Genomic DNA, 72089 nt, shown 5'->3' on the forward strand with positions numbered 1-72089 from the left:
CATTGTGTGTCCTACATGCGCGAAGTTCGCAGTCAAGGGTTGTACTCTCAATTTAAAGAGTGCATGAGTTCGAAGTGTATGAGTAGATGGTGCGAACATGAAACATGGGAACACGAACATGAGGACTATGAAAGCGTTGAAAGTTAGCAACATAGACACGCCGAAAACCTTGTACGTTATTGGGTACATGGAAGGATATAGCATGGAGATACCAGTTAGTCTAAAATATCTTTATTGTGACATTGTGGCCTTAAAACGCCACATTTTTGCATCGCCAAACCGGATGCGGTGGAAGAATTTCTAACGCGGCCATTAATATTTCATATGAAAACTCACTCTGTTCATAATCAGAACGTTACCGCATATTATGCCCACTTTAAACCGGCATTTTGGTTAACATTTTTCACACTTTCATGTCATCAGAGAGCCACAAAATGGCGGTAATATTTTTCCCCTTCTTTGCTTGCATGAAAGCCTTGAGAAAATTAGGGGGCCGGAAAACCCGCCATTTTCTGCGCTTGGAAGCGTCAATTATGAACACTTGACAGCTTTTCTTCCGGCTGTTGCCACCCGAACTGAAAAAGAAATTAAAAGCAAATTAGGGTTACAAATATGCTCTATTTTACGAGCTATTTGAAGGGAAAAGCCTACGCTAGCGGCGCGTGCCAAGTGCCAGAACGATGTGCACCATTCACTGTCCTAGGCTCGGGCAAAATCTACTGCCCAGGAAAAGGTGGGGGCGGTAGGCCCTGATTCCAAAACCAATGCTGTATATGCAGGTAACCTAAAGGAGACACATTTACAGTTTTCAGAAGCAACGCTCGCGTTAGGATGTCGGGCTGATAAAAAACGATTTTATGGTGTGTTTCGAAAGTTCTCTTATGAGGCAGTCACTCTTTGTAGAACGGAAATGACAGTGCGAAAAAGTATAACAATCCAGTTAGCTAAACATCACATCCAAAATCAGCACCCTCCGTTTTAAAGAAATTCTGTTACTTTACACATTTCGGTAAAAAAAAAAAAAATTACCGCACAGCGGTTATCAACGTGTGACGAAATATTCGGCGACCACTGTTCATGGTGGTGAACAAAATATTTTTGCTAATTATTGTTTGTCTTCTCTGGTAGAGTGCGCATGACGTCGCGATAATGTCTTTCGCGGCGTCATCATCTTCCTGACTACGTCTACTGGAGGACAAATGCCTCTTCCGCATATCTCCAATTAACCCTTTCCTGTGCAAGCTGCGGACACCCACCCTCCTGAAAAAAAAATCGTAATCCCGTTCGGCCACGTCAGTGCGCTCGAAACACTGTGTTGCGTGTTGCCACGGCGCGTTGAAGCCACGTTATGCGTGATGCCACTGCTTGCTGACCAATCAGCGTGAACCCGCTGTGGTGGCTCAGTGGCTCTGACGTTCGGCTGCCGATCTAAAGGTTGCGGGATCGAATCCTGGCCGCGGTGGCCTCATTACGGTAGAGGTGAAATGCAAAAACGCCTGTGTGCTGTGCGACGTCAGCGCACGATGACCAATATATCCCTCAAGTCCCTCATGCAAGACACCACTTTGTTGCGCAATGCGCAATAACTTTATTGTATGAAAGCATGCGCCCGCTAGCGTGCGTATAAAAGTCTAAACAATTCTCGTGAAAGCGTCCGTAGTGTGCGTTCAGTTTTGTGTCTCCTTAGCGTTCAAAAAGAGCCTCCAATCTTCAGTTGGAGCAGTGAGCCGATTCAACCGCATCGACTACGCTGTGATTGCGCAAGCAAAGCAAACAAGGTATGCGCATTGTTGTGGGGAAATTGGCACGCGTGATGAAAAATGGGCATTGGAATTGATGTCAAATGTCTCCAGCTTTACCACACGCAATATGTAGTGCATGTCTCTAATATTCTACACAGCAGGACGGCTCAGAATTCGGGGTTCAGAAAATGTTTCCGTCAAGCAACAGGTGGTTTCAAATTTTGATGTGAAATAAACACTTCATATCTAAAATGTTTACATTTTGTTTTCATTTGCTGGTCTTCAGGAATATATGCGTTAAGGAAAACTAGGTAGCCTGGAAATTATTCTGGATCCCTTTATTCCGCTACCCCCATATCCCAGGCGCGGCTTCGGGACGTTATTGCCCCCATACCATATGGCAATCATCGCGACGTGTTTTTTCACCAACGCCGTATAGCCACTGAAAGTGCCTATTAACAGCTGCTGCTGTAAAAAAATAATAAGTGGTTACTGCCGATCATGCGCTTATTGCTAAAAACGTGGAATGCTGCGTGTCGCAAGTTAAAGTGGCCCTGGAGTGCAGAATGTGAATCTACGATATGTAAAGTTCTGAACAAAACTGGCAGACTTCTGTGTCTCCCAATACCGTTTTTGAAACTGAGAATTATAAACCCTCCGGTAGTTGCACTCAGAGGTAACCTGCAGTTAAGTTCTACCAGCATCAGCATCATAGCCAAACAAGGCATTTTTAAATTGAACGCGCAGCGGTTTTCGAACGTCACATGCCATTGCACTCCACATGTGCGCGCTTCTATTCCAGTGGGCCTTGCCGGGCTGAGCTAAAAGTTAATCAAACGCGCCCTTCTCATCGTGTGGAATGTTGTTTGACTTTCGCCTCGGTCGTACAGAATAAAACGAGAAAATTTCAGCAGAGCAGTCGTACACCAGAAGTGTTCTTGCAAAAACGAACCGAAAAGTTCTTTTTGACGACATTTTTGCACTTGAACGCGAGTATCAAGCAAAAAAAGGCCTAAACTATACCTGCTTTAGTTATCCAAATATATATATTGTAACGAGGGCTTAGGTCCGCGCTCAGGCGGCGACCAAACCATGGCGGCAGAGTCTCTGGTCTGTCCAGGTCACCAGGCTCTCGCTCTGAACGATGGCAGTGCGGCTAGGCTAATGCCCCTCTTCTTCTTCACAATGGCCCTGGGGAGAAAAGGAGCCATCCTGGCGACTCATGGTGTGGGCAACAAAACCTGGTCATAGTACGTCTTGAGTCATTGGACATGCACAGTCTCGCGACCACGTCGGCGGAGATCGAAAGACGGTGTGAGTGGCTCAGTAATGTAGTTGACTGAGAATGTGAGCTCCAGGACGCGGTAGGGGATATGGTATTTTGAAAGTAGTTCCTTTGTGAGGCCGGGAGCAGTGGAAGCAATCCACAGCCAGACGAGTGAAACGGGCGGGAAATACGAATCAAGCTGACCTTCGTCATGGCGGTGTTTTTGGCGCCCCTGAGTGTCTGCCGTGAGCGACCATGCAATCTGGCGGCAGTCTTCTGCGTTTTGGGCAGCTTCAGAAACAGTTGTTCATACAGATGAGGCTAGGGGGTATGGGAGAACTCTGTCGATGGGAGCGGATGGATGCCGGCTGTAGAGCAGAAAAAATGGGGAGAAACTGGTTGTGGACTGGGTAGCGATGTTGTAGGCATAGGTAATATAGAGTAGAACGAGGTCCCTGTTCGTGTGTTTGGAACCAACGTGCATAGCCAGCATATCGCCCAGGGTGCGATTAAATCATTCAGTTAGGCCATTTGTTTGCGGATGGTAGGCTGTACAAGTCCGATGAATTATATCGCACTCAGCGAGTAGAGCTTTAACGACGACATACAAGAAGACGCGTCCTCTGTCATTGAAGAGTTCACGAGGAGCTCCGTGGCGAAGTACAAAGCGCTGCAAAATGAAGGACTTCACGAGCTGTAGCAGCCGGGAGCGCGGCGGTTTCTGCATACCGGGTCACGTGATCAATGGCAACAATGACCCAGCGGTTGCCAGCAGCGGTGTACGACAGAGGGCCGTATAAATCTATGCCAACATAGTCGAAGGGGTGAGGCGGACAATGTAGTGGCTGCAACTCTTCAGCGGAGTGATCAGACAGTTGCTTACGGCGTTGGCAGGACGGGCAGGAGCGGACGTACTTCAAGATAAAGTTATACGTGCCGCGCCAGTAGTACCGGAGACGGATGCGAATGTACGTCTTGAAGACTACCTCGTGGTCGCATTGCGGGTCAGCGTGAGAACAGGTGCAGATTTGGGACTGGAGATGTCGGGGGAGGACAAGAAGCCATTTCCGTTCATCAGAGCCATAGTTTCGCCGATAAAGCAGACCATCACGAAATGCAAAATGTGAAGCTTGGCGACGAAGGGCGCGGGACGCAGGAGCCGTAGATGGGTCGGAGAGAACGTCAAGACGAGAGGGAATCCATTGATCTTCACGCTGCTCAGAAGCCATTTCGCAGGTGGTGAGCGAAGGCGCAGCGGATTCGATGGCGGAGAGGCTCGCAAATTCGGCCGGTAGCGGGGAGCGGGACAGGGCATCAGCGTCCTTATCCTTGCGGCCCGAACGATATACGACACGTATGTTATACTCTTGGAGACTGAGAGCCCATCGAGCCAGGCGACCGGGGGGATCTTTTAGCGAAGAAAGCCAACATAGGGCATGGTGGACGGTGACCACGTTAAAAAGGACGGCCATAGAGCTAAGGCCGAAATTTGCCAAGGGCCCAGACAATGGCCAAGCACTTTTTTCCGTCACGGAGTATTTGGAATCGGCTTTCGTGAGGGTGAGGCTGGCGTAAGCAACCACATATTCCTCGAATCCAGACTTGCGTTGGGGGAGCACAGCCCCGAGGCCAATGCCACTGGCGTCCGTGTGCACTTAGGTTGGGTCTTGCGGTTCGAAGTGACGCATGCAAGGTTCTGTGAGGAGACTGCGCAAGGTGTTGTAGGCGTCGTCGCAGGCAGGCGACCAACTCGAAAAATCCACTTTGCTCCCGAGAAGCTGAGTTAAAGGGGCAGCAGTAACCGCAAAGTTGCAAATGAAACGTCGAAAATAGGAACAGAGGCCTAGGAAGCTGCGCAGTTCCTCAATGCAAGTAGGTTTTGGAAACGCAGTCACAGCACGAAGTTGGGCAGTGTCGGGGCGGACGCCCTGTTTTGACACAACATGGCCTAAAATTGTCAGCTTACGAGCAGCAAATCGACACTTTTTTTTAAGTTCATTTGAAGGCTGGCGTCCGTAAGGTAGGATAAGACGTGCTTGAGCCGGGACAGAAGAGTCGCAAAGTCGGGCGAAAAGATCACGACGTCCTCGAGATAACAGAGGCACGACTTCCATTTGAGACCATGCAGAATGCTGTCCAACATGCACTCGAAAGTAGCCGGCGCATTACAGAGGCCAAAAGGCGTGATGCTAAATTCGTACAGGCCGTCAGAGGTCACAAATACGGTTTTAGGGCGATCGTCGGCCGTCAGGGGGACCTGTCAGTACTCAGAGCGTAAATCGAGAGAAGAGAATTCCGCTCCTTGAAGGCAGTTCAGAGCATCATCAATGCGGGGAAGAGGGTAAACATCCTTTAGCGCGATCTTATTCAGGCGGCGGTAACCAACGCAGAAACGAATAGAGCCATCTTTCTTCTTCACGAGTACTACGGCAGAGGCCCAATGACTATGTGAGGCCTGAATCACGCCGCTCTGAAGCATGGTGTCATCTCGTTCTTGTATAACTTGGCGCTCACCGGCGGATACACGATATTGGCGCTGATGCAGTGGTCACCGGTGTCGGTGTGGTGGGTGACAGTCGACGTGCGGGTCAAAGCGGGCTGGTGTGAATCGAAGGAGGAACGAAACTGACGAAACAGCGCGAGAAGTTGGTAGCGTTGAGGTGCAGGGAGAGAGGCGTCGGTGGAGGGTAGGAAAACGTTTGGAGGCGAAGTGTCGAGTGCAGGAAACGGCGGGCTGAGGGCATCTACGTCAAGGGATGGCGAATCGCCAGTTTCATCGCGACAGAGAATGAAATCAATGATCTAGATGGTTGGATGGATGAATGGATGGATGGATACGGCTGAACCCTTTAAATCGGGCGGTGGCTCAAGCCACATAGCCATGACTTATGAAATTTTACTCTTCTCTTGTTTTTAGCCACCAATCAGATAACCTTCGCTCTGGTACCGAGGCACTCACCGCGACGCACAGTGGAAGCATATGTAAACGAATTGGTCACGAACAACGCGCTAAGGCCAGCTGACAGGGTGAGGACGGCGTAAGGTATCGGCAGGTACTAGCGGCACAGAAAGATGGCGTTGTTCAACTTGGTAGTATCGTCCCACTTGTTATAAGTGCTCACCCGCTTGCATGATGTGAGCCAGTCTTCAGCGTCATGATCGTCAGTACCGCTCAAGAGGGCGACCCCGCTGCCGGAGGGAGCCGGAACAGACGACTGGAGAGCACACCTGCACGGCTCGGTGGTTGGCGTTTTCGGGCATAACACACACACACACACACACACACACACACACACACACACACACACACACACACACACACACACACACACACACACACACACACACACACACACACACACACACACACACACACACACACACACACACACACACACACACACACACACACACACACACACACACACACACACACACACACACACACACACACACACACACACACACACACACACACACACACACACACACACACACACACACGCACACGCACACACGCACGCACACACACACACACACGCACACGCACACGCACACACACACGCACACACACACGCACACGCACACGCACACGCACACACACGCACGCGCACACACACACACACACCCACACACGCGCGCGCGCGCGCACGCACGCACGCACACACACACACACACGTGTTTGAAACAATGTAATTTGACGTTTCGGCCATGGAACGGCCTTCATCAGAATAACAGAATAGAAACGGAGGACACAGAATATGACGGAGGGTGGACAAAAAACGTACAAACATATAATGCACAGAAGATTAGAAACCTATCACACACGTGACTAGAACGCGAATGTGGGTCACAATGGCTGAACAGGAGGGGTACGTTGCGAAATTCAGTGCGTTAACAATCTTAGCTATAGAATGCGATGACAGATGATTAAACGTGTCATGCTTACAGTGCAAAGATGAAAAACCAGAATTACTGGACAGCAAAACTTATGAAGCAAGAAGTTGTACACTCTAAAAACACAAAAGAACACAGGTCACGATAAAACAGCATAAATGGTAACAGTACTAGCTTTTATTACATCGTGACAAAATAACTCATGACGCTATCTGCCTGTTCTGTCCGAGCACAAGAAAAGAATAAATAAGAAAAGAAGCATACCCGTGCGGTGATGCAAAAAGATGAACGTAGCGAAATTTTATCTATATGATGCAGCGGCAAGTTAAACATATAGGTGCGATTAAAAGCAAACGCGGGGTGCGATATACATGAAGAAAAAGCCCGAATAGGATAGCACATTACATCGGTGGATATCAGGGTGTTTGAACTGATAGGGTGCTCAATTTCCCCGTGCTTTCGTTCAAACCAGAAGATACTGTATTAAACTTACAGATCAGGAAAGACTAATTTCTCGGTCGTAATTAGATTTAAATGAAGATTCCAGAATAGTAGCTGTAATGTGATCAAATGAATGACCTGGGAGCTGAACATGTCTTGATAGGGGCAGGTTTGGGAGGGATTTAACATGGTTTCTGTGGTTATGGAAGCGTGAGCTAAAGGGGGTTTCTGTCTGGCCTACATACTGAAGGTTACATATGGTACACTGGAGTAGGTAAATGACGTTTCGAACTCTCGCAGGTGAGGTCACCCTGAATTTTTAAATGAACCCGTATTGCTAACACTCTGAGACGTAGTCATATTCTGACAATCTTTACAGCGGCTCTTGTTGCAACGGTGGCAGCCTGTTGGTTGCGGAGCAATAGTTTTTGAAGAAGTTAGTATGTCCCGTAGATTTCTTGATCTTCTATAAACAGTCCTTGGTAGGTCTATGAACATTTCCTTCAGGCGAAAACTTTGCATGAGAATATTATAGTGTTTTTTTTACGATTGCCGAAACTATTGGTGCTGATACAGAATGAGTGTGGAAAAGGTTGGTATTCGATTAGGAAGTATCTGGTTTTTCTTTAGCGAGTAGAATCCTTCGGGATTTTGTATCTGCGCGCTCTATGGCTTTCATCGATCAGCTGAGTGGGGTAAATTTGTTTAATGAGTGCGCTACAAAGCGTGGCGCAATTGCTTTTAAAGTCAGATTGTTTCGAACAGATACGTTTGAACCGAAGTGTTTGACTGTAGGGGTTGCACGTTTTAACATGTTTGACATGGCTACCATCAAAGAGCAAATATTGCTGGCGGTCAGTAGGATTTCGGTACACCGTTGTAGTCAATCTGACTTCGTGAAGCGAAACAGTGACGTCAAGAAAATTCACTTTACATCTAGAGTACGTATGGGAAAATGATATATAATGATGCAGGTTGTTGAAATCGGCTCTAAATGAAAGCAGCTCGGCTTCGCCAAGGGGCCAAATAAGAAATATGTAATCAATGTAACGCCTATAGTAAAATTTTACTATTGACCGGCTTTTCAAAAATTCGGTTTCCAACAAACCCATAAATATGTTTGCATAATTAGGGCCAATGCGCTTGCCCTTAGAAGTGCCACTGATTTGAACATAATGCTTTCCCTCAAACTCAAAGTTGTTAAGTTCTAATATCAGTTTAAGTAAGGTGGCCAGTGTAACACCGTCCACTATCTTTTCAATGCGAGCTTCATTGTATACGGCCACGACAGGTGCGTTTAATCGCACCTGTATGTTCAACTTGCCGCTGCATCATATAGATAAAATTTCGCTACGTTCATTTTTTTTACATCACCGCACGGGTATGCTTCTTATTTATTCTTTTCTTGTGCTCGGACAGAACAGGCAGACAGCGTCGAGTTATTTTGTCATGATGTAATAAAAGCTAATAATGTTACTGTTTATGCTGCTTTATCGTGACCTGTGTTTTTTAATGACCGTATGTTTTTTTTGGTTTTTTTAGAATGTGCAACTTCTGGCTTCTAAAGTTTTGCTGTCCAGCAATTCTGGTTTCTGATCTTTGCACTGTAAGCATGACACGTTTAATCATCGGTCATCGCATTCTGTAGCTAAGATTGTTAACGCACTAAATTTCTCAACGTAGCCCTCCTGTTCAGTCATTGTGACCCACATTCGCGTTATAGTCACATGTGTGATACGTTTTTCATCTTCTGTGCATTATATGTTTGTACGTTTTTTGTGCACCCTCCGTCATATTCTGTGTCCTCCGTTGCTATTCAGTTATTCCGTTCCACGGCCGAAACGTCAACTTACATTGTTTGAAACGTTGGTCTCTGTTTAGTCACTATATATATATATATATATATATATATATATATATATATATATATATATATATATATATATATATATATATATATATATATATATATATATATATATATAAACATATTAGGGAAACCAACAGTCACCGAAAACCCAGGTGCATAGGGGAATTTTTTCTATTTTTTTTTAAATCTCTAGTGCCAATCAATTGCCTTTAAAGAAAATTATTTATAAAGCAGCAGAAAAAACAACCATGCCACCGGCGGCATGGTTGTTTTTTCTGCTGCTTTTTAAATAATTTTCTTTAAAGGCAATTGATTGGCACTAGAGATTTAAAAAAAATAGAAAAATTCCCCTATGCACCTGGGTTTTCGGTGACTGTTGGTTTCCTTAATATGTTTGTCAAAATGAGCCCCTCATTTCATTTGTTTGTCTGCATATATATATATATATATATATATATATATATATATATATATATATATATATATATATATATATATATATATATATATATATATATATATATATGCGACGGTGAAAAACTTCCTACACTGCTGATATCATAAACAAGTTGAAGTACACTTGAAGAAACTTTTATTTACCAACGGTTTCGAACGCTGGACCGTTCTTCATCAAGGTAAGATAATTGTGAACACAAAGGTCCGCGTTTTCGGAGCACCGAATGCACATGGAGATGAGAAAAACGCTCCCCTTTGAGCAAACAGCTCACACAAGAGACAAACAGCGAGCGACCAGACTAGGAACCAGACCAGACCAGGCAAGAAGAAAACGCTCTCAGAGCGTTTTTCTCCTTTCCACGTGTATTCGGTGCTCCGAAAAGCCTCGCATTCGGGAAGTGCTGCGTTCGATTCCCAGCCGTGTACCCACCGGTTTTCTAATGGGTACAAGATTTCCCCCGGCCAGGCACTCGGCTTTTCTGGGGTGAGATGCCTGAAGAAAGGGTCTTGCACCAAACCGTTGCCTTGACGGATCAGCTTTGCTTACACCACTCGTACTATTTATGCACAGCAGCTTATACTCTGCGCATGTAGGTTTCAAATTTGTGTCGTGCTGTTGTTCAGCAAGCTCTTGTTGCGTCACTTTCTGAGCCATAGTTGGGAGCAGTGGTTCTGAAATAATAAACTATGTAGTTGAATAAAATTTTCCCTTGCTACTTTTTACGTGAGGAAATCTCGATCAACGCCATTTCGACGCAGCCTATTAATGGCTCGGAAACTCGGGTGTTTGAAGACAGCTCCCAAAGAGACCGTAAATCTCCTATAAAAGTACCAATCGAGCATTAAGACAAATAGCTGGGCTTGTTGGTACGTTAACGCCTTGAAACTCAGCGCGACACATGTACGAGGCGATGTTAGGAAGACGCAGCGAACGCTGACTATTAGCAAATCGTGATTTATGCAATCGTATACGCTTTCGTAAAGTCTATAAAAAGGCTCATGACCAGTCTGCATTCTTCAGGTGATATAATATAAATTCCATTTGGGCAAACAGCCGCATTTTGTGCTGAGATCTTTCTGAAATTAATTTGATTGTCGACTAATAAATGCTGTTTCTGTTCAAATGGAGGCAACAGTTCTAAAATAACATTTTTAAAGATATTCGACGGCAATTACCCATAGCACTTTCATCGCCTTCCCCATAAAAAGCAGACATTCGTGCAACTTGGGTCTTGACGGAAAGACAACTTCGCATTGGCGTAGCTTGGCTTGGGAATGTGACATAGGTTAAAATATGCGTAAGGCAAGGTGTAAGCACGTCTTTAACATCTTCGATTGGTGCAAGTTGGATATCATCAGCATCCTTCCTAGTGCTGCTGTTTAAACTTTTAATCACTGTGCTTTTAACTAATGTTATCACTTTCTCATCAATGATAGGACAAGGTGGAGGTGACATTGTAATAGAAGTTTTTAGGATCATTAAATATTGCGTGTTTCTCATCAACATTAACCAGATATTCGCTAAATGCATCAGCAAGGGCTTTTCCAATAACTCTGAGTCATTAATCATCTCTTCTGTTTTAACAGTGCCGGCATTTTTATTCAAAGGAACATATACACAAAGCTCGTGTTTGTGTTTTCTTTCAAATAATTACTTAGACATTAGCATACATCGATTCACCTAGAACCGCAATATAGTGGATAAATGAATCTCCCCTGGTATTGTTTCGGTTTTCGTTTCAGCAACCACACGGTGGCTGTGACGTATAAGGAGAGTGTCAGTCACGTGAGGAATGAAAGAAAAAGCTGCAGTATAATCACTAATAGGTCCTCTTAATTCAGTGCAGCCTGCTTCAAGAAGTGGAATGAGAACATAAGACATATCAACGCTTATATTGCAGTTTTTCATGCCACACGTGACCAAAACACAGGCCAGAGCCATCATTCGATTCATGAAACCGGAACATCATGACACAAGGAATTAAATTACAATCGTTTAGCGGTCGTAGGCAAACATCACGTGCTGACGCATGCATTCTAACTTCCTATGGATTATTTCAGAGAAGAAAACAAGCGACTAAAATGAGACGTCTGTTGTCTTTTGCAGGGCAACTCCGGGGTTCTTTTGAACGTTTTGAGTTGACAATCACATCACATTTCTTGGAGTCAGATTTCTCTGCCAAAACAACTATATTACAATGAGGGTTCCTGTTGTAGGAATATCCTTGATTGAGGCCACGAAATGGGAACATTTAAAATTCATTTTCGCTTCAACACAACACCGCCCGGCTGCGAAATTTGGCACAAAATATCAGAAGGGTGCAGATAATGTGCCGTAAAAGTAAAATCCGTGGGGGAAGAAAAACGTCCGGCGTTGCTTTTCAGCTGGGTTAAGCCTTTCCCATAATACTTTCAGCAGTAGAGCTGAATAAGTTATTCACGTAGGCACGCCTTGTTTTCTTTAGGTCGTTCCTAATTTGTTACGGTGTGTTTTAAATTCTTTCTGCATATTAATATCCTTACTTCTTATGAACTTGCCGTATACATCGTTTTTCTTTTTATTCTCTGAATAGGCTCAGCGCTTATTTAGCGTTTACGAACCTTTCGGCTGGGCTTGGTATGCACAAAACGAAAGCGAGCTTCGTAAATTGACTTCATTTTGCAAAGTAATTGATTATAAGCCTAGACTGCATCTGCTGCAATGTATATGTGGCATCCGAACATGTAGAATTTATGTCTTTACGAAAAACTCCGTGGACATGGCATGTTATAGGTTGAGTTAGACGTATCTCTGAGTTGTATTTTCGACAAACATATCCTACTGAGCACATAAATATCGGTGGGTGATCAGAGATAAAATGCAAATGCTACAGTTAGCGTCATCACAGCCTATTTATGTAATAAACACATCAAACAGATTAGATGTAGTCTTAGTAATTATGGTAGGAAGGATAACAAGATCATGGCTACAGTGGGCCTTAAATACAGCTTCCAATTAATCCCAATGCTGTTTTAGAGCGATAGCCCTAATAGCTGCAAAAGTCGATTCCCGTGTGGGTGCGATTTTTGACCTTGACTCACCTTGATGAGCTATTTAGCAACAACCTTAAGTAAAACGTCAGACATCTAACCATAATTTACCATGCCCGACACGATGGCACGTCCGAATTTGGCCTGGTCAACCGAAAATTTGACCTTGGGTGATTTGAACGAAATAAATGTGCAGCCATAATTGAGCGTGCCCGACACGATGGCGACCTCCAAATTTGGCCCACGCCATTGCCAAAATTTGATCTTGGCGACATGGGAAGGTTTTGACACTATAGTAGGTTTAATGAAGTTCAAACTATATGGTGTACAATGTGTACCAAAAGTTCACTATGGTGCCACATGTCCACCATGGTGGCTTGCCCTTTGACCCTTGACGTTTCACCTTAAATGAGTTTCATCGAGATGGCGCTACTGTGAGTTCACGTGACGTCACGTCAACGGATGGCGCGTATATAAACGCCGCGTGGCCACGCTTGCCTCGTTAGCCATGGAAGAAGAGGAGTCGCGACAGCCTGTCCATCCATGCCAGAGCTATCGCTCGACCTTTCGGTACAACCGTGGTTAAACCCTGCCTAACTTTTTTACTGGGATGAGCGGTGTGTTAGCAACATTGCATGGAGATAGTCATTAAAAGTGTCCAGCGCTGTGCATCAAATCCCAATTCGCGATTATCGAACAAACCTATGTTTGTCTCGTAATGTACGCAGGCCATAACCTCTGCGCCACAGCGCGAAATATGCCTGTGTTTATTGGAATTACCAGAAGCTTCTCTGTGCCAATGGAAGTCTCAAGCGCATTCTTCTGGCGTCCTTACTAGTACACGCGATGTGAACAAACTGCTACGTGGGACGGCCGAGAGTGTTTCACACGTACAATGCCTATGTGATTGAGTCCCGTTGCGCGCTGAATAGCTTGAAAGGTAAAGTTACGCTGGAGCCACAAGCTGTGCTCATTAATCACTGCCTGTCAAACAGCCCAGTGGCCCGAGCATGAAGTTGGACTAGTTGGGTTTGAAGACTGACTTTTATAGTCAGTCTTGTGGTTTGGCTCACACATGAAGAGTTCAGCGAAGGCAAGAAACCTGCGGTTTTCGTTCCTTCGACTGAGTCGGTCCTTAGCAATATTGTATGGTGGATAGTGCCAAGCACCTGAGGAAATAACCTTACTATTTGTAGCGGGCACACTTGGTGGGATAGCCGTATTCAAAGCATCTTGTCTTCAGGATGTCAAAAAATGTGACACCCAGGGATACTGATGTGAAGCTGCCGACGTTCAGAAAACAGTTGAAGAGCTTCCTGTCTTCAGCACAGTTAGTCCTGAAAAGTCATAGTAAAAAAGATCTGTTTCCTTGTTTGGAGAAGGCAAAGTTTCTCTCGCGTCTTCGGGGCACTGCAGCTATGGACGCCGCAAGAATCTTCACAGCATAATGCAAAGCAAAGCGTTAAACATTTTCCACTGGCGCTATTGAAAGCTTTCTCGGGGATCCATCTACTTGTCCCCACACCATGTTGACCACGCAGTTACACGCACTTATAATCACTCACCTGTGTAATATTGCAGAAGTATTTCTTTGTGCTCTATCAATAACACGAACCCAGAGCCATACGGCCGTAGTGAAGGGCCCAAAGTCAATTAGCCTAGGTATCAAATCGTACCGATCCACCCAAACCCGAACGAGAGAAACGCAAAATTATTTCTCCTCACAAACCATAGCGCGATGCAAGCTGTTATATGCTTAACATGGTGGAGAAAATCTACACCATGATGTAACTAAAATATATGCAAATAATTTAGTCGATGTAAGCATGTAGAATTTTATGATTATTTTCGATGTGAAACTCCAGATTTCATCCAGTTTTATTAAGAAAATATTTTTGTTCAGTTATCTTCAACTTCTGTTTATATTATAATGATGCTGTGAATACAGCAGGAAAACAATTGGAAGATTCATTGTATGCAATCAGGGGCGTTGCTAACCTTCAACACAAGCAAGTAAATGCGAATAGCAGACTTCTGTCCAAGCACTGACGTGACAGCCTTCTTTTGTGGTGTTCACACTTCGGCAGTTCAAAAATAAACTACATATAATGCATAGATGTTAGCATGATCTTTGCAGTGCTACAGGACGACAGAGAGAGAGAGGATGCACTGGATGCACATGGCCTGGAAAATATTTTGCTTCACATCAGCATTCTACATTCATGAGTAGTAGCGAAATGGTAGATACGTACAGGGCGCAAAACGACAAGAAAACTGCCATCATTATGCGTTTTCTGCCTTCCTCTGCTATTTTCTTTGCAATAATGAAATGAGAAAGCCAACTAGCTAAACTAACCACTCCAACGCACACTGTAGCAAAGGCGCAGCCTTCCTTCATCAACGACGGGACTAATGATCCCGTCGTTATCGTCTTCTGGGTTCAGATATTCCACATATCTCCTCATATCCTTCGCCGTCCACTGGGGACAGAATAATGAGACCATGCTCGAAGCAATCCGACCTATGAGGCTGAAACTGACAAATGAGGCTCTCACGAGTCGATCAAGTTGGTTCATTTTGATATGTTCATCAGCAGAATTTGGCTACTTTTTATTTCAAATATCACCTCGTGCAGGGTTTCCAGGCGTTACTGTCCATCTTTAGTTGTCGCTGCTTTCGTACCTTTCGTTGTCGCAGTGAAAGAAGAGAGAAAGATACACCATAGTGGAGGGATCCTCATTAATTTCGGTTAGTTTGGTTTAACGTGCGCTGACATCACCCAGCATGGGGTGACACACCTTAGACGCCATACTAATGTCCTGTAAGCCTGTGCGAGGCACCGAAACGCTGATAGGCTGTTTAGGCCTCATCTCTGTTGCTTTAAGTGATTCTTTAAAGTTTGTTTTTTTTATCCGCGCAGTGCCGCAGACACTACCTGTACAGCTGGCACTGCGTCACTCAAAGAGTGAACGTTGCTGTGGAACGTTCCTTGAGGGAATTAAAGCATAACGGATGTATTGTTCGCATCCTCTGCTAGAAAATGAAAAAAAAAAGGTTTGCTCCGTATTGTTCATGAACTCACATTGTGTAGAACCGGTGGTTCTTTATTCCGTATTTTTGTCTGAAGGCTGGTATGACGTCCTTAGAATGATCGTGGTCCCGGCAGCACATGTCGCTATCTCGAGCTTTTCCCAAGTCATAGACGTTCGTCGCAACGTTCCCGGCTCCACACCATTTAGTTCCTGCAAAAGGGCATCGCTCAATTTGCCTTCTTTTCCGCTCTACAGCACGGCAAATATTTGTGCACTGGGGCAGAGGAGACGTGCAGCCTCCTCGACACCAAGTCCTCCGCTCGTGCAAATCCATGCGAAGGTATACGCATACGCTTTTACTGGCGGCAGTCGTGAAACGACGGCGACACAAGACGAAGCAAATTGGCGGGAATATTTTCCTTCGAAAAGAGCGCGATTCCGGCTTGGCGAAGCTCACAATTCTTGTCGGTGATTTTTGTCTCAGTCTGTTGCGTTTGCGAATATCGCCGAACGAATTCAAGGGGCAAGGCTTACCACTTTTGGTAACTCTATAGCACATGTTCCGATATTCACTTCGATGAACATATTACCCTTACACTATCTCTTCCAACAAAATATAAATTACATTATATGCCAAGCTGTTAAGGCAGATATCTTTATTTGTAGTTTTATATCGTCTCTAGTTTACAAGAAGACCAGGATTGAAAATGGCATTTCACTTCCGAAAGTCAACACTCATTACGGAAGATTACAGTCTATGTTATGACTGTGTTTGTAATCTATGACATGATTCAATAAAAACATGCGCCTCAGCAATAATGTTCAGTGCAAACACCTGATTAATTGGACCAACATGCTGTCATCGACTGGAATACTACTTTAATGAAGCTGCCGCGGTGGCGCAGTGGTTATGACGCTCCTCTGCTGACCCGAAAGACGCGGGTTCGATCTTCGCCGGTGTGGTCGCATTTCGATGGAGGCGAAATGCTAGACAGCCGTGTACTGTGCGATGTCAGTGCACGTTAAAGAACCCCACGTGGTCGAAATTTTCTGGAGCCCTTCACTACGGCGTCTCTCATAGCCTGAGCCGCTTTCGGACGTTCAGCCCCATAAACCAACCACAACTTTAATGAAACTGCACTGTTTGGCTATTTTTAACGTGACCAATATATTATATTGTGATTTACGTATCCATAACATTCCTGCACCCGGTTCTGCATCTGGTTTACATAGCCTTTCCAGTCCAAAACCGGATGCAGAAGCTACTTGAACATGACATCACCTACTGCCGACTGGACAGGGGCCCAACCGCTAATGTGCAGCGCGATTTACAGAAAATTCTCACCAACGTCATCGGTTTCGTCCCTCCGACCTACAAATCACTTTACCTTACACTCCTGTGCACCAACGATTCGGCCCCCGCCCTCTACGGCCTTCCCAAAGTGCACAAGTCTGGTATGCCGATGCGTCCCATCGTGGACTACAGTCGTTCCCCCCTCCACAGCTTATCTGGTTACCTTCATCGCACCATCTCGCCTCTTGTGGGTTGTGGCTCGACACACGTACGAAATTCGACTCACTTCTTCGAGAAGGTAAGCAACATGTAACTGGACGACAACGAGCTGCTAGTCTCGTTCTACGTCAAGTCGCTTTTCACATGCGTCCCTGTTGACCTTGCCGTACAAGCCTGCTCTTCTGCCCTAGAGTCTGACAGATCCTTACCTGAAAGGACCCCTATTAACGTTCCTGACCTTTGCAGACTCCTACAGTTCTGCCTCAGCAACACGTATTTTGTATTCCAAGGACTTTTTTACCGTCAACTTCAAAGTACTCCTTTGGGTGCCTCTATCTCTGTTACCGTCGCGAACCTCACCATGGAGTCTGTAGAACGCTGGGCCATTGCAACATTTGCTCACCCGCCAAACGTTTTCCTCAGATATGTTGACGACTGTTTCTGCATGATTCAAAAAACACGCTTTCCCTGCCTTTTCGTCTCACTTGAACTCCATAGAGGACGCCTTTGATTTCACCACCGAGGTCGAGGCGAACGGTGCGTTGCCCTCTCTTGACGTCTTGGTAAAACGCGATAGTGACAAACTATCATTCAGCTTGTAAAGGAAGCCCACACACATGGGGCGTTATCTCAGGTTTAGATCCGTCCAACTAGCCTCGCATAAGAGATCGATTGCTGCCACGTTATTAAAAAGGAGCCAACACATTTGCAGTTCTCCCGAAGACAGGGCTAATTAATTTTACAAGTTGCGGCGAGAACTTTCGCGCAATGACTACCCGACATATTTCGTGGCATCGGTCGAATAACAGCTGTGCCGACGAGAACGTGAAACTGCTGTGTCTTCCCCCTTGAAACTTGCCGCTGTCCCCTGCATCCCCAGAATCAGCGAGGCGTTGGCACGCATTCTGCGTACCTTCAATGTTGACATTGCCCACGTTCCGACCAGAAAACTGCAACATGTTTTGGTCAACGTAAAGGACGTTCTTCTAAAAGAAAAATATCCCGGCGTGGTATACAGCATTCCCTGCTCCGACTACGACTGCGTCTACATTGGCGAAACTGGCAACTTCGAAAGGCGAGGTATGAGCTGCAACCGGAGTGTGGCTGACACTGCAACCGTCCGAAGAGTGGCAGGAGGAGGTAGAGCATGGCGAGAGCGTAATAATGTAGCACGGTCTATCTATCTCTTTCCGACTGCGCCATTCAGCGACAGCTACAATAGCATCGCAGCAGCTGGCAGTGTTCTAAGGTTCATGATGATTGTGATCTCCCCGATCGCCACCTGGCTTACGTAGGAATACGCGCCTACATACTCCATTGTCTGTCCGATCCGAGCCGCGGTGGTAGAATTTTGATGGAGGCGACATTTTAGAGGCCCGTGTACTGTGCTATGTCAGTGCACATTAAAGAACCCCAGGTGGTCGAATTTTCCGGAGCCCTTCACTACGGCGTCCCTCATAGCCTGAGTCGCTTTGGGACGTTAAACCCCCATAAGCCATAAGCTTCATTGTCTCAATTGTGTGGGTATTCAGACGCTCTGCACCTCATACAGGGTAAGGAAAAATAGGAACGGCTCTGTGCCATGGGCTAGTACCGCTGGTACACTGCGCGTGTTATTTTTATTTAAGAGGACTATACAACCTTGGTGCGGGCAGTACAAGGTTCGTATTCATGGGCACCAGTTACGGAACTCAATGGACATCACTGTGACCAGTGCTCGGCCTTGGTAAAACAGTATACAAGTTCAGGATCCTTGGACATAAATTTTAATTCTAGGAATATTGTAAGGCGTTATGGATATATCAAAGGTAATGGTCCTTTCTTACGATCATGTCTAACAATTTCAAACAAAAATTTGAAAAGTAGAAAATTGTAAGATAATATTACGGAAATATTGAAGATAATGGTTCATTCTTATGATGTGGAGCAAAATTCTTATTTTCAGGTAATCCATCGATCGCATCTAACAGTTAATACTCCCATAGAAAACCAATGAGGAACGCTCTTGACGTTACCAGGAACTTTAATAAAAAAAATACAATACTGCCGTCGGGTGACCTGCGGCTGTATTGATTGTTATAGTGAAATCTCAAATTATGTGAAAAAATTGCGTTCATAAAAAAGTTTACCGCTCAAAAATGCTTTTGTCCAGAATTTCTGGGTACGGTGTAGCAAAACCTTTCTTTTAAACTTTGTCTATCCCTCGCACCGAGCAGTTAAGACTGCCACAGAAAACCAAATGGGACCGTTCTTGACGATAGCAGAAATGTTAATAGCAAAAAAATTCAAGCCTGCCGAGGGGAGACCTGCGGATATATACTGTTATTGTGAAAGCTTATGATGCATGAAAAATTGCGTTCATCAAATGTTCGCGTTCATAAAATGCGCTTGTCCAAAATGTATGCGTACGACCACCAAAAAAACGTTTTGCAAGTGTTTTTGATACAACAGCAGCAGTAGTGTGCCCAAACACGAAAGAGGATCAAAGGCCCTGTTTTGTACCGATTCATTTCCCAATGGTTAAATTCAGTCACAAAAGTTAAAGAAATGAAATAGCAAATCAGTCACTACAGTATACGGTCCTGGGTCCATACCTCAAGATTGCACCTTGCCGTAAGCGAAACACAAAAATTCCAGAATATATCGCTGTTAAAATGCGTATTTCCTTTTTATCCCCTCCGTGAGTTACATCAGCGTTTTCTAGCGGCGATATTTTACCTGGGAATATCGATAGGCTGTGAAGAGAATGATTCGTCGGCCGCGGATTTTCGGGTATCTTCCTGTTCGGTGGAAGGTTCAGACAGAGGTGTAGCAGGTGGTTCATTTTATGCGGGGTCGCATGAATCACAGCGAGCGTATGAGCAGACTTCAAGATATGGCTGATGAGAAACCTGTTGGGAGAAATCAGGTAGCTTTTCAGAAAATGCTGGAAAAGAAAAGCGTTTTCCTGGTTTTAACTTTACCCCGACTCTAAAACTTCAATTCAGTTAGCATTATACTCCTGGTGCCTTAAAAATTCACTGAAATTTTGCCGTGTGCAAAAAGTTTCGTGAAGCGCATACAGATGCTTTCCGTCGAAGCGAGCAGCAGTCGAGCATTTCAGTATGATGCTTCATTGGAAATTGCAGCACGCAGTACATTATTCATGTAATAGTGATTCGTGGAGCTCTTAATGTTTCTCCTCGATTATGCATAAGCACGTGCAGATCACGATTAGATCTATCTGCAGTACAACGTCACGCTATTTTTCGTCCATAAATTAGCCCGTAATCAAATCACGTTATTTGCATTGATGCGATGAAATCTTTTACTTTCAGAGGTCTTTCTTATAACGATCATCTTTTCTTTTTTTCCCATTTGCAATGGGCAATTACGCACGCGGCAGACGCGTTTATGTTGTGGGCACGTGGTTTGAGCACGCAGTGTTACCTATTTATTTTTTTTCTGTGCCATGGCTGATATTCGTTCAATTCAATTGTGTATACGGCTCATACTATTGCTATTTTTCCACCCAAAATGAACGCATACCAACTCGCCCAACTTTCCATTCTCATACTATTGCGCTCATCAGACGCGTTGTTCATCATTGTGTTCTGATTTTCTGTGGTATTTTTTCCTCCATCATTTGAGTATCTTTTTGGCCCCAACTAAGACTGCTTACCTCCTTTATTTAGTATAAGGCAATTTCAATCTTGTGTATATGTTTTCGTTTATTTCATTCACACGTACGTTCACGCATCGCGTATAATTTGTTTCCCATATAAATGTGGAGGCTCTGGACGAGTAGTGAGAGTCGCGTACCGTCACGTACTATCATCAACTAATGAAACGCGAACAAGAGAACTGAGATTCCAGCGTCAAAACAAATCATAAAAGCTTCTGTGGAGGAAATGTAAGCGAGGTTGATTAACACTTCAGAAGCGCCGTCTTTGCACCTTTGAAGCAATGTTAAGCTCCTCTGGTATCAGCCCCCCCCCCCCCCCCCCCTAAGGTTTTCTCATTTTGTTGTTCGTGTTCCAGAGTATTGTCTGCGTTTCATTTGTTGCTGATAGTGTGTACTGTTGTACTATTGGCTGGAAAAGTTCACGTGATGTTGGCTGCGGAAAAAAAAAAACATTTTTGTGCATGAAGTAAGCCAATCGCTGCCTGTATGAGGGGAGTTACATGTTCCATGCATTGGCGACAATACCACATAAATGAGTCGCGAGGCACCTACATTAAATTATTCTCTGCAAACATGTTTCCTACAGTACTTGAGAAAGTAACGTACGCGCTTGTTCAGGTATGGGCTCTGGGAAGTTCGCACTGTTTTCAAATCCGGCACACAAGGACCCGCCGCGGCGGCTTAGTGGTTAGGGCGCTCGGCTACTGATCCGGAGTTCCCGGGCTCGAACCCGACCGTGGCGGATGCGTTTTTCTGGAGGCAAAACGCTAAGGTTCCCGTGTGCTGTGCGATGTCAGTGCATGTTAAAGATCCCCAGGTGGTCGAAATTATTCCGGAGCCCTCAACTACGGCACCTCTTTCTTCCTTTCTTCTTTCACTCCCTCCTTTATCCCTTCCTTCATGGCGCGGATCAGGTGTCCGCCGATATATGAGACAGGTCCTGCGCCATTTCATTTCCCCTAAAACCATTTACTATTATTATTACATAAGGACATGGAAATGCATTGCATACAATGGACACTGTAACAAATTGTCACTTGAACGACGTGACTAAGCCACCAATGACGACGCCGAAGATTGCAAGAAATAACGCATCAATAACGTACTACGCAGTAAGTGAAACAGAAAAAATATTGCAGCCTGCACTAGTCGTGATGACAGATGAGAGCCCGTTTTCTGGAATCATTATAGCTCTCTATAAAAGGGAAAGCACGATAACTACCAAGATGGACAAAAGACGAAGGCAGTTAGGTACAGCGGGCAAACTTCAAGCTACCATTCAGAGAAGAATGAAGGTAATGTACGCAATTCCGAGACTAAGAGCAGTAAGGAGAGGTTGCTTCTCTCCATTTTACGAAGTTTCATTTTCTGCCTTTTGCTTTTTGCGAGTTGTGGGGCCACAGTTCTTTCCTTGCGAATACTGCCGAATAAATGCTAACACTGCAGTTTGCATTCTTCTTGTATTTGCGCTTTTCTATTTTTGCATTTCGCCTAAGGCGTAACACAATGCCAACTGCGATTGTGGTATGCAGCTAAGTTGTGACTTACCTGTCGCCGAGCACGTTGCAGTGCAGCAACCTACCGGTCTTTCTGTCCAGGAATACCTCTGCCATGCGGTGGCCTCCATTGTAGACGTCCGTAAATATGCGACTGTGGAGGACAGATTTATTTACTTTAGTATTTAATTAAACGTACTAACTGACCTCATACTTGAAGTCGAAATAAAATATGGGGCAAAGTGTGGTGCACAATTGGAGTTTGTTCCGCGCAAGATAAGAATAAAAAAATTAGACATCATAAATGCAAGAGAAATAGTCAAGAAATCCAACAATTAAGGCAAAGGCTAAGTTTTTCCTAAATTTCTAAAGGGCGCAGCGCTTTATTACTAGTGACTCCGCATGATAATGCGATTATGCTATCTGGAAATTGTGCATATCTTAACGTACGACATCTTTCACATACAAATGGCGTCATGTCACTTCAACAAAATTGCTGATTGCTCTGCCAGCTCGTCGAATCTTAACGCTATACTAAATGCCAGTGCATGAAAATTTCCCCTGCCCTTTATTATCAGACATTTTGCTTAAGTTATTAGTGACAAGTCAAATGCAACCGGAGGTTATTACTACCTATAAGCATCTCAGTGTTTACATAACTACTGAATTACTGTGGCATTTGCTGGTAACCTGCTCCCTTAACAAATGCTATCAAAATGTCATTTGCCTGTTTTGATACTTCAGTATACTTTAGTAGACATCATAATTATCTACTGCACGATACAGTCATCCGTAGAAAACTTTAGTATCCGTCAGCGGTGTGTTTTCGCCTTAACATCGCGTAATGAACTCAAATTCGATCACAATGCTTTTCTCGCTGACTTTTTGTTCCGCTAGTGCATCTTCAGGAAATCGTCTTTTGACCTCCATGGCTAAGATGTTTTTCTATCCAATTTTTCCTTGATGCTAAGCTCTGTTTCATGAACAATTCCTTCGAAGTGAATTAGTGCTACCAACCATCCTCATCGTTTTCAGATTATTTTTTTTTCGCAAACAAGCGCAGACCGCAACCGCCCTCCTGCGTACGTTACTGATATTAACGGCAAAAATTACATATAGCCTGCAGCCACCAACCCTTTTCTAAAATATTGTCACCGGCGAAAATACAGAGAACAAAGCTGTTCACTCGGGCGAGGTTTGCCAACACCGCCGCGCTCGTTCTGGACAAAGAAGACGTTCGGCCACGCGCTCGGGAACACAGTTCGACCTCCAGGTGGCGCCGGCAGAAAGTCAGCAGCGTGGCATTGCCCCTCCCATCTAAGAGGCATCGACTCGATGCCGCACGCGAGGGGAAGAAAAAAAAATAAGGCGAAAGGTAATGGCGGGGTTGGGTCCGGGGCTAACGGGAATAAAACGGCTTCATTCGCGCCACGTGGACGACCTCGGACGTCGGGTGTCGAGAGGACCGGACAGTTCCTTGAGGAAGCACCTCGTAGGTCACCGCGCTGAGGCGGCGTAACACCTGGTACGAACCAAAGTAACGGCGAAGAAGCTTCTCGGAGCGCCCTCGCAAACGGATTGGGCTCCACACCAGAACTTGGTCACCGGGTGTGTAAATCACCTCCCTGCGGCGGAGGTTGTAACGCTCGGCGTCGCGTTGTTGTTGGCACCGGATTCGCTGTCGAGCAACTTGGCGAGCAACTTCGGCGTCACGGACAAATTGGTCGGCATCCACGAAAAAGAGGGAGTAGGATCCGGAAGAAGCATGGCGTCCAGCATGGTCAAGGCTTCGCGACCGTGCACCAAATGGAAAGGAGTGAAGCGCGTCGTTTCGTGAAGCGCAGTGTTGTACGCGAACGTTATGTAAGGAAGTATCCGGTCCCAGTTCGCGTGGTCATCGTCGACATACATAGAAAGCATATCGGCAATTGTCTTGTTAAGCCGCTCAGTCAGTCCGTTGGTTTGCGTATGGTAAGCTGTTGTCTTTCGATGACTGGTGCCACTGAGTCGAAGTACCTCGTTCGTAAGTGCCGACGTAAACGGGGTTCCCCTGTCAGTTAATACGACCGTTGGAGCTCCGTGACGAAGCACAATGTGATGAATGAAAAAACTTGCGACTTCGGCGGCGGTACCACGGGGAAGAGCCTTGGTCTCACAGTAGCGGCTGAGATAGTCAGTGGCAACAGCAATGTACCGGTTACCCATGGAAGACGCCGGAAACGGACCGAGTAAGTCCATGCCGACCTGTTGAAATGGGAGGCGCGGGGGATCGATAGGCTGCAGGAGCCCGGCTGGTTTAGTCGGTGGCGTCTTCCGGCGCTGACATTCTCGGCAGGTTCGGACGTAACGGCGGACAACCGCAGCAAGCTTGGGCCAGTAGTACTTGGTGCGTATGCGCGCCAACGTGCGGGAAAACCCGAGATGGCCCGAAGAAAGGTCGTCGTGGCACGCGCGCAGAACTTCGTCACGAAGCGCAGCTGGCACTGCAAGCAGATAGACAGTGTCCGTTGGGCCGTAGTTTTTTGTAGAGTACCCCATCGCGCAAGCAAAACGATGACAGTCCGCGCTTGAAGAGCCGAGGTGGAGATGGGGCGATTCCTTCAAGGTATTCTATGAGGGGCAGCAGGTCGGAATCGGCCCTTTGTTGTTGGGCAAGGGTGGACGTGGTGAGAGCACCAAGAAAAGCGGAATCGTCGTCGGACTCGTCAGTGGGGCACAGGATTGGGGCGCGGGATAGACAGTCAGCATCGCTGTGTTTCTGGCAAGACTTGTGCACGATGGTGACATCAAATTCTTGTAACCGAAGACTCCATCGAGCAAGCCGCCCCGAGGGATCCTTCAGGTTCGCCAACCAACAGAGTGAATGGTGGTCGCTCACGACCCGAAACGGGCGGCCATACAAGTACGGACGAAATTTCGTAACGGCCCACAGCACAGCTAGACATTCCTTTTCCGTTGTGGAATAATTGACTTCTGAACGGGACAAAGTGCGACTGGCGTAAGCAATCACGCGTTCTAGACCATCCTGCCGCTGAACAAGGACCGCGCCGAGGCCAACGTTACTAGAATCAGTGTGCAGTTCAGTGTCGGCCTCTTCGTCGAAGTGGCCAAGCACAGGCGTACACTGCAGACAGGACTTGAGTTCTGTGAAGGCGCTGTCCTGGTCTTGGCCCCAGATGAAGGGTTCAGAATCCTTCGTCAGGCGGGTCAAAGGCTCTGCTAGCCGGGAGAAATTGGGAACAAACCGGCGATAGTACGCGCAGAGGCCCAAGAAACGACGCAGGCTCCGTTTGTCTGTTGGCTTAGGGAAGGCAGCTACGGCGGCCGTGTTTTCGGGATCTGGACTAACACCTCGTGCGCTGACAATGTGACCAAGAAACTTCAGCTCTTGAAATGCAAAGTGACATTTCTCTGGCTTGAGAGAGAGACCAGCGGAACGTATGGCCTCGAAAACAGCACGCAAGCGTTTTAGGTGCTCATCAAACGTGTCAGAGAAGATCACGACATCGTCAAGATATACGAGGCATGTCTGCCACTTCAGACCGGACAGCACGGTGTCCATAATTCGTTGGAACGTGGCAGGGGCCGAGCACAAGCCAAAAGGGAGTACCTTAAACTCGTATAAACCGTCAGGCGTAATAAAGGCGGTCGTCTCTCGGTCGCGTTCGTCGACATCTATTTGCCAATACCCACTGCGGAGGTCAAGGGATGAAAAGAAGGTGGCATGGCGCAGGCGGTCTAGGGAATCATCAATGCGGGGCAGAGGGTACACATCTTTTTTCGTGACGGTATTCAGGCGCCTGTAATCGACGCAGAACCTGAGGGTGCCATCTTTCTTCGTGACGAGAACAACAGGCGATGCCCAGGGGCTAGTGGAAGGTTGGATGACGTCGTCCTGGAGCATCTGTGTAACTTGGCGGCGGATGGCATCGCGTTCTTTGGAAGACACGCGATAAGGGCGCTGGCAAATTGGTCTTTGGTCGTCAGCAACGACAATTCGATGCTTGGTAAGCGGCGTCTGTCGGACCTTGGAAGTTTCCGCAAAACAGTCGCGGAAGGAATAGATTAGGCTTTGCACGCAGTTTTTCTGACTGGCCGAGAGGTGCGGGTTCACGTCAGTCGGAATGGCTGTAGCCGTCGCGTCGGCGAGGTCTGACGTGGTGGATAAAGAGCACTGCCTCGTACACTCTCCAAGCTCGTCAAAATAAGCGACGACTTCTGACTTCGTCAAATGTTGCGGTTCACGAGTAAAGTTCGTGACTAAGATTTCGGTACGACCATTGGCAAGGTCTACTAGGCCTCGGGCGACACAAACTTGCCGAGCGAGTAGCAGGGACATGTTCGCTTTAGCAATGCCAAGAGCGCCGGTGCTGTCAGTACACTCGACTGTGACGAACTTGCTGGCTCGCGGAGGGATTGTTATGTGGTCGTCACATATGCGCAACATTACTTTACAGGGCTCGGTGGTTGTGTTAACGGCTCGCTGGGCGGAAAAAGATACCATGAGTTCCTGAAGGTTTATGATCGCACCATACTCGTGAAGGAAATCCATGCCCAGTATGAGGTCCTTTGAACAGTCAGCTAACACGGCAAAGGAGCCGGTGAAAGTAAGACTACGGATTTGGATGCGGCAAGTGCAGACGCCGATTGGTGTCACGACATGGCCACCGGCAGTGCGGATCACGGGTCCACACCAAGGCGTCAGAACCTTACGGAGTGTCATGGCTAGCTCCCTGCTCATCACAGAAAAATCAGCGCCGGTATCGACGAGTGCGGTCAGTTCATAACTGTCGACGGTTACTAAAATTTCAGCGGAAACTAATCGTTCGCAGCACGTCGGTGAGGTCGTCGGATCGGGTCGTTGACGCTCGGGCCGTCGCGTCCAATCGTCGGGTGGAGGCTGTTTACTTCGTGCAGCGGCGGCGGCCCTACCCCCGGAGGACGCCGTCTTCAGTTTTCCCGCCGAGGGGACGTGCCTCCGAACTGACCGGAGGTTGAGGGCCGACTGGGCGTAGCAAAGCGCCTCGGGGATGGCGATCGCGACTGTCGCCGCTGTGAGGTCGGGGACGGCACTTGAGAGTTCAGGTACTCCTCTATGTCCCGCGGTCTTTCACCATAGCGCGGTCAAGGCGCGTCCGGTGGGAATCCTCTCAGACCCATCCGCCGGTACGGGCAATTCCGCAGAACATGGCCGGGCTCCCCGCAGTGGTAGCAGAGCGGACGATCGTTGGACGTTCGCCACACGTACGCTTTGCGGAATGGAGGGCACGGGTCCTGCTGCTGCTCGATGGGACGCACGTAACGATGGGGTGGTGGCTGTTCGGCAACGGGGCGAAACGCTTGCGGCGCCGAGGCAGGTCGGCGCAGGGCATCGCTGTAGGACATTAGGTGCGGCTCCGAAAGGGGTGCTGGGGGTGGCTGCACCGCTCGCCGGATTTCGTCACGGAGAACATCGCCTGTCGAAGGTACGCTTTCTGACGGAGCACTCAAGTGGAGGTGTCGCAGTTCTTCGCGGACAATGCTCCGCACAAGCGCTCGCAGCGCCTCATCCCCGGGGCCTGGCAAGGACGTGCAGTACTGAGCGGCCGCTACATTTGCCTGACGGCCGTACTGGGCATTCCGTTCCTGCAAGGAACGTTCTATGGTCGTCGCTTCCTTGGCAAAGGCGGCGACAGTTCTCGGAGGGTCGCGCATGAGGCCAGCGAACAGCTGCTCCTTTACCCCACGCATAAGGTGCCTCACCTTTGTAGCTTCGGGCATGGCTGGGTCGGCCCGATTGAAGAGGCGGGTCATGTCCTCAATAAACATGGCCACGCTCTCGTTGGACTGCTGTGACCTGGAGCGAAGGGCAAGTTCGGCATTCTCCTTTCGCTCGCTCGAACTGAACGTGGAGAGCACCTCGCGGCGAAAAGCTGCCCAGTTAGAGAAGGACGCCTCGTGGTTCTCGAACCACGTTTTCGCCGAGTCTTGCAGTGCGAAGTACACGTTCAGCAGCTTTCGCTCGTCGTCCCATTGGTTGAACGCGGCCACACGGTCAAAACCGGCCAACCAATCTTCTACATCCTCGAACCGGTCGCCGTGGAAGGATGGTGGCGACCGAGGTGCAAGAAAGACGAACGGCGGGGCACTGCCGAAGGACTGACCTGTCTGGCTGCCAGTGGCGGAAGTCATGGCCCGAGCAGGAATCGTGAGTGGCTCAAATTCGGGTTGCAGGCCTCGCAGGCGACGGCTCGCTTTGTGGACAGGTGAGGCGTCTGCTCGTCGGGGAGAAGCGTCAGGGCTATCGTCCCGGTCAGCGTACATGGGATGATACCCAGCACGGCTCCACCAAAAATGTCACCGGCGAAAATACAGAGAACAAAGCTGTTCACTCGGGCGAGGTTTGCCAACACCGCCGCGCTCGTTCTGGACAAAGAAGACGTTCGGCCACGCGCTCGGGAACACAGTTCAACCTCCAGGTGGCGCCGGCAGAAAGTCAGCAGCGTGGCAATATCTTCATTTCGCACCTGATAAGAACAGGGAGATGTGGCATTCATCATTAGCTTAATTACGCCCACTGAAGGGCAAATGCCTCTCTTGAATCCCCGCGATTTACCCTGTCCTGGGCCAGCTGTGTCCACCTTATTCCTGGGAACTTCCTGATGTCATCATCTCACATGAGTGTCTGTAACTACCCTCCCCCCTCCCTCGCTGCTATTGCGTTCTCTTTTATCGATATCATTAACTCTTGTTTGTTCATTAATAGACTCTGCTCTTTTCCTGTCTCTTAACGTCACACCTGTCATATTACTTTCCATAGCTCGTTGCGCTGTCCCTGACGTTACTTCAAGCCTTTTCAATAGCCTCCAGGCTCCAGCCCCATAGGTGTCCACTGGCAAAATACAACTGCTCCATACCTTCTTCTTCAGGGGTACTGATAAGCTGCTATTCGTGACATGAGAGTGCCTGCCAAATAAACTCCGCTCCATACTAACCTCCCAACTATTTCATTCTCGTGCTACGATCAGCGGTTACATCCTCCAGGGCACCGCTGCCTATCGTAAACTGCGGTGCCCTATCCAAGACTATTGGCCATTAGCTTAGATTTATTCATGTTAATTTTTAGACTTACCATTTTGCTTTTCATGTTTAGGTACTCAATTGTACTCTGCAATTTGCCACCTGATTTACTAAGAAAGGCAACGTCATCAGTCAATTGCAGACAACTAATGTATTCCTTATTAGCTTTTATCCCCGACTCTTGCCAATGCAGTTCTCTATATACTTCTTATATATATGCGATTAGTGGTGGTGGAGTAGAGTAGGAACATATTTTGGTAATTCAAAATAAGGACGAAGTCTTTTGCTGCGGGTGGTGTCCTTATTTCAGGACTCCAATGGACATGTCTGTTTATCTTGCCTGGGACATCAGGTTACGCTGGATCACTTGATAGTGCTGGAGATAGTGTCTCCTTCTCAACCACCCTTACTGATTCTGATTTGGTAACTTTTTCTTGTGCAGGACTATAGTGTCCGTGCAGGCGCTATGGATATTCTCCAGTACCTTTCTGTAATCATCTTCCAAGCACTGGTGCGAAATGATTGCATCACTGCTGAGGTAGTTCCGACTGGTCAAATGCTTTCTCGTAACCTTTGAACCCTATATATGGGTTGGTTATATTCTGCGCATTTCTCTATCCCCTGACTGATAGTGTGAATGTAGCTTGTTATCGGGTAGCCTTTAGGAAAGCCAACCTGATCATTAGGTTGACTAAGGTATAAGGTTGCTCGAATTCTATTTCCAATTACCTCAGTAAATACCCTGCGAGCAACGGGCAGTGCGCGATCGGCCTGCAGGTATTCAAGGCCTTGGCGTTCACCTTACTTAAGGATTAATATAAAGATAGCGTTCTTCCAAGATTCCGGTACACTCAAGGTCAAAGGCATTGCGCATACAAGGTAGCTAGTTTTTCTAGCACAATCTCTTCACTATCGTTCAACAAATCGGCTCTTACCTGATCATCATCAGCTGCTCTTAAAACTCTCATTATTTCCTCTCTCGTTACTGGGGCGGTGTCCAACTGCTGTGCAAAGCTGCCTCTCTCATTAACCTCCTGATTACAATGGCTACTGGATAGGTTTGTGTAGAACTGCGCGCTTACATGGCACCGCTGTCACCCGCTGACGAAGATTTTTGATGAGTGACTGGACAGCAGTTTTGCACGTGCACTGCGCTGCCATAAATCCGAATTGCCATCAGACTATGCCTTGCCGCATCATCCCTTGCAGCCACCATGGGTGATGGCTCAGCCTTCAGTATGCCTGCATGTCCCTGGCATACTAAAGAAATCGCTAATGCCGGTAAGCGGACTGAAGCAACTTGCTCTTGCCTACATCTGGTCAGGATACCACAACTGTGTGCACGTATACACTGATGGATCTGTGTCACCAAAGGCATCAACAGCAGCTTTGGTAATCCTCGCTCAGCTCAATTCTTCTTCAACCGCTGCAGAGCTTGTGGGCCTTCGGGAAGCGATTCGCCACATTTGCGAAGAACCGCTCAGGAGTGGTGCATTTTCACTGACTCTAAACCTGCGCTACAAATTTTGGGATGCTTCCTACGCAACACCGCCTACCAAGCTCTGGCTCTTTATATCATTAGACTCCTGCCATCTGATCAGGAAAAAGGGCACCGTGTAGTGTTCCAGTGGATCCCTGGACACTGCGGACTCGATGGAAATGAGACCGCCGACGCTGAAGCAAGAAGCGCTTTCAGTAGTGGCCTGCGCACAGCTGTGCGATTCTCTAGACCGGACACCACTTGTCTCCTTTCGGCATCTATGAGGAGTGCGACGGCTAGATACTAGGCCCTGCCAGACACTAGACACATCCGCCTTAAACGGCTATATCCGGCGATGACCTCTTCTGTTCCTCGCGGAATACCACGCCCTATTTCATGCATAACACATAGGCTAAGTTTAAATGTCGCCTTCAAGTGCAAGTACTTCCACTTAATTGTACAAGCGGTCTCCCCGGACTGTACCACATGTAGAGACTGTAGAACGTCTTTTAGTGGCATGCCCAGCGTATGCACGTGAAATACTCAGGCTGGCATCTGCTTTGAAGTCTATGGACACAAGGCCCCTCCCGGAGGATTTTATCCACGGCGCTTGGCCAGATAGTTCTGAAACTGTACAGGCAACGCGAGCGCTCTCACGCTTTTTAAGCGACACGGGCCTTCCCTCGCGTTTGTGATGTTAAAAAGCGTGCCTTGTTTTTTTTGTCTTTTTTTTATCTGCCTACTCCCATCATCATCATCCCCCATCGTGACCTTCTTTTTTCTCCTCTTCCCGTTCCCCAGTGCAGAGTAGCAGGCCAGATATTTATTTATCCAGCCAACCTCTCTGTATTTCCCGCCAATAAACCCTCTCTCTAATGTAGAACTCTTCGACCACTTTAACTATCTTGTCTATACTGCTCACTACATTGCCCTCCTCGTCTCTTAGCGCATACATCTGATTTAAGGATGCCTATAGTTTCCTCGACCGATTTTAGGTTACCTCCGTTCCTAACAGCTTCCTCGGTTCCTCTTTCTTCGCCGGCGGGATGTGCAGTTCCTCCACACTACAGCCTCCGTCATTAGCGTCCTGATTACCTCTGCTACTGCAGAAATGTGGGTAGCGGCTAAATTATCCAAAATGATAATGACACATAATACTCCTTGGCTCGTGCGGCGTACATCAGATTTCTGCCTATGCCTAGTTTCCTATTCATTGCTGTTAGGCTACCTCCTTTCTTATGAGCCTGCTCGATGCTCTGCATATTATATTTCCTTTTGTCGGATACCATACGCTTACTGATTAGCTCTGACATCTGCCAGTGTAATGCTACCTATGTAATTAAAGGGTTTCATCTTTTGATTTATTAATCAGGTCTTGCGTCTCCTGAGAGAGCTCGCCAGTATCCTGTCTGGCTGCCGTAGCCGCTACTCCTATGACCCACTCCGTAATATTATTTGCAAGATCACCATTCGTCCCTTCAACTCGAAAGTCGTCGTCCTCAGCTGTCCAAATTCAAAGAGGAATACCTGTTCTGCAACGAGATCCTGAATTCCTCTACGTGCCCGCCTTTTAACATTGTATATGATTTGCCTATCCTCCTAACCTCACTAAGTTCACTGGCATCCCATTTAATAACAGACAGTTCCCCGAACAGTACTTCTAGGCTGGCCTCACTAGATAAGGTTGTGGTGTTAGACGTTGCCAGGTTAAATTTCCTGTGGTTGTTCCTCCGCGGGACGAGAGATTCGTAGCGCGTTCGGCTGCGTCACAAATCTGACCGCATTTGTCAGCTGCTTCGCAGCCGCTGGGAACTAAGGGCCGAGGGTTAATTCATGTAATCATATAGAATGTGGTGGCCAAGCACTACATCAAGGTGGCCATATCCTGTTCTGGCGATAGGATGCGTTGTCGGCCTTGGTCGCCGTGATCAGGCCTCACCTTACTCCTAGCTCCATCGACGGTCGGATTTTTCTCGTCCAACGGAAAATTGTTCAGCACCGGTATTGAAACCGCGGTCCTCTGGCACGCGAGGCGAATGCTCTATCTCTATGCCATCGCTCATCCCAATGTGGCGTTTGTTGGGCCGCAAATAAGAAATAAATGCAAGAGTTACTGAAACATTGGAAAGCATAAAGAAACGTTCTTTTTTATGGTGTTGATGCAGTTTACTAGAAGGGAAAATAATTGTGCAACCATTTTAAATAGGAGAATATTTGCAGAAGGTAGAAGAAACAAACCAGCCACATGCAGCCGATGGGATTCGAACTCATCACTAACGCATGTCACACGCAGTGCTCCACCAGCTGAGATACGGCGGAGCCGGTCTTTCCTTCTATTTTCGAATCTATTTAGATCGCATGCATCGTAACTTTGAGAGTGCTTACCAGCTCCGCACCCATCTATAAGGACCGACGTTTTGCTTTCGATCCTATATGGTGTTTCAGCCAACTTGTGCCAAGCTTTAAAAAATAATGTCACGTTCTACGAATATTCGAGTAGACTAGGGTTGTAGGTGGTCATCTTTGCCAGCCTGCGTGTTTTCTAAGTAAGTCTAATTTGCTAACTCAGGCGAAAAATGTATTGGATCAAATTAGAGCTCCCAGTTGGATCCAATTAGAATGTCCAATTGTGTATTTTGAACCAATTGAAAGCTCCAGTTGAGCAGAACTAGTTGCTTTCAATTGAAAATTACAAGAATATTTTGTGCCTGGGAATCAATACAGATATATTCGCCAACTTTTGTCGTAAACAATAGCGCAAAATTCCCATTGTAAATGTTGTAAAGCACGTTGACAAAACTGATCGTAGTTGTTTTCTTTTGATGTAACTTTCACGTGGCCCCTAAAAATTTCCCTGCATTTAAAAACTGTTACATGACTGTGTGCTTCTGCATCGCGATGTTAGCAACCTAAAACGCACCCCGACTGATGGATCTCAGTTACACAAAGCGAAGTAATCAAAACGCCACCGGCCACAGCAAAGGTTCTCAGAAATGTGCGGGCAATTTGTTTTCCTAGAATCGTGATGCAGCAGGAGGAGTCAGACCACGCCGTCGCTGTTTCACGGCATAGCACAGATACGTTTTTGCTGTCCAGCGTGTTCGAGCCCATGATACAGCCTAATTATTCCAGCAAAATGAAGCACTCGCGCTTAGTGAAGAACCGGCTCCCCCGTGACGATGGCCTATTTATTCTCTCTCTTTTCTTGCTACTGAGGAAACTGCGCTAAGTGGTGCACAAACATGCGAGCACATAGCGACGAAGCGCTTCGTCCGTCAGCGTTCACGACTTTCTGTACCACTTAGCGCGATTTCCTCAGTATGAAACGTCAACTATAGCCCCGCTCTTGCCTTTCCGCATTCCCCTATGGCTTCTCTGGTTTCAGCCCCTGTTGGATTCTCTGTGAAATCATTTCAGACCGCTCATGTATTGCAGCCAGGTCATTTAAAGTGTCATCCGTGCAGTTTAGAGCCGCCCTAATGCGCAAATAAATGTCCCCTTTTATGCCAAAATCTAACAAGTTCCAGTGAGGGGAGACGCTTTCTAAATTTGTTGTCAAACTACTGCAGCACTCTTTCTCTGCATACTAAATTGAGAGGCAGTGTTTCTGATGACAAAACTATCGCGTTGGTAAGAGAGAACAAATCAGTTTGAGCGCCCAGCTTCTGAATAGACCTACTCGCGAAAGAGGACTAAATCGACGATTCACGAAACTCTCTGAGAAAAGAAAATGTTTTTATATTTTGTGACAACGCTGTCTACGGAACAAACTCATTCTCTCGGCGTCGATAACGCACATTGGAAGCGCCAAACACGCAAGAATTCTGTCGAGTTTAAGGACCTTATTAGTAACTTACGGGTTTCGCGTGAGGGGTCCATTATTGTACAGCGTGGTCCGTGTTCTTCCCGTATCCTCCGGAATGTGACAAACACCACTGGTGACGAAGAAGAGCCAAGAGGCGACGCAAATGGGGATCGACACTGCCACACTAGGCGTCATTGCTGAAAAAGCAGGGACGGTGAAATTCCAAGAATTTTGTGACTCTTACGCCGGCAAGAAGTCCCTTTGGAAACACTGCTGGATTGAGCGATTATTCGTAACGGCCTCTATAGCAGAAGTACTGGTCGTCGCTTGTGAGCTGCTTCAGTGAAGAAAACTCATCGCTAATGTACTTACTTGGTTCAAATGCGGGCTATCGCGAACCTTTTGCAAAGGGATACGTCATCAGCGTTCTCTTATTTAGCCAACAATGTGGGGGTGAATCCGCTTGCTTTCGAATGCAAGGTATACCTACCGGTGGGCACATGCGCGATTGGTGTCTCGATGCTGTCGCCATTAGTCTGCTGCTCACAATGAACAATGAGGTTCACACACCGTTCCAAGCCCAGCTTTCGCGTCTCGTCGTGGGCCGACAACAGGACCTTTGGTGCTTAACATTGTGTTTGTAGGTTAAAATGAGAAAGGGAGAAGGGGTACTGCAAAGTCATCGCTAACGCTTCTTTTTGCTGGCGCTGCTAAAGGCAGTGGTCTTTTGCGACAATGGACAATTGCGTTGCTTTTAAAAGCGCGGCGTCTTTTGGGACAATGGACAATTGTGTCGCTTTTAAAAGCGCGGCCCCTGTAGAGAAAGGAGGTATGTACAGAGGTTTAAGGGCCTGAAAAAAAAATAAAACCTGGTGAACAAGGCGGAAAAATAACTGTGGAATTTCCGAATAAGATTTTGTTCCCAGTGTTAGACTTCAAGTTGCTTACCCAGTGGAGCGAAATAACAGGCAATAAAGGGAGGCACCCAAATAGGCTTCAACGCAAAAGACCAGCGTGCAAAAACACACACACGAGGAAAGGCACAGGCAGCGAACCGATTTGTTGTGTGTGCATTTCCTTGTTTCTCACCGTTTCGCACTGGTCATTTGCAATGAAGCCTTACTAAGTTGCCCAGATAACAGTTCTTGCACCCAAGTTAGCTGTGCCACGTAGCTGTTGTCACTCACACAGAAAGAGGTAATCAATAGTATACTGCCTCCTCAAGAAAAATTTTCTCACAGGACAACAAAAAGAATAAAACCTTGGTAGTATCATAGCGAGATGTCAAGTCAATCAACCCAGGAACACCAAATTTATGAAAGCTAGCGTGCGCGCGTCACTTGGCTTTCTTTATCGGTTTTTCGCGTATACTTTAGGTTTAGGATAAACTGGTGCCCCGAGACCATTGGAGCCGGCACTACGGAAACGAAGCCATTCAAGCTTTTATTGCTGTTTTTGCAGGCTGCTAGTTTTAATCATTGCTCTCGCACCTTCCTCTTACTCTTGCCAGTTCCACGCCTAACATTATTTGCATGTGTGTTGTCGAATTCTGGTGCTGAACGAGCGTCACATCGACCCTCGAGTTTTCGTTTGTTGCGCCGTTATCCATATTATTGTCTGTTGCTCTTCTTGTGGGGCGACCTTGAACTCAACCCAGGACCCTCATTTGAGGAGACACTTGCTCTGTTTCTGGAAGGTGAAAATGTAATTACGGCGAAGCTTGCAGTTATCGTGGAAGCACAGACTAAGCAGACGCTCTCCATAAGCGACCTTGGCTCCAGAATTCAGTCTTTAGAGTCCAAATTTCGTAGTTTTGAGGATTTACAGGCTACAATTTCTGAATGCAAAGAGGAAACCGAACGACAGAAACAGGTACTTCTGTCATTACTGTCCAAAATTCACGACCTCGAGAACTGCCGTCGGCGCTGCAATCTGCTCTTTTACGGAGTGAAATAAGTCCATGCTAACTGGTCTAGCGAAGAATCTGAACGTCACATCCGAGATATTTGTCAGGAAAACTTGGGAATCCGTTCTGGTTCTGTAGAGCGGGCGCACGGAATTGGCAAGCTTCAGTCTGGAAAAACGCGGCCTTTGATTGCTAACTTTACTGCGTTTAAAGAGAGGTAACAGGTTCTAAGTGACACAAAGAAGTTAAAAGGAACCGTCATAAGCGCTTCGAAGGATTTTTCCAAAACCGTGAGGATGAAACGGAAGTTCTTATGGGAATATGCTAAGTCACAGAAAAGCGAAAGCGATAAAGTGAGCCTCCGGTATGACACCCTGATCATGAACGGGCAAAAGTACGTGGGTGATGGCGGTGTGAACCAAGTTGTGCCGCTGACTTGACCATCTCGGACAAGCGATGTGCGTCTTTGCTTTCTTCTCGTCAACTGCCCAGGTGTTAAGAACAAGGAGGATGGCTTCCCTGCTTTGATTGAAACAGCCAACTGTTATCATGGGGACAGAATCATGGTTAGATGAAGACATTGCTGATAACTAAGTATTTGCGGCTGGCTTTACCGCTTATAAGAAGGACAGCAGTTCTCACGGTGCAGGTGTGTTTAATAGATAACAATGTTTTTCACGCTCAGCTAATAGTGATTCAGTCACTTGTGAGGCAGTGATCTGCCACTTTATGCTGGCTAATGTCAAAGTGTTGACTGTATGCAGCTTTTACCGAGCTCCGGGTTCTTTCGTCGACTCATAGTTGGAGCTTACAGAGGCACTCGAAACACAAGTAGATGCGTTTAGTAAACGGCGGGGACTTTGTGGGGAATCAGCCTCGCTGTTTCCCCTTATGGTTTGCTTTCCCGCGATGCACCGTCTGCAGCAGCCTCACCTCGAGGAGGGGCACATTCCCTGGTTAGTTACCTTATCTAATAGTAGAGGGCGCCAACGTCGGAGCGCGAGAGACGGCTTTCAGCTCGCGCGCGGGAGAGCATGATCCTTTTCGGCAGGGATCGTCGGCGCCACTGGACGTTTCGCACGCGACTCCGCTCTTCGCCAGCGGGGCGAGGAAGTGGCGGGGAGACTCGCTCCCGTATCTCGTTCCGTCCGGCCTCCGAGTATCCCTTGCCCTAGCGCGGGCGAACATTCCCTCCTAACCTTGTTGGTGAGTCGGACGACCTCGATTCCTTAGCGTACCTTGTTGCTAGCTGGCGTTATTGTTGCTGTAGCAATTAATGCCTGTTTGTGTCAGCCAATGGGTCGTTCTTTTGTTCCCTCATAGGAAGGCCCGCCGTGGCCGACGTGCGCTAGGTAGCTTACGCGATCACGGGGTGGGTCTGGTGGTTTTGAACTGTGTCAGCCGCGATTAGATGGATAGAAAGTATTTATTTCCCCGATTAAAACCCCACAACTTAAACTTGTCTTCTCTCGACTGGCACTAACAGCCCAATGTCATCACTACAGGAGACAGCTGCAGTCAAGAAATAAACAACTTAAGTTTTTCGCGCATTACCAATAAGCGAAAGAACCAACACGCGGAGAAAATATTTTAGATATAATACTGACAAATCAACCTGACCTTGTTGTCTCTGCATTTGTTGTGCCTGACCTAAGTGACTGTCACTGATCTCCCCGGAGAACACTCGGACCGAAAGAATGGACTAGGCGACAGGTGTACCCAAACAGACGCACATTTAATACACGCTACGTGACACACACACTAGCACACAAAACTAACACAACACACAGACTATAAATACACACGACCCATGAACACAGCTACCAGCCTCGACTACTAGCGTTCTACTGCTAGTGGTCGGCGTTCGTGCTCACGGTTGCTTCGGTGCGACGTTGTATGGATCCAATCGCCGGCGTCCAGGCAGCGTTCGACGTGCTTGGGCTGGCGTCGCTGGCTGCGTAGTACAAGCTCCCCGTCTAAGCGCCCGTGTAGATGATGCCGGATGTTGTTGGCGTTGGGGGCACAACCCGTATGGGTGGCAACAGCGCTGGAGACACCCCTGGCCGTAGCAGGTGGTAGCGTCCTCAGTTGACTCCCCGGAACGGGCTCAGGAACGGCAGGAAGTCCACGATGCGAAGCCGTAGAACGCGAGCTCACCGGAGCAGTAGCCGGCGTAGCTCTCTTCCAGCCGATGTGTCCCTGACCCGCCGGAGCCTCTGCTTCTCTGTTCTTCTCCCCCGTGCCTCGCTCTCCCTGGCCCTTTTATAACCTTAGCGTTAGTCCACGTAAGCCTTGTTGTCGTCTTCTCCTTCTTCTCTTCTCCACTAATCATATCTCTCCACCTCACCGAATGCTTCTCCACCAATCATCTCTCTCCACCTAACCGAATGCTTCTCCATCTTGTTTATTTTTCTGTTAATCCACGTCGTCTTCTTAACACCTCTTTCCTTCGTAATTTTATTTTAGACTCTTTATTATATGTGACAAGGGCGCTCTCTCTCAAGAGTTTTTCCATGAAAAACCTGCTCACGTCATCCTCATCTTCAAGCCATCCACCGACTATCTCTGTGGTGGCACTGGATCTAGCATACAGCACTCTGCAGATGTCCAGCACACGCCAAAAGCACACCACTAACACAGCACACCAAATTGCACTTACGGAACATCAGCACACCACTGCCGTTGTCCGTGCGGTGTCCTTCATAAACATGTTAATATCCACAACACACTCCCTTGTATAATCACATAAGAATAGCAACAACAAATCAACAACAGCAAAAAGATACATTTCAGAGATGGCTAGAGCCGTTTTGTTGGCTCTATCTCTAGAGAGGTCAAATTTGCAACATATGACCTCCGTTTTGCCCGCACATCTGAAAACACCTCCCCCTTTATTTGGAGTAGAGCTGTGATCGTTTGTCTTCATTCAAATTGGGGTTGATTAGTGCCTTACCCCATCCTACCCTTTTCTTTCCACTGCACGTGGGCACCTCGGCAACATCATCTGTCTCCTCGGCCACTATCTAGCATGCTACCTTGGGGGCGTACCGCACGGCACCCCTTTCTTCTTACTTCAACATATTTACATGGAAAACCTTCTTACTGTCATCTATCAATAATTCTTAATCCCTGTCCTTTTTCTTCCACGCCACAAGTTGCAGGCCCTTCCATTGCATCAGTAACTTATTATGATCCGTGGGTAGCAGGAAAAGAACTCTGTTGCCCGGATTCAGATTCCTGTGAATGGCTTTATTCTCATAATATCTCTTATGACGTTCACGCGCCTTTTCCAGGAATTGATCTGCAAGCCTGCGTGCTTCCTTCAACCTGTCCCACAACTCAAGAACATACGTGTATGTTGTCTTGAGATCTGATGCAATCTCTTTATTAGCCCACAGCTCCTTGAGTATTGTACGTGGACCTCTAACGGTCCTTCCATACGACATCTTGAAGGGCGAGAAACCAAGACTCGTTTGCGGTACTTCGCGGTAAGCGAACAAAAGAACTGGGAGATAACTATCCCAATCAGTAGGTCTCCCCTGGCACATTTTCTTGATCATATTTTTGAGGGTGCCGTTGAATCGCTCTAATTGCCCGTTATACATGGGATGGTAAGGCGTTGTCAGTAATTGTCTTACTGACAAAAGACGGTTAACCTCCTTTATTAGTTCCGATGTGAAGTTCGAGAACCGGCCACTCAAAACTTCCCTCGGGAATCCATAACGCGAAAACATTTCCACAAGACGCTCTGCCACTTGGATACTGTCAATAGCTCTCAGTGGAATGGCGTCAGGATAACGAGTGGCCACGTCAACCCGAGTAAGCACATATCTATTGCCTTTGGCGGATACTGGAGAGATTGGTCCCACAATGTCTATCGCCACTCGCTGAAACGGTAAGTCGATGGCTGGCATCTTGCCCAGAGGTTCGGGACCAACTCTTCTCTTCGGAACTTTGCGCTGGCACACGTCACATGAGCGAACAAAGCGCTTAACGTCACTCTGAACACCCGGCCAAAAGAACTCCTCGGTGATCCTAGACACCGTTTTTTGAACCCCCTGGTGTCCGGCCATAATGACGTCATGTCCTAAGCGTAGCACGGTCTCTCGTATATGTCTCGGAAATACCAGCTGTTGGACCCGCCTTCCTCAACTAAATATGCATTCCCTGTGCAGAAGACCATTTACCAAATGATATTCGAATGACGTACGACTCTCCTTTCTTTTCACTTTTCCCCGGCTTTTTCGAAGCAGGCCTTCAAGCTCGGGTCTTCTTTTTGCCTAATTGCAATTTCGCCCGGTGGTACGCTCAGGCACATCGTAACAGGAGTAGAGAGCGGACGCTGCGTTGCTCGGGCTGTCGCTTGAGCTCTTGTCTCCACTGCCGAGGAGAAACTGATTGCACCCGTCTGAGCTTTCGCGGGCCTCTCCTCTTTTGGATTTTCTTGAACGTCGGGCATCCTCCACTCGGGATCGGGGTCTCTGACACTTCTTGCACCCGTCATGTTTCCCAAGATGAGATCGTAGATGGGTTGGTCTACGCATTTTGCCACTACCTGCCGAATATAATATGGCGTGGACACTAGAATCCTGGCTTCAGGAAGGTACCTTACTGTGCTATCTACAAGAGTGACGACCGACGCTTCCCCTGTAAGATCCTCGTCCTTCACCAGGCTCCTCCGAACCAAAACTGTGTCGGCTCCACTGTCTTTAAGCACCAATATAGGACGTTCCCCTATTTGCCCAACCACCACCGGCATTGCTGGTTTCGACTTGGGTGTTCCACTCACCGCCTCATTTTCCAGCGGCGTTTGCTCGCCTTTCAGCTGTGGAACATCGGGTGGCGTGACAAGTTGTACCTTAGAGTCGACAACGCATGCAGCTCGGTCCTGCGTTCTGTGTCGGCACTCATCCAGAGTATGACCCCTCCTCTTACAACCTTGACACACAACCTGTGTTTTTTGGGCAGCGCTACTAGTCCGACAGTCAACTGCATGGTGTCCCACCTTGCCGCAGAGAAAACACCTTCCTGGCGCCTTAGATGCACCGCCATAAGCTCTTGGTTTTGCCGCATTTGTCTCTAGGACCTTTTGGGCTTCCTCATTTGCCTTACTCAAATTTCTTAGCCCTAGAGCCCCGAGGAATTCGTCTGCAGTGTAGGCGAACTCTTCGAATTGGACACAACTTTCTCTCTTTAAGGAATAGCGCTAGCTTTGAGGTGGAACATCCTAACAATTGCTCTGTGACCAGCTTGTCACGCACCCCTTCAAAACTCTTTTCTGTGTTTGACATATCAAGCCACCTATCAAAATCGTTGGTGAGCCTGCAGGAAAACTGCTTAGCGGTTTCCGAATCCTAAGGTTTCGTAGTGCGAAATCTCTCGCGAAAACCCACTGCCGTAAGCCTGACTCTTTGGAGGAGCGCATTTTTTACTTTCTCGTAGTCCATGGAATCATCAGCAGGCATCCTTCTAAACACATTCAGTGCCTCCCCGACTAAACATATGCTCAATGTCGTGGCCTATTCACTGCCCTCCGAGCTTTGCCCCAAAACTATCCGCTCGAATCGTTGCAGATATGCGTCCAGATCATCTCTTTTGTCATCGAAAGGAGCCATCAGCTTTCTTGGGCAAACTCTGGCCGGTCTAGAAGATTCTGTACTCGCTAAGGAACGCTGATCATTGTCCGTGATCTCATATCTCCCGCGACATGCGCTTGTTTCCACAAAACAAACTCCTTCTCCCGTTCTATCCTTCTTTTCTCCTGTTCTTCTGCCTTGCGAGCTCTACTCTCCGCCTCGCGAGCTCTTTTCTCTTCTCGCTCTTCTGCCTCGCGAGCTCGTTTTGCCTCGCGCTCTTCTGCTTCATGAGCGTCTGCGCGTGCTTGCGCCCTTTCCTCTCTCTGCCTCTTTGCCTCCTCCTCATAGAGACGTATCGCCTCTTCCTTGCCTAACCCTAACTTGAGCGCCAGTTCTAACGTTTTTGCCAAATCCATACTTTCTGCCGTCGAGAGATGGGAAATATCCGAGACAAACCAAAAAGAAAAACGAAATGAATCCTGGCAGGCTCGCCACTTATCTTTGTCACGGATCTCCTCGGAGAACACTCGGACCGAAAGATTGGGCTAGGCGACAGGTGTACCCACACGGACGCACATTTAATACACCCTACGTGACACACACACTAGCATACAAAACTAAAACTAACACAAAACACAAACACTATAAATGCGCACGACCCAGGAACACTGCTACCAGCGTCTACTACTAGCGTTCTACTGTTTGCGTTTGGCGTTCGTACTCACTGTTGGTGCGGTGCGGCTGCGGCGTTGTATGGGTCCAGCAGCCGGAGTCGAGACGGCGTTCGACGTGCTGCGGCTGGCGTCGCTGGCTGCGTCGTACAAGCTCCCTGTCCAAGCTCCCGTGGAGGTGATTCCGGTGTTGTTGGCGTTCGGGGCACCACCCGGATGGGTGGCAACAGCGCTGGAGACACCCCTGGCCGTATCAGGTGATAGCGTCATCAGTTGACTCCCCGGAACGGACTCAGGAACGGCAAGAAGTCCACGATGCGAAGCCGTAGAACGCGAGCTCACCGGAGCAGTAGCCGACGTCGCTCTCTTCCAGCCGAAGTGTCCCTGACCCACCGGAGCCTCCGCTTCTCTGTTCTCGCCCCCCATGCCTCACTCTCCCCCGTCCTTTTATAGCCTTGGAGTTAGTCCACATAAGCCTTGTCGTTGTCTTCTCCTTCTTCTCTTCTGCACCAATCATCTCTCTCCACCTCACCGAATGCTTCTTCTTCGTCTTCTTTATTCTTCTGTTTATCCACGTCGTCTTCTTCACACCTCTTTCCTTCATAGACTCTTTATTATATGTGACAGTGACCATAGTGCTGGGGGGTGCGAGATGCATATATATACTACATAAGAACGGCAATGGTGTAAATAGGCGGATTTATAACTTCGGCGAAGGCAAGATAACCGCTGGTCCTTAAGGGTAACGGAGTGGATTTCAAGAGAAGGCAAGCGTAGCAGGGGCAGCAGAAGGTAAATTGGACGGATGAGATTAAGAAACTTGCAGGAATAGGGTGGGCGCAGCTGGTAAATTACACGGGTAATTGGGGCGACATGGGAGAGACCTTTGCCCTGCATTGAGTGTAGTCAGGTTGATGATGATGATGATAACTTCGAGAAGGCTAATATAGCTGAAATTAACGCGGCGTTGAATGCATACTGTATTGTTTATGATACACAAACCGAGGGCGTATTCGAGTTGTGGACGTTATTCAAACAGAAAATGATGAAACTAAACCATCGATTCGTTCCTTCTTGGATATTAACTCCAAGACGAGCCATAAGTAAACCTTGGTTTACAAAGACGTTGCACAGACTAAGGCAGAAAAGGCAGAGATGCTACCGTGCTTTTCTAGAAGTGTACCCACAGGGGAAAACAAAGCGAAATTACAGGACATAGCATGTAAAGTAAAAGTTGTGTTCGTCATCAGAAGGAAAGCTACTCTGGTTCCATGCATTCGAGATCAAAACAAAATCCCAAAGAATTTTGGAAGAACGGTAAACGTTATGGTAAAGCTACGGCAGCTATTCCGTCTTTGGTGTTTGGCAGTGACGTTGTACGGGACGACAGCGCCAAGGCCGAATGTTTTAATCAATACTTCTGCTCTGCTTTTTTTCCCAGGGATAAGAAATGATGAGAACAGACCGGTTCCTCGAGGTGCGATTGGCAAGATGGAAAATGGCACCATTTCCACGAGTGGAATTGAAGCGTTGTTGCGGGGACTGAATTTTTAAAAAGCTTGTGATCCTGATGACCTGCCAAGTAGCCTCTTTAACCGCTATGCACCGTCAGTCACGCCGTATCTAAAGATAATTTCTGATAAATCTCTTGAACAGTCTTGCCTTCCAGATGAGTCGAAAGTTGGGAACGTTGTGCCAATTTGCAAGTCGTGCCCCCGCAGTGATGTTCGAATTATCGAGCAGTGTCTTTGACTTCTGTTGCCTGTAAAATTCTGGAGCATATTCTGTACACTACTGTAGTAGCACATATAAATGAACATTGTTTGTTTAATCGAGCGCAACATGGTTTTCGTAAAGGTCTTTCATGTATTGCACAATTAACAAAATTTGCGCACGACATAGATAAAGCCTTCGATCATCGTCTCTCTGTAGACTGTACTTTTTTTATTAACAGAAAGCATTTGATACTGTGCCACATGTTTTACTAATTGAAAAACTAGCAGGCAGGTTATAACATTAATCCACAGGTTATTCCTTGGATATGCTCGTGCCTTGCGTTTTGGAAACAATTTGTCGTTATCAATGGGGCTCAATCTCGAGTAGCGAATGTCACGTGTGGGGTATCTCAGGGATTGGCCTTAGGCCCGCTATTATTCTTACTGTACATCAATGACATAAGTGATAGCATTCAATCTCAAATGCGATTATTCGCCGATGAGAGCGTACTGTACAAAGTACAAAGAGATAAAAGGTGCGAGTGGTGCCCATGTTCTCCAACAAGACCTAGACAAAATCAGCGATTGATTAGCAAAATGGCATATGAGACTTGTTTTAAATTTTCATAAAAGGAAGCTGAGGCACTTTTCGAAAAAAAAAATGAGTTCCCTGCGGTATTTTATAGATTTTAGTCCGCTGAAAAAGAATATCTGATTCAAAAAGGGCGGAAAGAAACGCGAGAAGCTGTTTTTTCTTGGGGGGGGGGGGGGGGGGAAGAAAACGCGCCCCATCGCCTAGTAGCGCCAAGCGAACGCCGCTGTTGCCCACGACAGCCAGGGTCCGTTGTGACGTCATCCACAGGGATCTCCAGCCAGCACCGACGGCGTTGCTGCGTAGCGCGTTGCTTCGGCTGGCTTAACAACTAGATTTAGAAAATTGTGGATGATTCAAGCAGTCTTGAACCGTTTGGACTCTCGCCATACATGTTCGAGCCATCGATCAGCAGCTTCAGAAAACGACCGAGCCGACGGCGCCGCGCAGTGCGCCGGCAGCGAATGTCAAGTCGCGATATGTTCACGTGCTGGAAATCTCGACTGATATGTATGTTGGGCGTAGGTGCATGCACGTGCATATCTTTTTGCGTAGGTGCATGTACAAGTGTCAATAATAAATAAAGAAAATCGCGTCGAAACGTTGTTGTGTACTCGCTGCTGCATAAAAGCAGGGCGACCAACTTTTTCTAACGCCTGTAAACATGATCGAATTCCAATCGCCAGCATGCTTACACAAGTCCCGCGAGGTAAAGCATATGTTTGTTCATTTATTTATAGTGACGTGCCTAATTGCACCTGAAGGCCTTTTAGAACTACAAAAGAAGGCAAAACTGGCTTAGTTGGAGTGGGTTCACTGCTGTACTAAAGCGCGAAGAGACGAGACGACGGATGACGCTCTCGTATGCGCTATTCCTTCTGTCACATGTTCGGGCAATGATTCAACCACGAAACTTCTGCACTTACCCCCGTACGTTTCTTTGTTTTTTACGTGCTGAACAAGCTTTCGAACACTAATTATGGCTGCGTTTCCGAGCTCGCAGTGCCGCATGTTCATCAAGACTAGTATGCTTCGAGATACATAGTTGCTTCTGTTGCGAATCAAGATAACCAGCAAAATTACTTGTGGTAGATATATGCGCACTGCGGCTCGACGACTTTGCCAATCTGACTCAAGGACCAATTCGCATGAATTCTGAAGTCATTGTCCATCGTCACCCATTGCCAGGCGTTCGTGAATGCAAATGTTTGCATTGCTCAAGTATACTAGGTTGATATAATCAGTTTTTGATCAATTAGGTGCAGGTGCATGTGCTGCGCGCTGATGAAAGATTAAGAGGACTGCTTGCGCTGCCAGGAGGCGCAAGAAATCAGGAAAAAGCAAAAGGGCACACAGTGCGTACCGAGCTCAAAAGAGTTGAAGACTGTGTGCCTCAGTAAGGCAGTGCTGGAAGTTGATTTAGCCCAGCATGGATGCGAACCAGCTGGAAAAGGCAAAAAGTTCACGAACAGGTAAGAAAGTAATAAAACGAAAAGAGAAATATTGATCCAATAAACATATTTTGCGCATGTAGTTTCGGTATGTTGTGTGCTGCCAGTCTTCTTGGTTAAAGTGGAAGAGGCTGGAAGAGAACAACCGGTGGATTCTACCAAGCTGTGTGCTGAGCTGTGTTCGAAAGCATTACCATGCCAAAACTGATTTAGATACAGGCTTCAAACCACACTGGGAGTAAATAGCTTTGTTCCCCAAAGCGGGGGCCGCAGCGGAGCAAGCAAAACAGGACGGCCCACTGGTCTCCACTAGGTGGCTGGATGCCGCATTCCCGCTTTCCGAAGTGGGCGCAAATGAAGCCACCAGAAGTTGGGTAGCATGCCCCGGAAGTCGGTGTCTGCTGTGCATTGAAATGACAAACAGCAGAAGTTTTTCGCGTTGTTTTTCTGCAACGTGTACTGTAATATCAAAGGAATAAGCAAGCTCACCGCGATAAATGTGAGCATTGTTCGGGCAAACCTGTAATTTCAGAGGAACCGAAGTGAACAGGCATGCCGGTCTCACCATGCCGCGGCGAAGGGGTACGTGCATTGAACACTCTGTCCTTACCTGGTTCTTGTCTTCCGAGCGTAATTAGGAGAAGTAGTAGAATGACAATGAGTCTAGGTCATCTTAAAAACAAATTTTCGTGTTGCAAAGAAAAGGCGAATCCGGACACTCGAAGAGCCACTCGTCATACAGCTGCCGCAGTTTTAGTTTAGAACAGGGTGCCGAACGATGTCTCTTCTCATCGATGGCAGCTGTTATGTTTGTTGCGTTAGGTTGTCATTTGCCTTCCAGACGTGTTTTTAACCAAGTTCCATAGCATAGCCATGTTTCAGTTGCACAGCGCCAGAGAAACGACTAACGAGAAGGGCGAATGCTGCAGCGCGCGTGACAAGCGCTGTTGGAAAACAACTGCACTAAGACACAGAAATTAACCGCCTGTGTCTTGACCACTCCCCCGCAGTGGGTATGTGCCAGCATTGTTTGAGGCCAGCAACAACAACTGCGCCAAGCATCACGAATAAAGTCCGTTCAGGCATAATTTGATACAGTACGAAACAGTACATGATACACTCCGTCGAAAAAGCAGTGCCATATATTTTTTGGACGCGCTAGTGTGCAGAACACCGTCGCCGCCTCACCAGATAGTGGTCTCGCCCTCGCTCCGGTCTAAACATCATTCGGTCAGAATGGTCACTGCAAAGTCGGCTGCCTGGTGAAGTTTTCCACCTATTCTATCTTAAATTTATCCCCCATTGATGGCATAACTTGGTCTTAGAGCGTGACAACGTGCATCAAAACAAAGAGCAGAGATCGCGGCGCTAACGCAACGGGACGGCGCAGAGCTGAGCAGACGAGGCTCCTTACGTGCTGTGTGTAGCGACGTCCTGTCTTCTGCTAGTATCGTCCCATTGCGATGCAATTCACCCTTATTTTTGAAACGCCTTTCCCGAAGACTTTGCTGCTCTCCTCATTCAGCTGACGGCTCAACAGGTAGGCGTTGTCATGAAAAAAGACGAGAACGTCGAAAAGACCAAATGCTAAGTGTAAAACGAACACTAAAGCTGAAAAACCATGCTGGGGTGCAATTTTATGCACTGCCAAATGCTGACTTCCGGGCCATGCTGCCCAACTTCCGGTAGCTTCACTTTCGGGCGCCCGATGCGGCATCTAGCCCCATAGTAGAGATTAGTGGGGCGGCCAGCCAACTCTCTGTGATTAGTGTGACTTCCGCCAGTTCTCCCTTTTTGCCCTACTCCCACTTGGCGCTTCCGGAAGCTGCGAGGGCGTATCGGCGGCGGGTTTTTGAGAAACGGTTGCAGCTCTTTTTGCGGACAGATTAGAGAAAAAATTTGCAAACATGATTTCTAGGGACCCTTCCTCCCAACCACAGCGTTTCATGCAATTTGGAAACAGTTTCAGCTTCCCTTTAATATAAATACTTAGGTGTTTACATCTCAACTAAGGTGGCAGAGACAGGTTGGTTATGTTTCATCCAGAGCAGATCGGTTTGTGTCATGGATTTAAAGAAAAGATACCTCTGCAGAGACTTTGAAAGAATGACTGCAATGGAAGCGCTTGGAAATTCGTCAACGTAAGTTGCGATTCAAGCTTTTTCTACGCGATTTGTCAGTTCTGTTGGTATTGAAAGTGAGATATATATACTGGTACCTCATATTTCTGACCGCGTAGACCACAGTTTCAAAGTACGGGAGATTGCCTCAACAACTGACGTATTTCGATTGTCTTTTTTTCAAAAAAAAAATACGCGATTGGAACAAATTGCCTTCAGACACTGTTCGTATTATGTCCGATTATGTTTTCTTTTCTGTTATATAATGAACATTTAAGGTTTTGTGTGCTGTGAGATTTGGACTTGTTTTTGTGGCTGACACAGCTTATGTCATGTTTTCTTTTATGTATACCCTCCACCACTGAAATGCCGCTTGGCGCTGAGGGCAAATAAATAAATATATAAAATCAAACATAAGCAGACGCTCAATCATTATGCTGAGCCAGTCTACCGAGAACACAAAAGTGACCGTGACAGTTTCCAAATAAAAATGAAAACAAGGTGCGCAAAATAGCCCGTCGCCAGACTCAACGATCGATCAGAACATTATAATATTGTCACGAAGTGGTAACAGCAGTCCGGAGGGCAGAAAGGCTGCAAAAATGGTGTCTAAACAAATCTCTTTATTTGGGCTGACTTGCGCGCAAAATGGACTGAATCACTCGGCGGCGTCGTAGCAACAAACGTGCTCGGCGGTCGTCGAACAGAATGACCGCCGCTGTCGGCCGTGCTCAATTTAAAGCTGATAGCGAACATTCCAGATAAAGCGTGCAAAGTTACTAGAACATTCTGGAACAACATAGAATCCGCTCTGCCTGGATGCGATCAATCGAGATAAATCTGGTCGCGTCTTGCATCGCAAACAAAGCGATAAAGCGGCGTGGCAGTAGATTTGAAGAATGAACACTGCAAAGATTCGCGGCATTACTCCCCTCTCAAGGAAGCATCGACCCGGCATAGAGACAAATAAGGCGACTAGCAACAAATAAAACGCATCGTGGAAAAATAAACGCATAGTGTTGAAACACAGCGTCCTTTAGAGCGCATATTAGGGTTTTAGACGGACGACATGGACAACTTCTGGTCGTACGCGGCGTCGCTGGGATGCCGTCATTGCGTCAGGGATGACTTCAGAACCCAGTTCACCAAGCCGACGAAGAACCTTGCACGGGCCGAAATAGCGGCGCAAAAGGTTTTCACTCAATCCACAGCGGAGAATGGGCGTCCAAACCCAGACTTGGTCTCGTGGCTTGTATTCCGCGTTGCGTCCTCGTAGGTTGTAGCGTCTGGCGTCGGACCGCTGCTGACCTTTGATCCGTAATCGGGCAAGTCTTCGAGTTGCTTCTGCACGCTGAAAACAGGCGGCGACATTGACGTCCTCTTCTTCGTTAACGTTAGGCAGCATGGCGTCTAGCGTGGTCGTGGCCTCCCTGCCATGGACGAGCCTAAAAGGCGTCATCTGGGTTGTCTCCTGCACTGCGGTGTTGTAGGCGAAGACGACGCAAGGCAGGATGGCGTTCCAGGTCCTGTGTTCGGCATCTACATGCATGGCGAGCATATCGGCGATAGTTTTGTTCAGGCGCTCGGTCCGTCCGTTGGTCTGCCGGTGGTATGCAGCTGTCCTCCGGTGACTGGTTTGGCTGTAACGCAGGATGGCTTGCGTTAGTTCCGCCGTGAATGCTGTTCCTCTGTCCGTAATGAGTACATCGGGGGCTCCATGTCGCAGAAGAATGCACTCCACGAAAAATTTGGTGACTTCTGCTGCTGTTCCGTTCGGTAGGGCTTTTGCCTCGGCGTAGCGGGTCAGGCAGTAGGTCGCTATGATGATCCACTTATTTCCAGACGTCGACTTTGGGACAGGGCCAAGCAAGTCCATGCCGATCTGCTGAAACGGCTTTGAGGGGGGTTAAAAGGGGTTCAGAAATCCTGCTGATTGCGCGGGAGGGGTCTTTCATTGCTGACAATCTCGGCAGGTTTTCACACAATGTGCGACACCGGCAGACAGTCGGAGCCAGTAATACCTGTCTTGAAAGCGGCGGAGAGTGCGAGCAAATACGAGATGTCCAGCTGTCGGCTTGTCGTGTGAAGCCTGCAGAACTTCTTCGCGGATACAAGCAGGTAGAGCAAGGATGTAGGCTATTTTGTTCGCTGCGAAGTTCTTCTCTAGGACAACATTCTGTGCACAGAAGGAAGACAGTCCTCGCTTGAATGAGGCGGGGGATGAAGAAACTTTGCCTTCCAAGTACTCTAGGAGGCGTTTTAGGTCGGGGTCCGAGCGTTGTTGCTGTGCAAAAGAGCTGGGGCTGATGGGTCCCAGGAGGGCATCCTCATCGTCGTCCGGCGGCGGCGCATCTACAGGGGTTCGTGAGAGGCCATCGGCCTCAGAGTGCTTGTGTCCGGACTTGTAAACGACGGTGACGTCAAACTCCTGGAGGTGCAGACTGCATCGAGCGAGGCGGCCCGAGGGGTCCTTCAAATTGGCAAGCCAGCACAGCGCGTGGTGATCGCTGACCACCTTGAACGGTCGTCCGTACAGGTAGGGGCGGAATTTCGACGTAGCCCAGGTGATGGCAATGCACTCCTCCTGAGTTGTCGAATAGTTAGTCTCCATTTTGGAAAGGGAACGTCTAGCGTATGCGATGACTTTCTCCAGCCCATCGCTTTTTTTGAACAAGGACAGCGCCTAGGCCGACGCTGCTTGCGTCAGTATGAACTTCAGTATCGGCGGTTTCATCAAAATGCTCGAGGATCGGTGGAAACTGTAAATGGCACTGAAGTTCTTTGAAGGCTCCTGCTTGCGGCACTTCCCATTTAAATGTCACGTCTGCCTTCGTCAGTTGGGTTAGGGGCTCGGCGATGCGCGAAAAGTTTTTCACAAATCGTCGGTAATATGCGCACAATCCGAGGAATTTGCGCACTGCTTTCTTATCGGCTGGCGGTAGAAAATGCTCTATAGCAGCTGTTTTCTGCGGGTATTGCCATACTCCCTTCATGCTAACGATGTGGCCTAGAAAAACCAGCTCTTAATAGGCAAAGTGGCACTTCCCTGCTTTCAAGGTTAGGCCAGACGACTTGATGGCGTCTATAGTACTCTCCGATGTCTTTTGAGGTGCTCTTCAAAGTTCGAGACGAATACGACGACGTCATCTAAATATACCACACAAATTTGTCATTTTAGGCCAGCCAGAACTGCATCCATTATTCGCTGAAACATTTCTGGTGCGGAACAGAGACCAAATGGCATCACCTTGAACTCAAAGAGCCCATCCGGAGTGACGAATGCGGTCTTCTTGCGATCTCTTTCTTTGACCTCAATTTGCCAGTGACCGCTCTTCAGGTCCATCGATGTTAAATAATTGACGTTGCAGAGCCGGCCCAGTGTGTCGGCGATGCGGGGGGTAGACGTCCTTTTTGTTATGTTGTTCAAGCGGCGGTAATCAACACAGAATCGAAGTGCACCCTCTTTCTTTTTCACTAGAACAGCCGGTGCCACCCATGGGCTGTTTGATGGCTGGATGACATCGTCGCGAAGCATTTCTTCAACTTGGCCCCGGATGGCTTGTCGTTCTCGCGGAGACACACGGTACGGGCTTTGACGGAGAGGTCGGACGTGTTGATCCGTTATAATGCGATGCTTGGGAATTGGCGTCTGTCGCACCTTCGGCGATGTCGAAAAACACTCACTGTAGCTTTGAAGCAGATTGAGGATCTGGTCTTGTTTTTTCCGGTCCAGGGCTGGATTGATGTCGAAAGTGGGCGAGTTATCTAGGTCAGTCGAATATTCTGCGGATGGGCCGGAGAGGGCGAAGGAGTCTCGTACGTCGGATATTTCGTCGAAGAAAGCAATCGTCGTTCCTCTGTTAATGTGCCAGTATTCTTCGCTGAGGTTAGTCAGCGGTACTAATAGGGCACTGTGGAATTACAGTAGGTATGAAGTGGTAAGAAGGATTTGGAAAGGGGTGATGGTTCCTAGCCTGACTTTCGTTAATGCGGTCCTGTGCATGAAACCAGATGTTCAAGCAAGGTTAGAAATCAAACAACGCGGCGTAGGGGGTCTAGCTTTGGGAGCACGTGACAATACACCAAATCAGGATGTAGAGGGTGCTATGGGATGGGCGTCGTTCGAGAGCAGAGAAGACAGCAGTAAGATAGCATCTGAGGAGCGATTGAGAAAAATGAGGAAAAAGCAGTGGGCTAGGAAAGATTGCAGATACATGTACATAAGGAATGTTGACACGAAGGGAGAAAGCGAACTAGAAAATTGATAAGCAAATATCTGGACAGTAGTAGGGGGGCTAATCAGCAATTATCGGTTGAGAAAAAGGTTAAAGAAACAGAGAGAGCTCTGTGGAAAACAGAAATGCTGACGAAATCGGCACTGGGAACATACAGGATTCTTGAGCCGAAAATTGCCAAAGAAAATATCTATAACTGTAGGGGAAGTTCTTTGTTGTTCGAGGCTAGGACGGGGGTTTTTCGGACTAATACCCCTGTCACACGGGACTTCTTCTCGGCCTTTGCCGTAAAGTTGTCTTATTGCACTAAAGGAGGAAAACCGAAAAGGAGCAGCGACGCTGCTACACGGCAAATCCAAAGGAGCTAGAACGCGGCCTCCGTGAATGCCAAAAGTCACCGCTGTGTGTGAAGCGGCGCTAGTAACATTATGAAATTAAAGCAGACGGTAGCAGTTCAGCTAAGAGTGCTTTCGTTTATGTTGGAAAAAGTAGCTATCACGATAATAAACGAGCGTTCTGACGGTGAGAAACGAATATTTTGAAACAAAGTTTCTTTTTTTTTTTTCATCGTTCTCAGTCCGACCACGGTAGGCGCACTTTTCCGTTCGGCTCCTCGTCGTGTTCGAGAAGCGTGCTTTGTTGCTTGTGTCTTTGTGCGCACAAGCAAACTCAAAACACGCACACAACAAAGAGCAAACGAAGAAAAAACAGCAAAGCAAGATGCGCAAGCACGTGTGTGTCGATGCGGCTGCTGAAAAGCGTTCAAGTCCTTTCTTAGCAGTGTGGATGTCTTTAGTCATAGCCTCCTCTACGGTTAACTGCACTGTAACGCAAAATTAACCATTGAATAAGATAAATGAGATATTTTTTTGCGGTTTAAAAAGTAAAAATTGCGTCAATTTTTTATTCTTTGAGCTCGCTAGCTGGCGCGCTGCCGTCTGGGTTGCTCTGAAGCCCCTTGATATACAAGTAGCAACACTCCCCTCCACTCCCGCGCTTTCCTCCTCGATTCTCCTCCACCGCCGGCTGCGCGCGCTGCGCACGGCACGCTTCGCAGACCATCGCGCGCTGGCCCGATGCATTCGCTGGCACCCGTATTCGCACCTAAGTTCAGGATTTTTTTCTCGCTCTGTTATTAAACGAAACCACTAGGAAGGGATGCAACGTGCTTGACTCTACCATGACGCACATTTATCACCTTCTCGTTTCAGCAATGAAAGCGCTAAACGTGTGCGCTTGCGGCATGAACAATCGCAGCGTACTATATATAGCCCACATCGGCTTTTGATATCTTCATACTGTTCACCTCAATAGGGCAGAGCTTTAATTAGCATAGTATTTACTTTAAATTTCTACATTCTTTAATATTTTTCGGAAAAGTGGCGCTCCGTTAAATGCAATTTTAACTTGCGCTGCATTTTCGCGGAAGTACTTTTTATGACACTACCTTTTTGCAGTCGAGCCAGGCAGAGATTGCGGTAATTCAGTCGGATGTCATTGCACGCGTGAAGTTTAAGAAGCAGGACAGTAACCGAAAAAATGCTGCGAAATTTGCTTTAACGCGATTATGGGATTTTGTGTGTTTGTGTGTGTGTGGGGGGGGGGGGCGGGTCAGTCCTAAAAGGTTGGGGGCCTCGGTGTGATGCATATGCCGCGAATTTAATACCTGGGCTATTGCAATTTCACTGCTGCTTGAAAGAGAATAATTTTTTCTAGTGTTCTCGTGCTGTCAAGAGAGATATATTTTCATTGACTACTGTAGAAGTGACCGTAGCCAAGGGTTTGGCTTGAAATTTATGAAAGATTGCTGACGCCAACGGATGACTAGATTAAGAGATGGGAAGGTACGTGATGCTCTCTCTGTGACTTATTCAGTGTAGCCCATCGAATGCATTCAGTTAGTGCTTCAGACACCCGTGGTGATTCAATTTTCAGCGCTGTAAAGGACGTAAGAAAGGATCTAACCATTCTGTGACTGAGTCAGCTTGAAGGAAACAATTTGTACTGTTTTAGAAACACGAAGTTACAGAATCTGACGTTATTTGATAGCATATTTAAATGTAAATTGTAAAGATTTCGCCTATGGCGAATGAAAGTCAGCCTTAAAAGGCATCTTTGCTGACTATTTCCTCACGTGCCGGTAGACCTTCGCGGTAGGCTTTCGCACTCGCGGCGGTCACACGAAGGCCTTCATCGCTCTTAAGATCCATAGCAAGGTAAGAAGATGATCAAAGCTTATTTTCGCGAAGTTTTTGTCCTTCTTTTCATATTATCCTTCCAATCTGTGGCGCCCAGATGTCATTCCTTTTTGCAATTCGCCAATAAAGCTGTTCCGTAAGAGCTGGAAAACATGACAGCCGCAGCCTTAACCATAGATCTGAGAGAGCGGCAGGGTTTTGTCAGTTCTTTCAGCTGCTTACTGAAAAAATCGTGCCACCCCAAATCAATTTTCAGACCCAGAGTACAGGTCTGGAGCATAGAATACACAGCCGCTGTGACACACCGACACATATCCGGCCAGATGCTATTTTTATTTCAGGTGGCTCCTGAAACATTACACGTTACACGGGAAGCATACAGTAAAAATCCATGATGGTACACAGTTCGGAAAATGAAAATATTCGCATTAACCGCCGGCTAGAAGTAGCATAAGCTCGAACCCAGTAACATGAAACATTGGATGGTGTTAGCCTCTAGACGATATGCGTGAAAGAGGAACAAATATTATTCAAAATAGCGCACCAGATGAAGGCAACGTTAAAGTTTTACAACATAACATAACTGAAGGAAACGAAGCAGTTGATTTGTAGGCTCACAAAGTTTTGGACAGGTGATAATACAGAAAGCCGCGCGATAACACTCATGTAAAGCAAATGAAATAAACAAGATTATCACGCAAAGAATTTGATTATCTATATAAAAATATGACATATAATACTAGAATACATTCAGGCAACACAGAAAAGCATTCCAGTCGGTGAAGAAATGAAAGCGTCATATGAATATAATATTAGGGCCCTTAATGTAGAAATGCAACGGATCGGCCTAAGGACAGCAAATGCGCATAAGTCCTTATAGATGCTGCCTTTATTGCTTGTAGAAGCCTGGCTGATGACACGCGCTGTATTGCTGCCATGTGCACCAGTAGCAAATGCTCAAACATTTTACCGTATTCCGGATACCGCAGCATGCATACCGACACTTTTGCTTCCACACTTGCTACTGGCCACGTTAAGTGCCCTCACAGAAGCCTCAGTTCGAACAAAGATTTGCATTCGCACTCTCAAGAACATACGAACGATTTCAGGCAATATGTTATGACATGAAGGAAAAAAGTTTGCACAGAAATACTCTGAAGTATTGGTCTCTCAGCTAGAGATGTGCTGACACGGTTGGCTAGCAGTGCCTCACTGTTTGCACGGAAAAAGTTTTCAGCTACTTTAATGACTTCAACCACCTCTGCAGAAGGACTGGTGAGCGACAGGTGCGATGAGGAGTAGTTCTTGAGCTCAATTAGTCTGCAGCTTGCATCATTAGAAGTTAGAGAAGCACTGCAGTCTTCGCAATGAAGCTTCTTTGTTATTTTGGAAATAACGTAGCCTGCTAGGTGCACTAGCGACTCCTCTCCTTCCGAGCTTAAGTCTAGAAGGTCAGAGGGAGCTATGACGCTGCCCTCTTCACTCTGTTATTTTTCTGCATTCAAGCCCACGAGCAAAAATCCTTCATCATCTGAGTAGCTACCGTACCTACTCGGCCTTAGAAACTGTGCTAGTGTCGCGCTCCTAAGGCTGCACTTGAACTCGTAGAGGCGTGGGATGGGGTTTTTTGCCCGCAGAGTTGAGAACAGGTTCTCAAGTCCATCTTGACTGAACCTACTTAATAAAACATACTCGAAATCGCACTTCTTTATTAGCATGTCTTGCACTTCGAGTGCAGACAGTGTTGACAAAATGATGCCTGTTTGAACAGGCTTCCATATTGCTTTAGTCTGTGCACCAATACCAATTTTAGAAAACAACTCTACTGTCTCATTCAGAAATTATACGCCGCCCTCACAAGTTCCTCAATCTGCTTTGCTATATGCGAGCTTGCTGATTCGTGATGTCAACAAACGAAACCAGCGAAAGATCGTTGCGACAAACCATGCCGTCGAAAGTGTATTTTTCGATAGCAATCCTTTCTCTACCAAAATGTGCAAACCAGCTGATGTGTCGTTGTGAAATAAACTGTAAGCCAAACTAACTTTCATTTTGTCATAATGAGTAGGATCGACACATGCAGGATCCAGGTGAGGAGCAAGCTTGAGCTCAGATTTTGCGTCGCGCTGAACCAGAATCTTAATATATTCAATGTTTACAACGTTAGTTGGCAGGCCGTTTTTTTTAACTACATCATCGGGAAGGTAAATTAACTAACCTTTAGTCAAGTGGTTCCTCAAATTTTTCAGTAAGTGGGGCACATCAGCAAAAAACCACAGCTTTCGTGTAGGATAACAGGGGTGAACACAGTTTGTATGCGGCCGGCTGTGTCTTCCTGCATGAATGCCAAATAGCCTCCAGAGCGCCAGGTTCCCGCCCCCCAGGTCACGGCATGAATTTTCAATCCCAGTGCTTCGCATTTCGTTATTACATTAATTATTTCTTCCTTCAGTGTTACAGCATCGAATGAATTTCCTGTTAAATGATAGGCAATCGTTTGTTTCCACCTAGTGGACAACCCTCCCAACATGAACACTAATAATAATAATAATTGGTTTTTTTGGGGGAAAGGAAATGGCGCAGTATCTGTCTCATATATCGTTGGACACCTGAACCGCGCCGTAAGGGAAGGGATAAGAGAGGGAGTGAAAGAAGAAAGGAAGAATTAGGTACCGTAGTGGAGGGCTCCGGAATAATTTAGACCACCTGGTGTTCTTTAACGTGCACTGACATCGCACAGCACACGGGCGCCTTAGCGTTTTTCCTCCATAAAAACGCAGCCGCCGTGAGTAGATAGCGTATCTTCCGGTAGGGAACCGTCAGATAAAGGCAATGTCGGAGCGCAGAGAACACAGCGGCATGATTGATCGTAAACGAGCCCTGGTGTAACTTGCATTTCGTCAATCATTAAGGTGGCGTGGCGCTCTTCAGGCTTCATGAGGTCAATCTAGGAGAAAAAACACATAATACGCACCACAGGCTTAATACAACATCCACCACAGCCATATCTAAGCTATGATCAATCTTCAAAGCTATAACGTGTAGAGAAGTATTGCAGCAACTTTTATAGTATTAAGAGAAGCAAAAGAACACAGAGTCGCTTTAATATATACTCGTAGTAAGTCATAATGCTAGTAAAAGGAACCTTAATGCCATTACCAATTCATAGCCCTCAATTACCTCTCATGTCTTACAGGCAGATTCAGAACCGTAGCGCTTTTATGTATGAGGCTCATGTATACATAGTTATTCAGTATACGTTCATTCTGAGAGGCTCGATCATGTCTTGAAGAAGCCCAGGCTGAAACTTGAAATTCTCCAAATGGCGTTGGAGTGTGCGCTAGGACGGGAACGGGAAACCATGGTTTCTCAGCAGACTGTAGCCTTGGGACCCGCAGGACAGACGCAGATTGAGTGACTTTACAAGCGTGCTGGCCTCCCAGCGCATCCCTTGTGCTGAAAGCCGCTCCATTGACCTCATCTGGTCGTCACTGAAAATATGTTTAAACTTTGACTTCAGCCGTTCTTTTTCTTCTTCACGTTTAAGATATCTTCTCTTGGCAGCTCCTAGTTTCCTCTGCGACTCTTCATGGAGGCGCTCCAGTTGTGATATGCGGTTTAATAGAGCTTGGTGTGTTGCTAAAAAAATAAAATAAGCAGTCCTTCAGGCACCAGGGACGAATTTCTGTATAATAAAAAAGCCACTTAAAGTTTGCAGAATCTTACAAAATCTTACAAGCATGCTCAAGATCAGATGCAAGAGGCTCTGGTGTCGCTATGCGGTCCGCGGAGCGCGTGGCTGTTTCCTGATCTGCCAAAAAAAGAAAGGCCTCAGACAAAGGTAACAACTTTGCAGTCAAACCTAACACTTACCGCCTGGAAAAGGCAGCTTTGTGGACTCATGAACTTCGATATCTTCGGCTTGGACTGAAATGAGGAAGCCAAGCACTGTTCAAATACCGATCTCCTGATCTCAAGTATTTATACCATTGCGAGCATTTTCAGCGAGCAATGTGTGGAACGGCAAGCATCTTGTGACCATGCAACTAATATGTTTGAGAAAAAAAATCAGTGCCTCTTACGATCGTGTTCAAGGGTAGACGAAGCAGGACTTGAAGGCATGACTCTGCCATCAGGCAGTTCTCCAGCTGTCAAGAAACCTGCGTGAAAGGACAATGTCAGGCACTGCAAATGCATGCGGTGTGACCAAGCTAGTACTCACCGTCTGGAATGCACTGCTCGCCACTGCCATTATGAATCGCGACATCTTCTTCGGGTGGGATTGAAATGGAAAAGCCAAAGCCTCCTGAAAGCCTGAAGCACCAGTTTAGGTTTGCAAGTAAGCGCAATTTTTCAAAAAAAAAGTATGCTCACAGGATGACTCGGCAGGCACTACTGCTGTGACGTTGTTCGCAGGTACGCATGCTGGAGCGAAACAAATATTTCAGATACACCGACAGCAAATTCAATTCCGGAAAATGTTCGCGAGTCATCGGCGCATTGCTAGGTTTTTACTGGGTATTTATGTAAAAAGTTAATGTTTTATTAGACATTTTCCGATCGTGCTGCAGAAAAATGCAACAAACATCACTCACCGCTTTTGTTTGGGAGTGGCAGCCTTATCGCAGGAGGCTTCCTTTGCTTAGGCGCACTCCGATGAGAAAAAATGGTCGGAATCGCATTAGGCTTTAATTTCTTCTTCCCGTACTTCTGCAGTATGAGCGGCTCAAACTGATCAGTATCGAAATGGAGCGGCAATATTATGCAATACTGTTAAGAAAACATGTGATAAAAAAATATACTCGCCCAGAAAAATTCCCAAAACGCTACAAAGTTAATTCCAATGTACCTCGTGAGGTCTTTCTCTTGAATTAATTTTTAAAGGCATAGCTAATATTCGGCTGCTTAGTTTATTCAGGACAACTAAAAAAGACACGTGATAAAAAAGAGTTTCAGGGCTTTTAGTGATCAAAAAACCAAACTGATAACCCAAAATAAATATTTGAGGTCACTTGTACGCGAGCTAAGAAACTGCTAAATCACCCTAAGGCAGGCGATAGTATAACTCTGCTATAGTGCCAAACGGCATTGTTTTTTCAGATCACAGCAGAGCTCTGGGGAACACGGGAGATAGTCTGGCTTACACGCTGCGAAAATCTACATGCTTCCTATCTGCGCCACCGTTAGAACCACGTGTATTTGCTGGAAAGAAACATTACGTCCGCGATGGAAACATTTTAGCGGGAAAACCACACCGAGACTCAGAAATTAAGGCGGCTATAATAGGCGCAGCCCACAGCAATCCCATCAAATGGAAAGTATAACATGGGAAACGACACACAATGATGAGCGAATTAAGCAAGATTGTCAGCCTCTTGACGAGCTGGCAAGAAGTTTCAAGTATACAGACTAGTTTATGCACCAAGCAAAGCAGAGTACCTCGCGGAGGACGGTGTGGTTCGTCGGAGTGAAGTCCTTACGTCCGATATTCTGAATACACTTTTTTCTTCGACTGATGTTCTTTCCTCGAGGAACCGTGAAAAGCATGAAGCCATTTTCACGCCGGCTTGTGCACTGAAATGCGCAGCAACCCGGCATAACGCGGCGCTAAAAGCACGGTTCGAATGAATGAAGCTCGACCCGCGACAGAGGAAGGCGGCCTGCACATGGCACCGAAGAAAAACAACAACAGAAGCAAAGCGACGCTTTCGCGCGCGTTTCCAAGGCGACGGCGGAAGGGCCAATCATTGGTCAGAAATGCGCCGAGTGGAGGGGCGGGCGAGGAGTACGTGCGAGGGTTTGCGGTGCGGCGGCAAAGTTCACAGAATGGCGCTACTTGTATATCAAGGGGCTTTAGGTTGCTCTAGTGTTCCTGTATATGCTCCCGCAGGGAGCTGAGTTGCGCGAAGGTCCGCCATTTTGTTCCAAGTTGTGCGGGAAAGCAGCTCCTCGAACGCACAGGCGCTGGGATCATGGCGGGGCTGGCGTTATAGAGCAGTTCGCTTTTTTTTTTTTGAAAAGCTTACAAACGGCGCTCGATTGCGGGCATCCTTTTTTCCTTTTACTGTCTCAGTGCTCAGGGATCGATGCTAACCCCATCATACTTCGTTGAGAAAAACGTCGAAAAAAAATCTGATTTGCGAAAATATCATACAGCATGACAGAAAGATCGCGGAATGACAGCGATAGCTCGCAGTACGGACATTAATGGCGCAGAAATGTTTGGAAATGAAAAACCTGCGTGAGTTGTGCGATGAAGAGAAGTGCGGTAATGCATCTCCCTGCAGAACCACATTTAAATACGTTATTCTATAGGGTTGCGACCGCCGATGTTGCACGAAGCTTGTGAAACCACGCTGCATACGATGTGAATGCGGGCAGTCTAAAGCTATGCATTTTGCACGCAAGTAAGTCTAGCCCACCAAAGGCACAGATATCGCAAACTCGCGCTTATCTTTCACAAAATATACGTATCATTTGTCGCTCTGACTTCTAGCCTTGCAGCATTTTTCCTATGCCATGGTCATCTTTTCAATCCAAACACACCACGTGCCGTACTTCTTTAATATCCAAAACTTTGAGAAGCCTGCCTTAAGTGACTGCAGCTGAATTGTGGTATACGAGTTTCCAAAGGTCTCGAAAAGTGGTATCTATTTCTGGTGCTGTTTTTTAATTGCTCGTTTTTCCATAAGCACTATTGCATTTTCTCTTGACCTACTTGAATTACATGTACCGTCACTGCATTCTGAAATACCTTTGTTTTTGGACTGCTCTATGCTTTTACTCAAGAAAAAAAATTATCTGAATATCCCCTTTTGCTTTTTCAAATATTTCATGCTATTTTCGTTCCCCTCTCAACCACTGTTAACATCCTTGTCAGTCGAACCTTAAGGGCATTCTTAACAAATAAAGTAGTTGAAAAGCCGAGACAAAGCTTGTTCTCATGCTGAGAGACTGGCCTCCCACTTCTGTGTAGTAGACTCAGTCTAGAACAAAATTTCACATGCAGTTTGCTTGTCAAACATTCTTAATTTCACAAAACAAACCATTTCTGCAAAATGCTGGAGGTGGCCGCAGAATAAGCAGACGGGCTGGCAGCGGCTGCACATGATAAATGCTCTGTCACGTGCAGCCAGGTTAGGAACAGAACCTTTATTCACATTTTCATTTGGAACTTGTAGCGTTGCAGGAAAAATGAAGATAATTTGTTGATGGCAAACTTGAGTCGCCGAATGGAGTTTCAGCGTGCCTGCTGAACAATTTATAATTTATATTGAACTGTAATTTTTATCAGACTAGGCACATAGCCAAATGATGGTTGCAACGCCGGATGGAGGTATGAGACGATGGAGGTTATGTGGCTAAGTGCACGATTCATGCAAATACGGTAAAGTTGTGCTGTTTATTCTCTTACCTCGCATATTCGAGTTCCTTTCGGGGCTGCTTTCACGCGTCCCATACGCAAAAGCCAGCGCAGTCGCTGACGTACGACTGACCGTCCAGACGGCACTGCGTAAAAAGCTTTGCCGCTTTCGGTACAGTTCTTGCAGTTTGGCGCATTGCACCCCGTCATAGTTGGACGCTGCCGCCACTGCACACTATCAAAATATATAACAACTGGAGCGCACGGAAAAGGCGGGAACACACCGCAGCCGACCGCACCGGACGCGTCCGATCTCGATGGCAGCCGAGAGGGTACTGGGGCTGGCGAGGAACCGGCGTTGCGCCTGGAAAGTCGGCTCTTCCACTTCAAAATGAAACGAACGTCGTCTGCGGAATCACGTGACGGCCGCTCGGCGAATGGCGTCAAGAGCGGCGCGAGGAAAACAGTCGCGCAACTCTGCTCCCTGCGGGAGCATATACAGGAACACTAGGTTGCTCCTTTAAGCAACTTTAAGGCCGCTGACGGCCGCCTTTATTGCTATGGACCTTTACCTTATCCTTATGGACCTTATGGACCTTTACCTTATCTCGTGTAAATTTTTTGTCTCAGAAAGGTTTCCAACAGCAACACAACATACACACTGAATACGAAAAACCTATTATTTCCGATATATCGTGATAGTTACTTCTTGTCGCGCATTTAATATTGCGTGTTAAATTAGCTATTATCTTATCTAATATATTTATTCGATATTGCGAGGCCCATGAACGCACTGTGACGCTACATATAACTATTGAATCTGCACGGGCTTTATAACTGAGTTTTCTTCAGTAAGCGTAACATATCGTCCTTAATGTGTAAACACAGCAGAGACAAATCGTAGTCGGTGCACCATGTGAAACTTCCATGAGCATGTTTAATTAAAAAGTAAGCCTAAATATATTAGCTGAGATGTAATGCATGAATCATTTGCTGAAGAAGCTTTGTTAAATTTTCGATTCTTTAATGCCGGATGGGTATAGAAATGAAGTGTGTTCGTTATTCAGAAAAATGTCCTTTTGCTGAAACCATGCAAATAATTAGTGAATATCCTTTTGCATCAAATATATACCGTTCTTATAATCTGCGTTATAAACTGCGATGACTTGAAATACAAGAAGTTCAGCAAAACGTTGAGTGGGGCTAGATTGGTAAGGATTCCTAATGAAACAGCGCAGTGTTCTTTCTCTGGTCCGTCGTCTTTTGCGCTGTTTTATTATGAGCAGTTGTGTCAAGTCGTTAGTATATGAACTGAAGAGCAGGAGTCGTAATGACCGCTGTGGCATACCATATCTTGAAGATTCTATAACACTTGTACTGCTTACCTTAGTGCCTGATAGCGATCGTTTATAGCCAGTTTGCGTCTACTAAGAACATATAGCCATAATATTCATGATATACGTACCTTACTATGTGTACCACACTTTACCATCAGATGCGAAACAACTGTACTCATTAGTCTGTCCGCGAATACATACGCGGTTGTGTCAAGAATTCTTTTCTGTGATTCTGTGGAGAATGTTTTTTCGGCACACTGCCGGGAAGCAATCCCTCCAGAACGCGAGAGCGGCAACTAAACTTTATAGCGGCCGAGAGACTACTGTTTTGCAATACCCGCTAAAGATGTCGTTACAAGAACCGATTACATGCAAGGAAGGGATGCAGCTACTGGGTGCCGGAGAGCAAACTTGGAGTCAACAACACCTGCTGTGAATTCATATATGACCTGCTTTGCGGCGCTTCACCCAAGTACCAGGTCTACGAAGATTGCGATCTTGCTTGACGCGCTTTATATGCACTTTGTAATAAATTCGTGCAGCAGTCTTTAAACTCTTACGACGAATAAGCCCCGAATGCAGAAATGTAACTTGGCTCGCGCTTCGACTCAACTTCGGCAAGTCGAGTCGAAGCGCCAAGGCGGCTTCAGAACGGCCAAGTTGGGTTTCGTGTTTCATAGATGCTCAACCTGACTTGCTTCGTCAAGTTAAGCGCGTGCTTGAAAGCGAGGGCGCATTGCTCGTCTGGGGATGAGAGTATTGAACAATCTATTATAATAATGCCCATTTTGCTCCTATAAAACAACGCATCTCGTTCAGCAGTCATAAACAGGCACTAGGTGTGAGTGACCTGCATAAAATTGCTAACAATAAAAACTACATTTCAGTGCTACCCGCTGCTTCCACTTGATTGACGTTTTTGGCTGGCAACGTGCTCCACATTGAGCCAATCGTAGTTGAGCCATAGCCAGTTTTTCCCATGCTTTTCCTGCTCCCAGCGGAGACCAGCGCCTCAGTTCACTTTCGAGGAAAAAGAATTGTTATTGTGTTTGGTTAACGGGCGTCGGCATATATTAGAGTGCAAAAAAAACGATGTGTCGTCGTTGGCAAAAAAAAAAAACGCCACTTCGAAGGAAATTGCCGGGCTGTTTAACAGCAATCACGGGGTGACCCGACGTGACCCCAATCAGCTCAAGAAATGCTGGGCCAACCTAAACAAAAGTCGAAGGAAGAGGACTCGAGGAAAAAGAGAGATCGCCACAAGACAGGTGAGCGCGGCTTGCAGGCCGTTTACAAATGTTTGTTCCTGCATGCTTTGTATGCCATGGATAAGGGCATGATTATTCTACTTCGGTCGGCGTAAGCAGCGTGGACTGGAATGCATAGTTTTTTAGGAACAGTGTGATAACACGTAAATGGGCACGTAATAACGTTTCGGTGCAGTGTACTCTGCTTTATTTACAAACGCAGATGAATGCAGCCTGCTTTAATCGTGTAAATAATGCCCAAGCAGTATCCTGTACAGCCTCCGTAATTTTTAAAAACTACAGAGAATGTTTGCTACATTCAAGTCAGTACGAAGGCATGCGATTTCTGCTGCATAGAAGACTATGATGAGCGGGCAGTGCAGTGGGACGGAGGGCTCGCGCCAGGCCAGCAGTGAACTGACAACGATTTTGCTCGGAGTTGGTACCATTCGCATACTATCGCGCCGCGAAACCAAATTGGGTGCACCGTAGATCAGACGATGTCTACACTGGCGACCTTCATGTTCATGAGGAAACTTGCCGCGCTATTGAGAGTTGCTTGGTACTATTGAATATCCGGAAGGCTGTACATACAGCTACCTACCTTTACTCAATCCTGGCACTGCTGGGACGGGTGGCACAAAAACGTAGCGAAAACAACACACAGTTGCATGCATTGGTGTGCCTTTGGTTGCTTTTGTGTGGCACTTCATGAACAAAATATTTTAATGGCGCATTGTCTATAAATTAAGAGTAGCTTCACTGTGTGCGGTGTCTTTTTTCTTTTCAGGAGGAGGGTCAGCTCAATGCACTGTGAGCGCTCAAAGTGAGCAAGCCATTGCTGTTGCCAGCCACATAATGACCAGGGTAGGCAACCAGACTGACTCCGATGGAGGCATCGACCTGCCACCTGAGAAAAAATTCTAGTGTAAAGGGGTGTATTCGCAGTGAAGGTCTGCGGTCGTAGATCAGAGAGCGTCATGATGAGCACACTCTCAGGAGTCACTCAGGATCCCCAGCTACACTTCGTCGACCTCTTCGTCCCGCCGCTTGAACTGCTGCTAGTCGTTCCCATTGCTCTAACATTTCTTTAGCTCCTGCACAAAAGTCTGGATACGGGTAGCATGTGCAAGTGCGCTATAAACATGCTTTATTCAAAATACATGGGACAGTGTTGAGGACTGTGCATTTCTTACCTATGTGAAGCTCTTCTGGATGAGCACCCGTCGTGCCTGCATTCCTGACAAGCTGTCACTGACAGCATCAACAGGTGGCAGGTGCTCTGGCCGCCTCGCTGCTGTCGTGCTGGTGCGAGCCGGTGGAGCGTCCTGGATGGGAGCGCTTTCAATAAGAGGCTGTGGCTCCTTCATCAAACATGCAAAGTTCTGCAGGGCTGCACACGCTGTGATGATCACTGCAGCTTGTTTCGGCTTGTGCTGGAGCCCCATATCCAGACAAGGGAAGCGGCGCTTCCAGACACCGAATGTCCTTTCGACCACATTCCATGTCTTTATGTGGGCTTTTTGGTACCTGCACGTATAAAGGAATACTGCGTTGATTTAATGCGACAGCTCGAAAGTGTGGTCAAGCTCTGTCAACTTTGTCATGCACTGTCATTGGAAACATTAACTAACCTTCCTTGCGGTGAATTTGCACAGTGATTGCGTGGTAATATAGCGCCTAGAATGTAGTGCTACTCTTCATGGAGCATGGAGAACGAAGCTACACTCTTCATGGAGTACAAAGCTACATTATAAAGCAGTACTAAAACAAAATGCTGGGCCTCGATCGCATATTCCGAAGAGACACATTTCGCTATGTGGGACGCCGTAGTGAAAGGCTCCGGAAATTTCTACCACCTGGCGTTCTTCAGCGTGCAACGACGTCGCACAGTAAACAGGCCTCCAGCATTTCGCCTCCATCGAAATGTGAACGCCGCGGCCGGGACCGAACCCGCGTCTTTCGGGCAAGTAATCTTGTGACTGTACGTTCGTAGCACCGCGGGGAAATAAATAAAATGACAGCACGTACACGACACGAACAAATACGAATGAGCTGAACAGTGGTAACTGTTCAGAGAATTTCAATTTTCATTGCTCACCTGCACATTGATGGAGAAATAGCCTTTGCGGTTTCGGTAGACTTCCGCATCTGCACCACCTGGGCTGTTGATGCGGACATGCGTGCAATCTATGCAGCCGGTCACACCAGGGAATTCACCGATCTCATAAAAGTCCCGCATCAGCTTTTCAAACTGCGAGACGGCTGGAAACTGCACCAGCATCGGGCGCAGGTGCTTGGCAATCAACAAGGTGACCTTGCCAACTGCGCGGCACACCGTGGGCTGCGAAATCCGCACCAGATCCCCGGTGACGGTTTGGAATGTACCGGCCCCATAAAACCTCAAAGCCAGGAGTAGCTGCAGCATCGGAGGAACAGGCTGTCCCCTGTTGTCGGGACTTTCACGCAGGGGCAACACGGTGAGCAGCTCCCGCACGGCGTTCTTGGAGAACCGATAGCGGGCGAGGAACTGCTCGTCGTCGTAGGGCTCCATGGGGTTCCCCCGATCTCGTAACGCTGGCCGTGGAATCTTCGGCAACGAATGGGCCTCAGAAAATACTACGTCCATGGCGTGGCAAGCGAACTCGAACGCAGCTACCCTCCGCGCGACGTCCGATCGGTAGGTGGCCATGTTGGAAAATACAACGAAGTCAGCTTCAAGCAAGCTCCTCAGCCGACTTGAAGTTGGACCGAACTAGGATCAAGCCAAGCCGGTTGCAAGTCGCACTTCAAGCCGAGTTTGGTTTATGAAACACGATGGAGCTCACTTGAGACCGATGGAAGTTAAGTTCGAGCCAAGTTACATTTCTGCACTCGGGGGTAAGTGTCTATTTATCTAACATTTCTGCAAATAACATTCATCGTCTAATTCTTGTTTACTTTAACAGACTCTCTTACAGCCTGAAGAGAGTGAAAAGACAGCAACAGGTACATTTGGTGAGGATAGCGAGGACGAAGAGCCCCTGCTGCCCCAACCGCCCAAACCAAAACAAAAAAAAGAAAGTGGAAGTAAAGTGGATATCCAAGGATTTTACTCCTACAAATACTGACTGCACATTCAGTCAGCAGCCTATAACTTCATTGCTGGAGCCTCTTCAGTACTTTCTCAAGTATTTTACGCAGGACATATTTAGTGAGCTGGCCAAGTTCACAAACATTTATGCATTACAGCAAGATGGAATAGAGCTGCAGACTACAGCGGATGAAATTAAGGTATTCTTCGGAATAATGATGCGGATGGCAGTCCTAAAGTTTCCCAGGATACGCATGTATTGGCAAGAGGGTACAAGGATTCCTGGAATTGCTGACATGATGTCATCCAAGCGGTTTTTCAAACTCAGGGCCATGCTGCATATCACTGATGTCAACAGCCCAAGGAACCCTACAACAGACAAGTTTTGGAAAGTGAGGCCAATAATCAAAGCAGCACAAACCCGGTGTCTTGACCTTCACCCGTCGCCCGTTCAAAGTATCGACGAGCAGATAATGCCATTCACCGGAAGGGTTGCCGCGAAGCAATTTATCAAAGGGAAGCCAAACCCGGAGGGTGTCAAAATCTTCGTTCGCTGCAGTGCTGATGGCTTGGCGCACGATTTGGAGCTTTACCAGGGGAAGGGCACAGGCATAAGTGAGAACCATTCCCATCTTGGTTTTGGGGGTTCTGTTGTCATGCGGCTTGTACAGCATCTTCCACATGGGCACAACATGAAAGTGTACATGGACAACTATTTTTCATCTGTGCCTCTCTTCCGGGAACTAAAGGAGGTTGGAATTTTAGCCACTGGAACCATCCGATCGAACCGACTCCTCGGATGCCCTTTAAAAAGTGATAAGGATCTGAAGCGAATTGGGCGAGGCAGCTACGACCGAAAAATAAGCGAAGAAGAGGACATTGTCATTGTCAGGTGGCACGATAATGGGCCGGTGAACATGGTGTCGACTACTGTCGGCATTGGGATGATGTCAAAGGTGAAAAGGTGGAGCGACTCACGGAAGCAGCACATTGAAATTGATTGCCCTGAAATCATTGCTAAATATGACAGCTTCATGGGGGGCGTGGACAAATTATATTTTTTAATGTCCTTGTATCCCCTGAAAGCCAAGACAAGGAAGTGGCCCGTCCGTGCTATCTCACATTTTGTGACATTTGCTATTTGCAATGGATGGATAGAGTATGTTCGGAATGCCAATGAAGGAATCCCCAAGAAGGACATAAAAGACGTCATGGCCTTTGAGACGGATGTAGCCCGCAGTCTCATCGAGGCGAACAAAAGCGAGCGGCCGGCCGAGCAACGCTGCGCCTCGAAGTACTTCTCGGAAGGCACATAACTGTAGCCCAATGCCCACAAACTCCACCAGGTATGATGGCATCAACCACTGGCCAAGGCACATGTCTACTCACTTTGCACAACGCTGCAGGAATGATGGATGCAGCTCGAGATCCCGAATCTGCTGCCGCAAGGGCGATGTTTTTCTTTGTTTGTCTTCAGCAAAAGACTGCTTTTATGAATTTCATAATAGAATGTGAAATTCTGTAATGTAGGCCTCAAACCTATTACAAAATGTGCCTTGTAACCGCAAATGTGCCAAGAGAATCCATTTTTCACTGTTAAACATTGACCAAAACCAAAACCTGGAAAACTGCCATTGGGGCGCTCTGTGCACAATTGTGCACGCGAACTAATTTTTTCCGATTTGCAATAAAATCTATTTTGTCGATTGCAATGTGTTGCAGTGACTTATAGAAACATGCTGAAATGAAATTAAATTTTTTTCTACTTATTTCTTAATTCGCGCCTGAAGGGGATAAGAAAAAAAATGCGATATTCTGATCGTCGACGGCGAGAACGAAACGAAGCAGGCCGCTTCCTCAGCGATTGCACTGGGGGCGCCATGTCGTTTATCGGCCGTGGAGATTCGTCAAAGGAAGTGGGGGAGTGTTTTATGGGAGATTTGAAGATGTTGTGCCACGAATGACTTCAAACCTGGCGCAGTTTTGGCCAAACTAATCTGTCTGTGACCACTAACAAAGCAGTTGTTGAGGAGTTTTCGAACCTGCCGCAAAGGAACATCTCCTTTGGCGAACTCCAGGGTCAACCAACGAGATGGCGCCACTGGTGCAATCGCTGAAAGAGCGGCCTGTTTCGTTTCGATAGCCCTCCAGAAACTTCGTCCATCCCCCTGACGTCGTGCGTTGGAAAATTGATGGTACACATCGTGCTCAACCGGCTCCACACACACTTAGACCCTAACGTCTTCTCCCCTGACACTATTTTCGGGTTCCGACCACATCTCTCTACCCAAGACGTGCACCTTCAGCTGAAAGAGGAAGCGACCATCCAGATAGGACCCAGGCCCGTGCTGTGCTGGCCTTATACCTGAAGGGCGCCTTCGAAAACATGTCGCATTATGCCATCTTGGCGGCCCTTGCGAGGTCACACTGTGTCCAGCGCACTTACGAGTACGTGAGGGCCTCAGATCGAACCGCTACCCTGGGCATCGGAGAGGTGCGCTCCGAACCAATCCGCCTCACAGGTCGGGGCACTCCGCAGGGCTCGGTGCTGTGAACGTTGCGATGGCTGGCATTCCACCGCTGCTCTCTAGAATTCCCGATGTGCACCGTGCCCTTTACGCCGACGACACGCGATATGGATGACGACAGGCTCGGACGGCCACATCCAAGATAGACTTCAAGAAGCCATAATTCGAACTGAAGGCACAGCGCACCAAGGACGGGACTAAGAAAGAGACGAACACAGCGCTGACTTACGACTAAAAGGCTTTATTGCTCGCACGCAATAAATAGGCGAAAAGGAGTACAATCAACATATAGAACAGCATCAGTGATGTTTGTAAAAAACACGACAAAAGCACACAATCGCACCCTACACTTAGCGAACCTAACTTTTTTGACAATCATCACTGATGCTGTTCTATCTGTTGATTGTGCTTCTTTTCGCCTATTTATTGCGTGCGAGCAATAAAGCTTTTTGTCGTAAGTAAGCGCTTTGTTTGTCCCTTTCTTAGCCCCGTCCTTCGTGATCTGTGCTTTCAGTTTGAACCATGTACCGACTAGCCCCGACAAATACCTTATTGCAAGCCATATTCCATGGTGACGCAAAACTATGCGACTGGGAGCGGGCACCTGAGAAGTCGGAACTGCTCGTTATCCGCGCGCGCTCGAGGACCCAGCTAGTCGACCCCGATATCGACCACCACCTCGAAGACACTCCCATCCCTAGAGCAGGCAGACTGCTGGTCATCATCATGATCATCAGCCGCCTAACTACGCCCACTGCAGGGAAAAGGCCTCTCCCATTTCTCTCCAGTTAACCCTGTCCTTTAATTGCTAGCTGGGCCCACCATATGCCTGCAGATTTCTTAATCTCATCCGCACACTTAACCTTCTGCCGCCCCCTGCTACGCGCTTGCCTTCTCTTGGAATCCGCTCCGTTACCCTTAAAAGGTCCCTGAAAAGGGTGTTTGAGGTTGGCTATGAAATGCATGCATTATATAGAGTACAGGCCAACGAGCGTTCATCTCACGTACAAGACGTCAAAAACTACCCGATAATTTACAATACAATTTTTTAAACCGCCCGCTTCCGCGCCTAGCGGCGACCTGCGGTGCTGCGCTTTCGCCTGAATCCGCGCTCGTTACGTCGGCATACGCGTTCGTTACGTCAGCAGCGGACTGGTAGCATTAGTTCGCGCACGTCGGCAGCCGGCGTAGGGAGGAGTGCGAGGGGCCGGCCGAGGAGCGCCGAGATTTCAGCGTGCGAACAGTGACGAGGGGTTGAAACGCGCGAAGACGCGGAAATTCAAATTTTGACTACAGATAACTCAGCTTCTACTAAGCGTATCCAA

General features: G+C 47.2%; 2 protein-coding genes across 2 annotated transcripts; both read right to left on the minus strand.

The window, feature by feature from the left end:
- Nucleotides 1–239: 239 nt before the first annotated feature.
- Nucleotides 240–35303, minus strand: LOC144119174 (uncharacterized). Its single transcript, XM_077651867.1, has 7 exons — nucleotides 35243–35303; nucleotides 34805–34949; nucleotides 22461–22562; nucleotides 19967–20139; nucleotides 15786–15945; nucleotides 13891–14040; nucleotides 240–575 (listed from the first exon to the last, which is right to left on the minus strand). Exons 2-7 carry the CDS (start codon nucleotides 34945–34947, stop codon nucleotides 404–406), a joined length of 900 nt encoding a protein of 299 aa, XP_077507993.1. The 5' UTR covers nucleotides 34948–34949; nucleotides 35243–35303; the 3' UTR covers nucleotides 240–403.
- A 31138-nt stretch (nucleotides 35304–66441) lies between these two features.
- LOC144119175 (uncharacterized) lies at nucleotides 66442–67456 on the minus strand. Its single transcript, XM_077651868.1, has 2 exons — nucleotides 67265–67456; nucleotides 66442–66693 (listed from the first exon to the last, which is right to left on the minus strand). The coding sequence occupies exons 1-2, from the start codon at nucleotides 67445–67447 to the stop codon at nucleotides 66508–66510; spliced, it is 369 nt and encodes a 122-aa protein (XP_077507994.1). The 5' UTR covers nucleotides 67448–67456; the 3' UTR covers nucleotides 66442–66507.
- Between the last annotated feature and the right edge of the window lie 4633 nt (nucleotides 67457–72089).

Source organism: Amblyomma americanum, chromosome 2 (assembly GCF_052857255.1).
Source record: "Amblyomma americanum isolate KBUSLIRL-KWMA chromosome 2, ASM5285725v1, whole genome shotgun sequence".
Lineage (NCBI taxonomy): Eukaryota > Metazoa > Arthropoda > Arachnida > Ixodida > Ixodidae > Amblyomma > Amblyomma americanum.

Excerpts from the sequence above, each read along its gene's own strand:
- LOC144119175 (XM_077651868.1), bottom strand. The coding sequence starts at position 67,447 with ATGCTGGTGCAGTTTCCAGCCGTCTCGCAGTTTGAAAAGCTGATGCGG. Across the intron at positions 66,694-67,264 it reads ATTTCTCCATCAATGTGCAG|GTACCAAAAAGCCCACATAA; the intron begins GTGAGCAATGAA and ends TTATACGTGCAG.
- LOC144119174 (XM_077651867.1), bottom strand. The coding sequence starts at position 34,947 with ATGACGCCTAGTGTGGCAGTGTCGATCCCCATTTGCGTCGCCTCTTGG. Across the intron at positions 22,563-34,804 it reads GGACCCCTCACGCGAAACCC|TCGCATATTTACGGACGTCT; the intron begins GTAAGTTACTAA and ends TGTCCTCCACAG. Across the intron at positions 20,140-22,460 it reads TGCAACGTGCTCGGCGACAG|GTTTCTCATCAGCCATATCT; the intron begins GTAAGTCACAAC and ends TTCTCCCAACAG.